The sequence below is a fragment of the Silene latifolia genome, chromosome 1 (assembly GCF_048544455.1).
Source record: "Silene latifolia isolate original U9 population chromosome 1, ASM4854445v1, whole genome shotgun sequence".
Lineage (NCBI taxonomy): Eukaryota > Viridiplantae > Streptophyta > Magnoliopsida > Caryophyllales > Caryophyllaceae > Silene > Silene latifolia.
The window spans coordinates 184,981,078-185,053,166 of NC_133526.1; the positions used below are offsets into that span (position 1 = coordinate 184,981,078).

Below are 72,089 nucleotides of genomic sequence, written 5' to 3' on the forward strand. Positions count from 1 at the left end.
GGCACTAAATAAACCGGCCCCTGGCCAAGCTGAAATAAGCTAACGTCACCTTGCTCTTGCATTTTGACAAATTTGTCATCCTCACATCATCAAATAAACTAATCTGCACCTTCAGAGTAAGCATAAGCTCATGCTTATTTTTCTAAGTTCATTACAAGCTCTTGCTTAGAACAATTATTCTTTTACATTTACTCGAACTACGCGCAAGGGTTTGATTTTATTTTCTAAATGAATACGTAGGCAATCCTTTACAGGATACAACCCATTATTCTAAAAAATGTAAATAGAAGGACATTTGCATTGCATTTGGGAATTCGACAAGAATAATAAATAGAAAATCATAACGGTTTCATAACCATTTAACCTTTTTTATTTCATTCATTCATTCTAATAATAATACGTCACATAATAAAATAAATAAAATAAAAATATAAGAAGCTAGGATTCTAAAAACCCCAACTTTTTATTACAATAATAATAATAATAATAAATAATAATAAAAGACTTGGGCTATTCTTCCATCTTTCCTTTGCCCTTGTCATTCTTGTCATATTTCTTGTCACGACCTCGAGCCGGACGCTCTTGCGCCACTTCGGACCTAATCACCAATGGTCTTTCTCGAGGCCTAGACTTCCCATTCTTGCCAATCACCATTTCCGCGACAGGAGAGGTCTTCGGTTTCTTCGAAGGATGAACAACTTGAAACCCGGCTTCCTCCTCTCCCTCAGTCAGATGCTTCTCTTTCTCCTTTTCTACCTCGCGCCCCTTGTAGTCAACAGGCTCACGCTTCCTCAATCTTTTGCGCTCTTCAGGAGTAGTAGCTCTCCTCCATCGCAGATAAGAATCCGATACCCCCAAGGCATTAGCAGAAGGATTCAAGAACCACATGTTTCTTTGGGCCCATTTAATGGCCCACTCCCTCCGGCTATTAATAGTAAGCGCCATGGCGGTCTGCGGAATGGTATCAAGCTTCGGGATAGTCTGCTTCATTCCGATTTGTCTCATCAGCCTTTCCGGGACGATGCACACCATGAATTCCAAGCCAGGAATGCGCACGGATCGAGTAGGATCCAAAGAAGACACTCCAGTGACAGATCTGAGGTGCCACCACGGTACGATCCACCTAATCAAAGGACCATCATCACTCTTCAGTTTGTTCTCCCAATAATTGCAGACTCGAGCGAAGTCCACCACGTAAAGCCTAGTCCTCATCGCGATCGAACGAGCATGATAAGAAGGAACATGAACTGGGGGCTCGATCAATCGAAGCCGTTCCATCAGCCAAACCTACCAAAAAGCAGGTATTAAAAAAATAAAAAAAATAAAAAGAAAGTATTCTTTTACCTGCAAAATAACGGGACTTCCCAAATACGGTAGGTCGCGGTTGACTTTCCTATTATCTAAGCCCAACAAGATCTCTCCTAAGCATAAGCAAGCTGGGCTCCTGCGCAGCTCCATTTGTTCAACAAGGCCCAGAAGACGGGGATCACCTCTCAAGTCTTCATCGATATGCCCCTGGAAGACATACACATGCAACAGGCGAAACCCAAATATCCTCCGCCTAGCAACATAAGAAACGGTGGGGTCGGCCCTATTAATGAATCGGTTTATAAAGTCCAACATTCGCACTCCTTTCGAGGTCACTAGATGGTCAACCTCAAGTCTAATCAACCCAAGCAAGTCTCTGAATTTGCTCTTGTACCCTTGCGAAGTAGAAGGAATGGCACGCAAGTGTTCGGGGTCCCACCCACCAATCGCAGCAATTTCTTCAGGAAATGGGCAAATATCGCCTCCAGGGAACGGAAAAACGTGATAATTCGGGTCCCAATAATCAAGACAAGCATCCAAGAATGGTTTCACAACCTTAATTAGCTTCAAACTCAACAACGATCCAAGATTGTAGGCACCCATATCATGTTTCTCCACGTTTGAAAATTCGGTGGTCCATTCTTTCAAGCGAATTTCCAAAGTATTCATGATGAGAGATTATTTTGAAGATTTTATGTAATAAGACGAAGAAGAGACGGAATAATTTTGTGAATAAAAGCTCTATCGACGTCTCTATTTATACTAAATTCTGTTTCCAAAAATCCGCCAGAACGGAACAACTTGGGAACAGGCGCAGCACCTGCTGCGCCTCTTCAAAGGGACGCAGCTCATGCTGCGCCTCTTCCTCAGCTTGATTTCTGTGATTTTCCGCGTTGGATCTTTCCTATTTCCGTGATGAATAATTTCCTATTCTTACGGGTTATTATTTTGGTAAATACGTAGTCTAATGGACTTTAAACGACCCTCCCCGATAGTCGACAGACTCTAAAATGTTCCCGACGACAGGTCCTTGGTTCAGACCCCTTGAGCTGCCTCGCGTCGCCATAGTCGTCAGGTTGTAATCTTCGATTGACCTGATGGCTATACTTTGACTTTCGCCTTGTCCAAGCCTCAGTCAAAGTGGGGGCTCTGTAGATACCTCATTTCTGCACCTCCCGCAAACCACCCGGTGATGATTGGGCCGCATGTTTGGTATGCGGAACGATTTGTGACAGTTCGTAAGATTATCGTCAAGTGATTGCTCAAATATTAATGTCTACCTCTTAGTTGTCATCTACGTGCCGATACGGTCGTTTTGGCAGTAATTAGAGTACATTTGGAGTCCGGGCCTAAAACCGTCTCCATTTTCTGATAATTGTTAAATCCCGAGTCAGAATGTTCTGGAATGTTCCGGATATTTCTATTCCATATTTTTAATAAATATTTCACAATCTTTATCCTTTGGTAAACAATTTAACGTAATATTCACATAAATATTAAGGAAAAAACCAAATTATTCCGTCCTTCCATAACTAAAACACGGAAATCTTTCTTCCGCAGGAGGAAACCGCTTGGGAATAGACGCAGCAGGTGCTGCGCCTCTTCCAAGAGACGCAGTGGCTGCTGCGCCTCTTCCCAGGTCCTGTTCTGCGTAGTTTTCGTATCTTTTTCATATCTTTCCGAGATTCACTTCCAAAGACTCTCCGAAACCCTAATTCCTTCACGTGATTAGTATAAATAGGAGCCTTCGCTCCTCATATTTCTCACGCGAGTGTCCGCCCTTCTCTTCTCCCTTTGCATTCTAGACTTTTGTTCTTACTTTTTGGCGTCTACGTGCTTGAACTTTCGACCACGTAAGCTCGGATCCTTCTGAGTACCAGCCTCGTTTGCATGACCGGCCAATTTGACCAACTCCACAATCAATCAACTTAATTAATTTAATCGTTTTCCTCTTACGAGGGCACTTTCTTTGCATTCGCGTCGAGCATCACTAATCGATATCTTAGTCCTTCTCGTTTCGTCAACATGTAAGTCTGAGGGTGTAAATCTCTCTTTTTATATTTATTGTATTTACTTATTATATCATCAATTGTAAGGTTTATGTCGAAAACATCTCTTAAAACCGATTTCTAAAACCTTTTGTTTAAAACCTCATTTTACGGATTTTCAGTAGACAGACGTCGAGAAAAGACGCAGCAACTGCTGCGCCTCTTCGAAGGAGCGCAGTTCCTGTTGCGCCTCTTCGTGAGGCTGCCACAGTTCTTGCTTCCTTTCTTCTTCCTTCGTCCTCTGTTATTCGTCAATCTTTATTTGTTTTCGTTTGTTTCTGTAATTCTTCGACATCATCACTAATTTCACATGTATATTGTATATTTATCATTCATTCACATGTTTAATCACTACTACAAAAATTGATGTAATGCAACATTTCATCTGCAACACTTTGTTTTTTATGTTGCATTTTAGTTAATCATGCAACACTTTATTCAAAAATGTTGCTTTTATTGATATAGGGCATCACTTTAAGAGAAGTGTTGCATTGTATTGTTATAAATGCAACATTTTGACACAAATGTTGCATTTTGTCGCAACACTTTAAGCAACAATAGCAACATCACTAGTACAATTAGTCCTATTGACATCGCCACAATAACATCGCTTTTAGTTGAAACGATGTAAATGTTCGTAAATAACATCGATTCTTTCAAAAACCGATGTCAATTGATTGCATTTTTTTTATTTATGTTGGTTACTTTTTAAAAGCAATGTAATAGAATATTAGTATCAACAGTTCTAACATCGGTTTTGTTAAAATCGATGTGAAACTCGATTTAACATAAATCATTTGAACAAAGAGAATTTGGTTAATGTACACACACTACTACAAAAATCATCAAAGGAACCATTAATAAGAAACTTGTTAGATTTTAGAACCGGTTTCTTAACAAAAGATACCGTTGATTTTCTTAAACTGGTTTCTTAGAAAAAGGTAACAAATGTGTTAAACTAAAACCCGGTTTCTTATTTTTCCCATGTTTCAACCATAAAGGATGCAGTTTCCTTTTTATATTCATGTTTCGGTTTTGAACTGTACCCCCTTGGTCTTGCCCCAATTCCTCCACCGCGGCAACTCGCTTTGACGATGTAGGAAACCCTCCTAATTATCTTCGCCACTCACCAAGCCGCACGCCGACCGCCACTGTCGAATCGTATCGTGTGCGCCTCCATTCAATCGATTCCTCCGTAATACTCTTAATAGGTACTCATTTTTTTCTTTGGTTTCAATTTAATTAGTTAGGGTTTCATGGGTAATTTGATTTGTGCTTAATTAGTTGCATTCCAATGTGGTATGATATTTGTTGTTATTTAATGATAATAGAACATAATTGTTGTTGTGATTGAAGCATTTGGCTTAAATTTCCCAGATGGGAAAGCCACACTCGATTCATCGATTGCAAGCTTTATTTTAGTTTCATTTCGTATCATAATTCACAAGTCACGCCTATATTTCAGTGAAATTTACAAAAATGCTCAAATGACAACTATTTCTAGATCATCTTTCTTAAATTTGCTACGAAATCGATACCCATTTGCCCCCGATCAAATGACATCTATTTCTATTAAATTTGCTCTTGTTCGACCATGGGGCAAATGAAATTTACATTCATCGTCTTGCTTACACTTCGGTGGAATATGTTTCATACTCATTCAAGCTGTTAAGACTTAAGTTTACTTGTTAAATAGCTGTCGTATTTCTAGAATCATGTTGATGGGGGTTTCTTTGATTTTATTCTGATAATTGAGGCGGTTTCATACCCTTATACAGGAATGTAGTATTCCTGTCATTTTTATGTACTTGGTAATTTTTGTAACTTTTTTTATTTGGAGTGTGATCTATTGTTGTTGTCCATCTAATAGTTATAAGTAATCATAGTAACACTACAACTATACTGAAAGACTTGATGCTCATTGCTCATTAGTTTGAGTACAACTTTAAGCATCTAACGAGGTACGATACACGATATTTCAGGATAAAAATTTTGTTTCCGTGTTCTTGCTTTTGCACATATAATACTAATCCCAGAAAATAAACGAGAATATTTTTTCCTTTGATGAGCTCATATAATGACTTATCCATTAGAATAGCTCACACAATGACTTTTCCTTTGATGATGTTAACTAGTTATGTTCTCTTATCCATTTCAGAGCATCAAAGATTTTGATGGAGATGAGAAATACGGTTGGCTCTAACGACCGCCAAATTCTATGTATCAATTCTTCAAAGGATGTGTCAATTGAAGGTGAAGCGAATCTAATCCATGGGCTTCATTTGTAAGTGCAAAATTAGCAGTTCACTTTTCAATCATCTTGCACATTGCTTCTTTTAGTTATGTTTTGTTTCAGGGTTCTTAATTATTTTTATTATTATGTCATAAAATTTACATTAGCACATTTCAGTCAGGCATTTCAGTGACGTTGGGGGACGTTTTGCAGGCATAGGTAATTTGGTTAAGATATTTAACGAATGGTGAAGTCTTTGTGCTAATAACTTAAACTAATATTTAAGTTTAATGTGAGTTGTTACTTGTTAGAGCTTTTGAACCTTATTTTTTAAATTTTTTATAGCCAATTGTTAGTCTGAAGTGGCATTAGTTGTTGGATATATTCGCAACAGTGTAGCATTCTATGCGATAGGTGCGCATTGTTGGTATTAATTATTAAAACAAGCAAAAATCTTAGTCAAGACAAACACAGATGAACCGCAACTTCATTTCACCAACTTGGCTGGTGGCATCATTCTTGTTAGTTAAGTATCCAGCGTTATCATTAATTTTGGCAATTTCTAATGGTCCAGAGTGGTCACGAGGAAACAATCGTTTGTGACCCAAATCAAATCTAAGTTAAATACTGCTTAAAAACAGGTTTTTATGGCAATGTTTCATCAATAGCAAGTGTTTTCTTCTTGAAAATAGATAGAATACTAGGGCGGTTTTCTTGTGAGGGTTGTGACGCATACTTAACCCAACTAAAAATAAGATTACCATCTCCTTTTACAGTTAACACTTCATTTTAGATCATCCTCGACAATCATCTTCCCTGCACCGTCACTTCGCTTCAACTACCACGAGCCGCCTTGCTCGCCAACCACTACGGTCGTCTGATTCTGATATCCTTCCAAGTTAAGGTCCGTTTTCTCTCTTTCTTTTTTCTATTCGAAATTTTTTTTGTGTTTCTTTTTAATTAGACATAAATTCCTTCTTAGTTTTCGTAATTTATTAGGATTGGTAATTTGTTGATTGTAATTATGACTAATTTTGGTGTTAAGTTGTATTGATTTAGGGATTTTTGGTAGAATATGAATTAGGGTTATTGGTTAATTGCTTATCTGGATCTTCTCGATTCTCTTATTCTCAGGTTTAATTTTTTCCTTCATTTTCGCAAATTTTGCGTTAGATTTGAGTCTGATTATGTTAATTTTAGGTTATTATTTTGTTTTAATATTTTCTAAATTTGATCTGGGTTATGTGACTGAAATTATGTCTTGGAGGCGTGACAATCCGTTGTTTTAGGTTTATTTCCTTCGATTTTGGTGAATTTTGAGTGGGATTTGAGTTTGAATTTGTTACTTTAGTTTCCCTTTTGTTTTGAATTTGTCTTTGGTTTACGATATTTGAATTTGACGTGCTTCAATTTGCATTCAGTTGTCGATTCCGCCGAGGACCGAGGAGTATGAGCGATTGTTTCGTTTTGCCTTCTCAGAGAAGTAAGATTTATACTTCAAAGTATAACTTTTGTTCTACCATTGGCTTGGTAAATGTGCATTAATATAATTAGTGATATTTAATTATCTTGTGGTTGTGAGATTGGTGAAATTCATTTTGATTGTGACCTATTTATTGCTTCATCCGGGGTGAAGTTGGTTTTTATCGATGGTTATTGTGCAATTCAATTAAAAATTGTTGAAACTTAGATAATTTTTTATTTTGCTATCTGAATGACAAGTTACTTAAGCACCTAGAACATAAAATATGGAAATATTTCGATGAAGATCCAAGGTTTACCTCTTTGTAGTTGTTGAAATTAAAAATGCGTTACTTTGAGGATCAAATTTATTGATATTACATGTATAATAGAACTTTATGAAATTTTGTCATGTCTTTGATAAGCTAGGGAGCGATTCTTTATTTTCAGTTATCTAGTGTTATAAACTTATAATTGAGAGACGACTTCTGTTGATTTAGCACTAATGTCGTTTGTTGCTTTCTTAGAGCTAATCCCGCTAATCCTACCATATGAATTAAGTCCAGTACTTCAAAAATGCTTTGTCCTACTTGGTGGTGGAAGTCGCCTCTTTTCATACAGTAGTTAATATTTCATTGAGCTATTTCTAACAATTGATTTGATGAACAGGTCAGCAAATTCTTGAGCTGTCTCAAGTCTATTCCTACTTCCTAGTATCATTGATCTAGATAGCTTCAAGGTGTCTGGAAATGTATATGGTTTGGTGCTGAATTAACTCTCAAGGTATATATCATTCATTATTCTCCGTTTTGTTGGGATTTCTAACAAGTCAAAGAGGAATGAAGGGTGTTTTTCTTATATTTCCTATCACATCTATATGTTCTTAATTCTACAAAAGTAGCATCTATCCTCAATATCCATGTCATACTTGATCAGTTTGTCATTTGTCATTCGTATTCAGAGCTTCTAGTGCATATTGTCATCCCATAAACTGATTTTTGGCACAACTAACCCACCCATTCCAGGCACTGTTGTACCAGGTCACCTATGCTGGTGCATGCTTGTGTACCTCTGAACCATTCAGACCATTGATAAACCTTATTAGTAGCATGAGGCAGAGTATGTAGTTAGAGTAAATTGTAGGTAGATGTAGAGTAGTCAATAGGGTGCTATGATTGGAACTTATGATGCGAATTATTAGTGTAAGGCGAGTTAGTATGCTTATCCTGTGAAGGTAGAAAAATGGCACGACTATCGAGAACAGAGGGTCTCGAGTCTTTGGTGTGATTATTATGGCTGGACAGGCCTACCTTTGCAGATCAAACTCAAAGGTTTCACATAGGCTACACCTTGTGTACAATCACGTACTCTATTTTCTGCACGTCCTTGTTAATTAGTTGTTCTTTAATGCATTATTTATTATTTCGTGATAATTAAGTGTGACGTATCATCTATGCCTATTGAGCCTTTGAATCCTCAAATCTAATAATGTTCTATTTTTTATGTTACGGAGTTGCATTTGAGGTATTAACAATGATGACGGGTTGATTTTTTGTCCGGTTGGCAACATATATGTGCTCACAATACAAGAATGAAGACTTATAATTAGTAGCTTTCAAATAATCGTTAAGAATTATTATTTGTTCTATTTAAACATTTGTTATATTTGTTTTAGTTAAATAATTGAACATTTGCGATCGAAGTTCTACTTTTGATCCTTTTTTGAAATGTAATTGACATATATTTTTGAGACTGAATCAATTGAATGCACAGTTAGAGAGAATTACAATTGTTGCGTGCCTTACAAGTCCTTACGTCGTTGCACTTTGTTAAGTGTTGTTTTTGAATAAATTAGTGTTGCATTTGTTTATTATAAGTGTTGTTTTGGGACGTAACGAGTGTTGCGTTTCCAAAATAAAAATGTTGCATTAATTTGATATAAGTGTTGCTTATCAACATGAAAAGTATTGCATTAGTTCAGGAAGTGTTGCTTTTTTTACATAAGAAATGTTGCATTAGAAGATAAAAAATGTTGCCTTTGCAATTGAAAAAGCGTTGCATAAACATGACCAATGCAACACTTTTCAAAAGTGTTGCTTCAGATTAAAAAGTGTTGCATTAAGCGTTGCAATGACCTAATGCAACAAGACCTGATGTAGCACTTGATTAAGTGTTGCATAAACTCTATTGCAACATTTATATGACATTATGCAACAATAGCAAAGTGTTGCTATAGAATCTAAATGTAGTAGTGAATTCATCATAAATCCGACTTAAATCCCTTATAATCCATATTTGCGGGTTTTCGTCATTAAACTCAATTCGGGTTTTAGAGGTTCGATTCAATCAATATTGAGTCTCTGGAATTCGTCGTTGACATACTTGCACCTGTTATTCATCGTTTGTTCATCACATTCATCATTAATTCGTCATGTTTAAACTAATTAATTTGTTTAGTTAATTTGTATTTGTTAATTATTAATCTCATTAATCTTGTAAATAATTCGTTCACTTCCGTCTCATCTATGTTTTATTGCTTTTATGACCCATTCACATGTTAAATAACCTGCTAATCACTTCCATCCGAGTAAATAATTTTAATCAATCATTAAATTTACCAACGAATATTAACAACATGCAATTCCGACTTCACAGCCAGAATTCAGGTCAGGAACAGACGCAACAACCGCTGCGCCTATTCCAAAGGACGCAGCTCTGCTGCGCCTGTTCCGGGTTGAATTCTGTCTCTGAATTCCCTTTTGCCTTGACTTAGATTAATTAGCTTACGCATATTAACTAACTATTAACCGTATTATCGCCTACTGATTCGTTCGTTAATTATTTGTTCGTTAATTCTTTCTTTTATTCTTTTTCTCAAATTATCCGTTTTAAAGGTATTTTCGACATAAACCGCCTAATCCATTGTAATTATTGTAATTTTCATTATTGTAATTTTCATTATTGTATTTCTTTTATTGTTTGAATGTTTTCACATGCAATTGAGCATTAAATCCTACTTCGACATTAATTGTTTGCTAACTAATTGTTCACCGACTTAGCCTAATTTTCACATGTTAGGATTAAAACTTGGATGTTGCATTGCATGCATACAATCGACGATATATCAAGTATAGACAACTTCCCTAATCATTAGTAGAGGCCGCTATCGAGGCGGGCGGGATTAGGTGTTCGATCAAAAGAGCTTCCTAATACGTACCCTCACCCCTTACTCCAGATATCTGTGAACACCCGTGTTCATTGGCATCCACGAGAGTCATTCTAGACATAGAATGCTAAGGGTAACGATTGCTTAGTGTTCATGTCTCTACTTTGTGTCTTGACATGACACGAGGTATTCGAACGGTTCCAATTTCCCATAAAAATTGGTGGCGACTCCAACAAAAATGCAAACGCTTGTTTCTCTTCTCTCCCAAGCGCCCCCGTGGGCCCCCGCTGTCCACATAATCGTATAACTCCCAACACCATTTGTTTATCATGTCGTTATAAATTGGCAAAGTCGAGCATTAGAGTCTTAGAGAACTGTTCCGAATTGGCGACTTAGGTGGTTTGGACTTACGCGGTACGACGGTAGATTAGGAACAACTTGAGTTGGAGGTAAAGATATCAATTCGAGGCATACTATGAGGAAAATACCAATCCCTTTGAAATCAAAATTGTGTCCATCTTGCAATAAAACTGTGCTTTTTTGGTACTTAAACAGTTAAACTTCATCGGCCGTTTTTTTTAACGCTATATCGGTTTCAAACTAACTACTTAAGATGTTTCCCAGTAAATACTAATTTCAAACTACTTTTATCATTACTCAATGGCAAATGATAAATCCAGCCCTTTATTTAATGTACCAAAAAAGGAAAGAAAAGCTTAAATTAAGCATTAATGACATCAATTTACGCGTAATTGTGTCATAAATTCCTAATTTAATTCCATTTTAGGAAGTAATTTAGTTCTTAAATACAGCCCTAAATGCTGTATTTATCATTACCCTTACTAAATTTGTACATGTTAAAATAAACGCTTCACGCATGATACAATCTTATCTATATAAATTCAGAAGACAATACTCATCATACAGAGTGCCACGTAATAAATGCAATTTTTTTTTTTTTTACAAAAATCCAGGTTATGGTGGGCCCCTTGTGTCTGCAACGTATTTAATTACTGAGATATCCGTGTTTTAAAACATGCGCTCAAATCCGTCTCGCAACAAATCTTATAAAATCAGCTTACGGAATACTTCATCGAATTAATATTATGATAAAATTTTATACATTCCGTGTAAAAAAAATGAATAACATTTATGCACAATTAATTACAAAAGCGAGTTAACGTAATTGAATAACATAAATTTTAAAACAAAATTACACAATAAAATTACATAATTTTAGGAATAAATTACACTTATATACGGATCGGAAATACATCGGGATTGAATTACAAAATTGGAAATACATCGGGATTGAATTACAAAATTGGAAATACATCGGGATTGAATTACAAAATGAATGACATGTATTTTTCTTACGAATAATTTTACCATGCAGTAAATTTAATCAAAACATAATTTTTTAAAAATACAGTGGACCGAATTTTTTTTTTAAATATCAATAATGATGGCATTTGTACTTGGAATATAAAACTCGGCATCTGAACTACCAGCCGCGCACACCGAAATTGGTAGGTGACAATGATAGGAAACCGAGTTAATATAGACTTCAACAAGCATTGAAAGCTATTTTTAATTTGTTTTTACTCTACAAAAACAAACAAATAAATTTTCATTTACTTTACAAGTGATTAAAAAAAATTTAATAAAATTTTTTGAATAAATTTTTCTATAAATAAATCACAATTGTTATAACAAATAATTTTTAAATAATAAAAACACGATAAGATAAGTCAAAACACTTTAAAATATGTTGTTTTTAAAAAAAATAATCCTCACAGATCTATATAGAAAGCCGTTCATCACCGAGGATTATGTACTTCGAGCAAAAATTCTGGCAATTTAACTATCAGCCTCGCACTCCGAATTCGGAAGATGACAATGATAGGCTACCGAGTAATTTCTATTTCTACAAGTACAAATGATAGGCAACGTTAAAGTTGATTATTAGATTATATTTCTTTTATCCGAATGTAAAGGTTTTTATGTATGTATTTTTTTTACAAGAGTAGATTACGTTATTTCCTTATAAACCAGTGCATGTGAACACATGTTTATAAGAAATTTAAACATTAATTATGTAGATCGTTGATTTAGACCAATTAGATAGGTACAATAGAAATGCAAAAACAAATATACATGAAAAAACATTCATTCCGGCCTCAATACATACCCGTGCAATTTTGCACGGGTTTAAAACTAGTAATGAGTAATTATAAAATTTGATGATGTCTACGGAGTATTATTACATTAAGTAAGGGACACCTCACCATGCGATTTATTTTCAATGTTCAAGAGAGAAATAGTCTCATGTAAATGTATATGAGACGTTTTTTAAAGGACCAACAGTAGTTGACATAAACATTATCATTTCCAGAAGAATATTTTATTTTGGTTGATTTATTCCCGACACATGTGACTTATGGAGAAAAATCAACATCATTTATATTGTCATATCAAAAAATTTCATTTACGGGTTAACAAAATGTCAAAAAGGCCAAACAGAAACAAAATTTGTCATATCTCATGAATGTCATTAACTAATTTTACATATTAAAATTTTATAATTTCCGTAAATTGAGGGAGTAATATATTTTGGCACCTTTTCAACCTATGGCTTAGATGAATTTATTTGGGCAGAGTCCCTTTTATGGCACGAGTAAAAATAAAGAGAAGAAAATTAATTGAGACCCATCGAAGATGATGTTTCGAAACATGGAATTAAATTTGGAGGTTCAATCTTTGTCTATGGAGCAAAATCCACAGCCAACGATTTACCACATGTGAACACCCGTGGCGAATGGATTACACCAATTTCTTCGGTTGAATTGGTTGGTGTTCCATCACAAACATCTTCTACCATGCACACACATACATCCTTAGCCGACCCAATCCTTGAAAGTGCGTACAGACTTGGGCAAACTGAAATTGAGAATCAACAGAGCCGGGATATCAATATCGACTTTCGGATCAACAATAACAACATTCACACAAGGAGCCTAATGTACAACACGGTATCAACATTCACAAGTAGCATAATATATATACACTTGATCTCATACTTTCAGTTGGGGGGCACCAGCCTAGAATACCCAATTCATTTGCTATCTATGCAACTCATCTAAACCAACAAACTTTAAATAATTAATGATAAAACCACTAATTTCGTCGTTGTCATCATTTTTCTCTCTAAAAACTTCTTTGACACATAAATACATCATATCTTGCACCTAACTTCATAAAAATGCAACAAGATTGCCTACGTAATACCAATGTTCCCACTCTACATGAGACCATGACCAAAACAGTTGCATTGTTCAGAAAAATTACCCTCACGGAATCCCGTCAGTCTCAAAATAACATTCATATAGAGAGCCAACAAAGCAGACATTTATATCAGACAACCAATTGTTTGGCCTTGTTCTTTCTGGCTTTTTAAATTTGAATCGAATCGAGTTGAATCGAATGAATCAATTGAATGGTGAAAATTTGAATCGAACGGAATAAATTTGAACTGAATTAAGTGATTATTTGAATTGAACTGAAATAATAATAATGATAATATTATTATTATTATTTGGTTTTTTTTTTTTTTATAAAAACGCAAACTTTTACTACTACTACTACTACTACTATAATAAGAAGAACATTACTAATAATAACATTAATACTAGTAATTATACTAATTTGAGTGATTAACTAGGTAGCCACCATGAACCACAGTACACCATGAATTTTATTAGGTGAAATAAAGGAGCACCGATTTGCAAGATTGTTGTTCAAAGTCTAGCCATGTATCATCCAAATTTGAGTGATTAGGTAGCCATCACGAAGCAACAGCAATCCTAATTTAATTATTAGATAAATAAAAATTGACAGACCCTAATTTCATCTTTAACAAACAAATGAAATTTGATTGATTAATTAAAACTCAATAAATAATATTAATAATTGATAAAAAAGTAAATTAATTTATTATTTGATAAATTATAATCCATCTTATAAGTTTTAAGTCATTTGAGCAATTAAATTAAGTTTTAGGAAAAAATATTGATTCAAGAGTCCATTTGGTTTAGTTTTAGGTGAAAAGGGTACAAAATAGAACGCTTATGAAAAAGTGTATGCGAAAGAGTAAAGTTCGTATATGAAGAAACAATTAGGTATTAATAATAGTAATATTAAAATTAACAATGTTATTAATAATATTATTAATAATTAATATTCATATTAATAATAATATTAGTAATAGTATTAATTTATTAATATAAATATTATTGATTTTAATAACTATAATATTCAAAATGATAACAATAATGAGGATGATTAATTAATAATAATAATGAAAATAATAATAATAATAATAATAATAATAATAATAATAATAATAATAATAATAATAATAAATAAATAAATAAATAATATTAAAAATATTGATAAAAACTATTAAGTTTAAGATGTGCAAAATTGAAATGGGCCGAATTTAGTGGAGTCAAGTGAATCACATTTGAACTAAATGGATTTGAAAATGAGTGAACTTAATGGAGTTGAATTTTGGTGGTGAAATGAATCAAGTAAGTGAAAATAAGCCAGAAAGAACATAGCCTAAATATATACACCAATGCAAACTAGAAATCAAGTAATCACATAACCAAGTAAGTTTAGAAGCACATAGGAAAACAAAATCTAGAACGAAAAATCAGGTTATTTATCATTACCACCTAAATTTAGCTTATCTTTAATGGATATTTACTCGTTTGGGCAGCATGTTATTGAATTTTCGGAGCAAAGCAACACTATGATCAGAGTCGCTAGGAGAAGCAAACCGATGGCGGGAGCCTAATTCAAGACATACATTTCACCAAAAGGCCCAAAGGGAATAAAAATCGACGAAAGATGAAGCTACAAAACAACCAAATCTGTAGCATAATCAATAAATAAAACTTATTCAACAACAATAAAAAGTGTAACATCAAGATCATAACAAAAACAATCGATAACAAACAAAAACTAAACAAAATCTGTGCGGAAACCAACGACAGCAACCTATATTAACAACAATATCAAAGCACAAACAACTTAAAAGCGAACATCAACCGTAAAAGGATGATATAATTTCAAGGGTTATTTAATAAGAATACTCTAAACTATGAGATGTCTTCTCAAAATACTACGAACTTCAATTTAACTCACAATATATATATACTATTAGGGGTTGTTTGGTTACCCATTAAATAACACAGGAATTCCAATTCATGTGAATTGCAAAATGGGTAACTTGTTTGGTTACCCAAATTCACATGAAATAGAATTACCTTGGAACCCTAATTCCTCCATAATGGAGGAAGTTGCTTACCTAGGTCCCCTAGGTAAGTGGGAATGCCTACATGAATTGCATTTCCTTTATGCAACCAAACAACTTTTCCTAATTCACATGAATTCTAAAATCATGTGATTTATCACTTTCTAGGCAATGCAACTTCCTACATGCAACCAAACGACCCCTTAAGCTCACTTCTCGTATTATACTTGGTTCATTTTTAACCAGTAAAATCAGGTTAAAAAGTTAAGTGGGTCCCATTCCTACCCTTACCTCACACTCCTAGTCCTAAGTCCTACCCAGTAACCACTACCACTCCATCCTTCTACATTCACCGGCTAACCCCACACCTTATTCAACCATCTCCGTTCATTTTATACATTCTCAACCGCCATTCACCACCGCGATCATCCAATTCTGCCGCCATCTTCTTTTTCTGCCTTGTTTCGTCTATAAACAAAGACCACGACCAGCTGTGCGTCACCCACAATCTCTCTTCTTCCCTTTTAAATTTAACAATAAATAGCTCTTTGACCCCAGAATCCTTCTCCCTCCTCTTTTATTTCCACTTAATTAACCAATTGAGGGAGACATATATGTAGAAGGAGAGAATTAATTGATTTCTTTGGGTCATTAGTTTGTTGTTGGAACTTGAAAGTGTTTTTTAGGGTTAGGCAAGTAATTATCGAAGATTTAAATGGGAAAAAACAGGGGTTTGTTAGGATTTTTGGTAAAATCAACTTTGAAAATGAGAGATCTGTAGTTAAAAACCACAATCTGTGTATAAAATGTGTTCGTCGGAAGTTTATGTTATCTTGATAGACATGCTATGGGTGGATGGTGGTCGTCGTGCTGTTGGTGATGTGATGAAAGGGTAGGGTGGAATCGTGGATCATGGGTGGGTTTCAGGGCCGTCTCAAAAAAAGAGGAGGCCCGGTGCAGAAAAAAATATAAGGCCTTAAATTTACAAAATTAAAGAACGTTTATATATAAAATAGGGTTTTTCTCACGTGTACCCTTGTGTTTTTAGGATTTCTCACATATACCCCCTCCTTTTTCTAATCCCCACTTGTACCCTATACTTCTCACTCTTTCTCAAATGTAGCCTTCCTATTTTTTTTTCATCCATTCCGTCAGTTGATTCCGTTAGCTCCGTTAGCTGTAATCTTTCGACATTGCTTTTAGTCACCTTCACCGCAGTCAATTGATCTCTCTGATAGTTTAATGACTAATTTCAATCTCAAATTCCCATAATTACAACCTTCACATTTAATCTACACCACCTTTAAATTCTACTTATCAAAATAACAACATCAATGATAGTAATAACGCCAAATAATTAAGTAATTAAGCAACGCTAATTACAAATTGAAAGTTAAAAAATACAATTACCATGAAGAGACCTAAATAGCAAAAGAAATCCAGAAAAATTACAAGGTAAATACACCTTCGGCGATGATCGGAATCCAAAAATGGTGACATTTCTGACAGTAATGGAAGAAAGATGAAACCTTTCATTAGAAAAAGCCTGTAAATGGTGGTAGAGGTTTTTAGTGGCCACACGAAACCCATTAGTTAGCTTCAAATTCTTCTACTTTTTTCTTTGCTTATACAAGTTAGGAGTTATCAGAGGATATTAGAAAGAACCGCAATTAGATTTTATGTTTTTTTGGCCGTTTTTATTAATTGTCTCAAAATTAGAGCTTGAAAGACGATGAATTGAAGTGGGGATGACTGATGGGGGTGACTATAATAAACTATAAAGGATGAAGAAGGTGGTGTAATAATGGTGAGAAGCTAACTAACGGAATCAATTGACGGAAAATATAGTAAGGTTACATTTGAGAATTACTGAAAAGTATGGGGGTATAAGTGAGGATAAAATAACGGATTTTTCCCATGGTACCCTTGTGGTTTGTCACTTTGTCCATGGTACCCCTGTTTTTAAGAATGTGTCTATGGTACCCTTGAGGTTCGTTGTTTGTGCCAATGGTACCCTTGTTAGGTTATGGCCGTTAAATTAAGACTAACGGAGTTAGATTAAGGCCAATAACTTTTTTGGCGGGAAAATTTGTGTTTTTAACAACTTGACAAAAAAATGGAGTTTGCACCAAATGCCCCCGAGGTTTGCAATATACCATTTTCTCATCCAACAGCTACTCATCATCTTTTTTTCACTATAATAAACACATTCAACACCTCCATTGAACAACTCCATTCAAAGTTCATGTCACTAAAACCCTAATTAAATAGGAAAAATCAATGCATGTTTAAGGAAAATTACAATCATCAAATCACTATTAAGCATATAGAATATCATGTTAATTTTGTTTGATGAAAAAATTGATAATCTATTACGGAAAAAAAATCGTACTTTTTTTACGAAGATAACCTTTGATGAATAATCAACAAGGAAGAGATTAATTTGCTTACAATCAAAACGATGAAGATAAATTAAGGAGAAATTTTGTTGGATATGAATGAATTAAGGAGGAACTTTGTTGAAGGTGGAAAAAAAAAAGAGTACACATGAAGCTTTATGGTTCTTTAGGGTTTTTGATCTAATGTGTGTGATAAGAGAGGATAAAGGGGATTAATTAGAAGTATAAGAGTCATTAGGAATAGGTTTTCCTGCCCAATTGTAGACTACTAACGGAAATAGTAACGGCAGTGGCACACTAGGCACAAATAATGAACCTCAGGGGTACTGTAAATACATTCTTAAAAAGAGGGGTACCATGGACAAATTGACAAACCACAAGGATACCATGGGAAAAAACCGATAAAATAAAGGTAAGGGTATAGGTGAGAAAACTCAAAAACATAAGGGTATACATGAGAAAAACCCTATAAAATATTACAGCAAATTACAAATTATTTGAAAGGCGGTTATTTTCTGTAATTTTCGAGAATTGGCGTGACCGTCCGTGAAATAAAAGCCGACAAAAACAAAGTCCTCTAATCTCCGAATCTTTGTCTTTCCTCTAATAGAGGCAAATTCCAAAGCAAATAAACAATAAGTCAGTATATGAAAAATAAAGACCAAATTTACAAGAAATCGACATCATCACCATAAACAGAACAATTAATCAATTTAAGTATATACATTTACATATATCGACTGGGGTGTGTAATTTTATACAAAAATCATGAATACAATAGTGAGATTATGAAATTCATTAAAATTAAGAAGAAAAAATTACCTATTCGATCTCTTTGAAACTGAAGTGTGAATTCGGGATTTTTCTAGGCATTTGAAACTGACTATATTGAAAAAATTTGGTTATAGTTTCTCTAATTGTAAATTTGGAATAATTTGTGAGGACTTAATTTAGGGTAATCACATTTAAAGATTGATTAAAAAAGAGAGATAATTTTATGGAAAAATTAAAGAGCAAGTTTAATTTATTTGGGGAAAGATGGAGATTGTTGAGGATTGAAATTAGTCAGCATGTTGTAGCGTCTGATTTCATTGCCTAATTTTTTTTTTTTTTTTTTTTTTTTTTTTTTTTTTTAACATTCACATGGGAATGCAATAATTTGGGCCCCAAAATTTTGAGGCCCAGTGCCATTGCACATAGAGCATCATGGGTTAGACGGGCCTGGTGGGTTTGAAAGAAGGAAAGGAGAGGGGGTGACTTGCTTAACAGGTAGCCGGTTACTCCAGTGTAGTATGAGAAAAGGAGTATTATGAGTTAATTTGAAGTTCATAGTATTTTGGGAAGACACCTCATAGTATGGATTGTTTTTATTAAATAACCCTAATTTCAAAAATCAACAATTTTCTACACAATAAAACATGGTAATCGATCAAAAACAGGTAATAATGATGAACTTGTTGTAGTAATCCTAAATTTTGAACATCATGTAAGATTGATCTTGAACCCTAAAAATCGATCAAGATACGATAGTAAAATTAGAGAATAATATGATACATTTGCAAAATTAAAGAACAATCAGATGAAGTAAGTATAATGTAACTATGAAAGATTCAACTTCACCCTGGACAAGCCCAATTCGAGAATTAGGGTCCAATTTCGAGTTCCCAAAGGTACTGTAAAATTAATTGAGACCCATTTTTGGCCAGGTCGTGTGCTTCATAAGCTAATGAAGCAAACAAAGTTGTATTTATGAGCAAAACTAGAGTAATATATGAAACATAAGTGGTAGAAAAATGAGTTGGGTACTATGTTAAAACATGGAATCTCTGGCATGAAATCGCCATTAATGGAAGCTTGAAGCTTTAGAAAATGAAGAGAATTAGTTAGGATGTACTGTAACTTGTATTGAACACAAGAGTAAATAGAATTGTGTATTGTATTACTTAACTTAGAAATGAAAGTGATACATCCTATTTATATACAAACAAGCTACTAGAAGTTTCTAAAATATCTACTAACAACATTCTAAAATATCTACTAACAACCTTCCTAACTGATTCCTGAAATCACGGAAGTTCTAACAACCTCCTAACAAACTTATTTAACAAACTCCCTTCTTCAATATCAGCTTCATCCTGCGGAGTCAGTCATGCTCTGTTTTCGTTGGGCTTTTGCCTTGTGTCTGTGTGTATGCTTTGAGTTCAAGGCTTCTATCTCAGGTGAATCATGAATAGGAGATGTATCCTTCTCATAGCCACCCCTCAAGTTGGCATTGCATGAAGACGGAAGGAAGTGCAATCCCAACTTGGAAGCAAGGAAAAAATGCTGCTGTTGACCCAACGGTTTAGTCATAAGATCAGCTAGTTGCATGCTTGAAGACACATGTGCTGTGGAAATGAAACCTTCCTGAACTTTTTCCCGAACATAATGACAATCCATAGTGAGGTGCTTGGTTCGTTCGTGGAAGACGGGATTAGCTGCGATGTGTTGGGCAGCTTTGTTGTCACAGTTGAGCTGAATGGGAAGAGGAGAATCAACTCGAAAATCATGAAGCAAGGAGTGTAACCAGACGAGTTCACTGGCAGTATATGACATAGATCGATACTCGGATTCAGCAGAAGATTTAGACACCGTCTTTTGTTTCTTGGTTTTCCAAGAAACAAGAGATTGGCCAAGAAAAACGCAATAGCCTGTGAGAGACCTGGCACTGAACTGACAAGTGCCCCAGTCTGCGTCACAGTAAGCTCTCAGACTCAGATCACTATCAATGGGATAGAATAAGGCTGCATCAATTGTGCCTTTAAGATAACGTACTACATAAAGAGCAGCCTGCATATGTGGAAGTCTAGGAGCACTAAGAAATTGGCTGAGATGCTGAACACAATAGGATAGGTCAGGGCGAGTGAGATTGAGGTATAATAACTTTCCCACCAGACGTCTGTAAATCTCTGGTTCAGTGATTAGCTCACCTTCATCAGTGGAAAGATGAAGGCCACGAGGAAGAGGAAATGAGGCAGGCTTGCAATTATCCATACATGTATCCTTAAGAATATCAAGAACATACTTGCGTTGGTTGACAAGCAATCCAGCAGATGATCTGATAATTTCTAAACCCAAAAAATAACGGATCAACCCAAGGTCCTTGATTGTAAATGCTTTATCAAGAGAATGCTTGAGGTCTTGAATAAGAGAAGGATTATTGCCTGTGATCAAAAGATCATCAACATAGGCAAGAACAATAACAAGAGAAGAATCCATGTCTTTGATGAAGAGAGAATAATCATTTTTGGACTGTGTAAAACCTTTGGAAATGAGCAACTTTGTGAGCTCAATGTTCCATTGACGAGAGGCTTGCTTTAAGCCATAGAGAGAACGTTTTAATTTGCAAAACTCACCAGGATTGCCTTTGTGGTAACCAGCAGGAGGATGCATATATATCTCTTCATCTAGATAACCATGAAGGAACGCATTGTTGATATCCAACTGGTAAATGGGCCAATCCCTGGATGCTGCAACAGAAAGAAGTACCCTAACAGTACTGAACTTAGCTACAGGTGAGAAGGTGGATTTATAATCTTTCCCTTCAACCTGTGTGTAACCCTTGGCAACTAAACGTGCTTTATACCTTTCAACAGAACCATTAGGATTAAATTTAATCTTGAAGATCCATTTTGATCCAATGGGTTTAAAACCAGGTGGTAAGGGAGCCATCTCCCAAGTACCATTTGCTTCTAATGCATGGAGCTCCTTATCCATGGCTGCCACCCATTTTGGATCAGTTTGTGCTTGAGAATAAGAAGTAGGCTCAATAGTATTGAGAACAGCATTAAGTGAAGCTTGATAAGAAGAAGGATAGGTATCAATATGGAACACATTGAAGGAGTCAGAATGAGAAACCGACTGGTTAGAATGAGAAGAAATGGTGGGACAGACAAAGTCTTGTAAATGAGAAGGAATTTGTCTGGACCTGGTGGACCTTCGTGCAGGGATGTCTGGAATAGAAGTAGAATCAGGAAGTGCGATGTGGTGATTATCAGTCATGGGTACTGCAGTTTCTGATAGAGAACTGGGAATGGGAGAACCTGTGGATGCTGATATGTCTTGACCCACAGTCTCAGATGAATGATGAGGCATAAGAGAATCATCAAAAATGGAAGGATGGGGAATAGAAACAAGATGTTGTGGATTAGGAGCAGGAACTGTGACCTTGAATGGAAGATTATTCTCATAAAAGATAACATTTCTGCTGACAAACACCTTGTGTGTGATTAAGTCATAAACTTTATAAGCTTTATGACCATAGGGATAACCAAGGAAAATGCATTTGATACCCTTGGCAGCAAACTTGTCTTTATGAGGAGTGGGATCCAGTGCATAGCATAAACATCCCAATACCTTCAATTCATCATAGCTTGGTGGTTTTCCTAATAGAACTTCATAGGGAGTCTTCCAATGGAGAACAACAGAGGGCATTTTATTGATCAAATAAGTAGCTGTTAGCAGGCATTCTCCCCAAAATTTCTTAGGAAACCCAGCATACAACATTAAAGCTCGAGCTGTCTCAATCAAATGCCTGTGCTTCCTTTCCACCCGGCCATTCTGCTGAGGGGTGTAAGGGGCACTTCTTTGATGACAGATACCTCGAGTTGAGAATATTTGTGAACAAGTAGCTTGCAAGATCTCTGAACCATTGTCACTGCGGATGGTCTTGACTAATTTGCCAAATTGAGTGTGAATTTGTTGCAAGAAATTTTGGATAATAGTGCTCACTTCAGTTTTGAATTTAAGAAGAAAAGTCCATGTAATACGAGAGTAATCATCAACAACAGTGAGAAAATAATGTGCCCCAGTGAGAGAAGGAGTCTTATAATGACCCCATAAATCAATATGGAGGAGATCAAAAGAGTTTGATGCTCTGGAAGTACTGCGAGAAAAAGGAAGAACATGCATTTTGGCTAAATTGCAAATTTCACATTGATAAGATTTCAAACCATTACAATTGAGATCCTTAATATGTTGCATTTTAGCTAGAGAAGTATGTCCAAGACGAGCATGAAACAAATCAAGTGGTGCATAGGACTTATTTGTACAATTATTACATTGAACGGAATTAAAAGAAAGAGCTGGCGATGACTAATCTTCAATTTATAGAGACCTGCTTCCCTTTGACCTACTGCAATCGTTCCCTTAGAAGCAGGGTCCTGAATGATGCAGTGATCAATATAGAAATGAATTAGCATACGAGAAGAAGACAATAATTTCCCAACTGATAGTAAATTATGTCTAAAATCAGGTATGAGCAGCACATCATGAAGAATTAATAAAGGATGCAGTTGAATATCACCAGAATAACGAACTAACTTGGTGGTACCATCTGGTAAACCAACAATAATAGGTTTAGGGAGCAATTTTAGGGAAGAAAAATATGACTTGTGTGCTGTCATGTGGTCACTTGCACCAGAATCCACAATCCAATCACTATTATCAATTTTGCAGGCGGTAGTAATAGCATTAGTGACTAAAGCATTACCTGCAAAATTGACAGAACCATTGGCATATTCTGCAGAACCAGTATTTCCACCCTGCTGATGCTGCAACATCTGCATAACTTGCTGAAACACTGCCTGAGCAATATCAGTCTGGTTTATATGATTACCCTGAGTAGTGGATTGAGAAGGACCTGCTTGAGATGAACCAGTATCCATCATCTGTGTGTCAGAAAATCCAAGAGGATGATCATCATCTCCTTGCACATTTGCATTACCAGAAAAACGTGCAAGATATTTTGCCTTTAGTTCTGGATGCAACACGAAACATGTGTCTCTAGTATGGCCTGATTTTGTGCACTGAGGACACCAGCGTTTGTCAGTCTTTGGCTTCTTAAAATCCTTTTTCTGACCACCTTGCTGAGGAGCATGTGAATTAGATGCACTATTTTGATTGAATGCAGGAACACCTTGTTTGCCAGAAAACAAGGCACTCATTTCATGAGTAGCATTCATCATACTTGAAATTTTCTTTTGAGATTCAACTTGTTGAACAAGAGAGTAAACTTTATTGATAGACGGCATAGGCTCCATAGAGAGAATCTGTGACTTTAGATTATCATAGGAATCACTTAATCCCATTAGGAAAGTAAGAACTTTCTCAGTGGAAGCTCTTTCAAGCATTTTCTTCAGAAGATTGCAAGTGCATTTGACAAGAACACCACAAGTGCAATCAGGAAAACCTTCAATTTCATCAATCTGATCCCAATATCTCTTGAGTTTGTTGAAGTATTCAGCAACAGAACTTTTGTCTTGCTCAACATTTCGTAGATCTTTCTTGAGTTGAAACAGCAATGGACCATTCATCTGGCCATATCGCTCAAGAACTTCACCCCATAGCTGTCTTGCAGTCTTGCAGGAGACAAAACCTTCTCTGAATTCTGGTTCCATGCCATTAACAAGCCAGCACCTGACCATAGAATCACAGCGCCACCATAGATTGTACTTTGAAGAGGTTATCTCAGGTATAGCAGTAAGACCTGTGAGAAAGCCTTCCTTGTTCTTTGTCGACATAGCAAGAAACATGCTCTTGCTCCAATGGCGATAATTGCGGCCATTGAAGAGAGTATTGACGAAATTCAGGCCAGCATGATCTGAATTCGCTAAAAATAGAGGATCTTCAAAAGGATTATGAACCTCGTTGCTGTCAGTAGAAGAAATCGTCATTTTGTTGAGAAATTTTCACAAGTTTGAAAGAAAAATGAATATTTTTGTGAATTTGATCTGAAAACAAACAAACGAACAACAAAATTAAGATGTTTAGTTGTGATTTATGCGGAAGAGTGATGGATAAACAGAGTCAGGTCGAAAGCCTGCTCTGATACCATGTTAAAACATGGAATCTCTGGCATGAAATCGCCATTAATGGAAGCTTGAAGCTTTAGAAAATGAAGAGAATTAGTTAGGATGTACTGTAACTTGTATTGAACACAAGAGTAAATAGAATTGTGTATTGTATTACTTAACTTAGAAATGAAAGTGATACATCCTATTTATATACAAACAAGCTACTAGAAGTTTCTAAAATATCTACTAACAACATTCTAAAATATCTACTAACAACCTTCCTAACTGATTCCTGAAATCACGGAAGTTCTAACAACCTCCTAACAAACTTATTTAACAAACTCCCTTCTTCAATATCAGCTTCATCCTGCGGAGTCAGTCATGCTCTGTTTTCGTTGGGCTTTTGCCTTGTGTCTGTGTGTATGCTTTGAGTTCAAGGCTTCTATCTCAGGTGAATCATGAATAGGAGATGTATCCTTCTCATATACTAGAATAATGATTAACAAGAAGAGAATGATGATAATCATAAACGAGGAGGATGTAATGAAAAATGATACTGTAAATCTCAAATATGGAAAGAAACACTACCTAGATAGGTAGGTAACTTGCGATAGACGTGCAACGCGACTTGAGAGGATAGGTCTCGATAGGAAACACGGTGAAGATTAGGTGAGTGGGAGAGCGAACGAATCTGAACTTGCATAGAAAGACATTGGTAATATTCTTATCACCACCATGAGTAGGGAAGTCAGCAAGCAAGCAGATAAGGTGATTCCCTAAGTAAACCATAGCTTCAAACTTGTATCTCCACATAGAGAAGGGTACTGTAAACTCAACATTAAGCCATTGATGGGCAACAGAGTCATAGACCTTAAACACATTGGGGAATTTGGGTACGTATATAAAAAACAAGCCGCCGTCTGCAACAAGTATGTGTTTGGGAGACCATGGTAAAGAGTTGACATCTCGTTCCCAACGGTTTTCATCAGGATAGTAAGCAAAGTATCCACAGATGGGATCAGGAAAGAAAACCAATAGCCTGTTGTTATCAGGGTCAGCAATGACCTCAGTAAGAGTGTCGATATCGAATAATCCTGCCTCTGGAGGAGGGAGCAATGTCTCCCAATTTTGGACAACGGGGTCGAAAATACCAGCATAATCAGAACCACCAAACGAATAAATCTTACCACCCAAGGAAACAGAAGTAGAGTAATAATCAGGAGTATCGCGATAACAAGGTGCGGATTTCCAACCCGAGTTAGAAGAATTCAAATCGATAAAAGACATGCCATGGTGATAGAGGAACTCCTTTTTGTTGTTGACTCGAGAATTGGATGGTTTTATGGAGGCCTTTTTCCCATCTTCAAGCTCTAAACCACCTACAACATACACAATCGAACCAATACTAACCATCGCATTCAATCCGTGATCTCCCCCAATCAGAACATAAGGTAACTCTTCGATTTCCCCATTACTCAAATTAATCGTCAAGAATTCCCCATACACAAACCTTCTTTCTTCTACATTTATCGTATGCACCATTATCTTCTCCTTCTCCCCGCTTTTTTCCATTATCTTCTCCTTCTCCCCGGTTTTTTCCACTATCTTCTTCGCCTTTTTTTTTTTTTTTTTTTTTTTTTTTTTTTTTTTTTGAGATTGGGAGATTGGGATAGTGCTGGGGTTGCGAGGAAGAGGAAACCCAGGGGTGTCTAAGGTCATGGGTAACCACGGGCAGTGGAACCGGACCTCCGATTTTGATCACCGAATTTAAAAGTTTTATTGATTATTGATCAAACTCAATACAAACTACGATATATAGTACACTTGTCATTCATATTTGGAACCTCATTTTTTATGTGTTACACCAGACCTTCGTTTACTTTAAGACGCCCTTGAGAAAACCCTAACTTTTGAGACACCCCTTGTAATTTTCACGTGATTTATATAGGTGTGGACAATCTAACAAAGACCAATCAACCACATTTACGGCTTAATAAAATGGTGGTGCTCATCTATATAACAGTTTTACTCTTTTATGTAAGTAAATGACCATAATAACCTTTTTATTTGAATGATTTTTGTTTTAATACCCTTCTTTTATTCTCTCTCTATCTCCTTTATGTACTCTTTTCTCACTTTAATTACCACCATCCAACTACCACTATCCATTAGCCACCATCCACCATACTCATCGCTGCCTCATTAGTACCACTAGCCGTCTTAACAACCTCCTCAGACAATTAAAAAAAGGAATACAAAACATTTAAAAAAACGAAAATGAAAAGCGAACAAATCAAACCAACAATAGGAGTAACGCAGTACCTGTAACGTCCCGTAAACAACAGGAGTACAAAATGGTATATTTTATTAACAGCAGGGGAAATTACAGAGCGTTACCGCCGTATTTCCCCATACAGAGAAATACAAGGCTTACATTATTCTTTAGTACAACCAAATAACTAGTAACAAGTCTTATTGATAAGATTATATTATTATGATACATTATTCTTATTCTATTTTCTTGCATCAACCTCACTCATACCCTTCCCTGTTTCCTGTACCTGAAAAAGATTAATAAAATAAAGGGTCAACCAACCACAGATTGAGTATATTTCTCATAACCTCCAACTCAAATTAATATAACTCGGGTCATTATTATTGAACATGGCCACATTACGGAGCCGAGACTCCCTTAGGCTATGCCCTCCTCCGTGTACACAGGATAACCATCTTTTTCTCTTTTTCTCTTTTTTTTCTTTTTCTTTTTCTTTTTTCTTTTTCTTTCTTTCTTTTTTATCCGGATATAACGGGGCGGAGCCAATTGTCGAGCCCCCTGCCGAGCCCACTTCGGAGGTCACATCCATGTACACGGGATAAAATAATAATGTGGTCCGGTCCGTTCCAATAATAATGTCCCGGATGATACATTGGCCAAATGTACATCTTAGCAAGGGTATTTTAACAATAACATTATCATGTGAGTATTATAACGTCAATTATTAAAACAAATAGTACCACAGTCATATCTCACATAAACCACATTACGTAAAATATACAAGTATAACATAACTTTATCACATAAACAATAATTCACGTACATTATAATATCAGTTGAGTAATTATAACAATAATTTACTTACTCATTATATTAACTTAAGACGAAGGGGTAGGAAGTATACCTTATTGCTCCCGTTATCTAGCTAAGCTCACAATAGAATTGAAGCTATTGTTTTATTTTTTTGTTTCTCGTGGCTACTCATTTATAGATTTGTATAGTTTATTTCATATATTATTTCATATATATATTTGCACAGTTGATAGAGTTGTAGATATGTAGAAATTGTAAAGCAATGAAATAGAAATGAAAGCTCCTAAAATCATGGAAGGCCACGATTGAAAAATTAAAAGCAAAGTTTTTTCCCCTAAAATCAAGGGACCAATGGGAAGGATTTAAATGCTTTTAGTAAAGAGATGTGAGTATGTCATCCTCCTATAATATTAATACAAACACAAAAAGAAAAAAAAAAAAACTAATAAAATTCTAATTAATTCAAAACATAATAAAAATAAAAAGTGAAACAATTAATTTAGTTCTCTATGTATACTTTACCTACCAATCAATCTATCTATCTATATTAATAAAGGAAGCTTTTTCGAGCGATTATAGAGACTCCAACTTTTTAGAAATACTTTCAAGCAATATATAATATGAGGAAATATCTTAGTCATTTACAATCGTAAGGAATCAAACTCTAGAACGAGAAAAAATCAAAGTGGATTCTATCCTAAACACTTGCCTATTTGACTCCATCTTTACTACTGAAACATACAAACTCCTATTGACATTAAACTTATATCACCACTAAACGATGAGATATATTTGAGTTTGGTGTTTTATACAACTAGATTTCATGCCCGGGCGTTGCCCGGGTAATATCTTAATGGGGTTTCAAAATAATTATTATGTCGTTAACCATAAAAAAAAACTTTGCGTAATAGGTATATATATAGAGAATTACTCGAGTATGATTATTTTCAAGTAATCCTAAAGCCTGAAATTAGTTGACTTGGCTCGACACTATAATAAGCTCTTCGACACTACTTCCTCTGTTTTTAATGGTAAGACTAAATATTATGATATGTATACTTAATATGAAAGAACTTTTCGTAAGAAATTTAACGACACCATTTTAATTTATGTGTTGTACATTTTTGTAAATATTAAAGTCAAATTCTTATCTCAAAAATGCAAAAGGTCATATATAGCAAAACCGAGGAAGCTCTTTAGATTCTTTTCAGGTAATTGGTCTCATTATTCCTATCATCCTATGTCCTAGATTACATAATTATTGTAAAACTTTTCTTTTCAATAAAAACTAGGTTTGTGACCCGTGAAATTCACGGGTTTATCTGTTTTTGTTTTGTTATTTTCATCGTATTGTTTATATTTGTCCGAGCAATTAGTTGATCCATTTAAAAAATGTAGTCTTGAAATACATAAAATTTAGTTAGTTAACGCCTTATTTCTTTGACAACTAAACTATATATTGTACTTTAGTTTTTTTGATTAATATACTAATAACATGGTTTTAAAAAAAACAAAAAAAATACCTTCAAATCATCAATGAGTTCAGTAATTCATGGCACCCATGTAAAAAAAATTAAATGGTTAAAGTTGTCTTTTAATTAGATTGTATAGATTTTGTACTAAAATTTCTGTGTGAAAGTTTGACCGTCCCTTTGTCATTTAAGTGTGTTTGGATTGAGAGAATTGGATGGAAAGGGAGGGAGGGAAAGGGAGGGGTTCAATTTCCTTTGTTTGGTTACAATATATGAAAGGAGGGAAATGGAAGGGGAGTGAAATTGGAGGATTTAATTTCCCTCTTTTACATCACACCAAACTAAAATCTTTTCATCATTGACAAGATTTGGAAGGAAAACTTTCTTTTGACTCTCATTTCATCATCCTCCTCCATCCATTCTACCATCTCTCTCCTTACTCCCCTTCCATCTCCCTCTCATCATTTTTGTTATTCAAACAACCATAATTCATTTTCCCTCCCCTCCCCTCTCTTTCCCTCCTCAAATGCTATCCAAACACACTCTTAGGATAAATAAAGTTAGTATGTGAATATGAAAGGGCAAATTAATACATAATGATGAATTATTTTCTCGTTTTTTTTTCCTTTTTTTTTGAGAATGATAAATCTCACAATGTAAGGAGGTTAAAACATATATGATTAAAGATTTTTTATCTTATCAATATTTTAATTCTCATAATTTTTTTTATATAGTAACATAGTTATGAAGTTTAATAAATGATAGTGTTAGTATATCATCTATATCAATTTGTCAAAAATCCTAAATTTTAAATTTTTGCATAATGATAAAATGAGTTAAATATATAGTAGTTTACTACAAATTTCATTGCAATCTCATTATATGTTTTGTATATATACATTAGATAGATAATATGACATTTATGCATAAATATTAGATAATAATTTACATTTAGCCATTATCCATGTCAATAGGATTTTTTTGTCTAACTTGTTAATAAGATTGAGATCCTCGAACCTCCAATTTCATTCTATGAAAGCTATTATTCAAAGGAAAAATGATGAATAAAAAATTAATACATACCCAAATAAAACATACTTTTGAAAGTTTCTGAAATCCTAAAAAAGATTTATAAACCTAAAAACAATTAGTCATTCATATTCAATTCGTGTTGTCAATTTTGTAGTTAGTTTATAATATAGTATTGAGTGGAATGGAGGTAGTATTTATTTATGAAATTCTAGTATTTTCTTCTTCATATAATCTTCTTTCTCCAATGAAACATCCCTACAAAAACAAAAACAAAACCAATGAGTGATTAATAACAAACAAAATGGTGGAATTTTATTTATGTAATATTAACATTATCGTTATTAATTTAAGTTTTTCCGTAAATAATGAAAAAAAGGGCATTGAATCATAAAGATGTAAGTGTATTTACCTTTGAATACCACAACTCCACAAATCTTGATAGCCCCTAAATAAAACAAAACAACATATATGAGAAGGTTAAAATTGTGAAGAGTAATTCATAACCAATGAACTTAAAAATAAATAAATAAATTATTAATTTAAAACCTTAATACACTTACCTTGATCTTTGATAAAATGATAAGAAAGATTATTGACACATATTTACAATTATTTTGGCAATGGGGACAAAAAAATATTGGCTTATTTTGACTCACAAATGATGTCTTCCATCAAACATTTATAGTCAAGTGAGGATGCGTTTTATGACTTTTGGGGTCTTTTTTTATTATTATCAAATTTAATATATACATAAATATGTAGCAAAGTTTTATGACTTTTGAGGATTCTTTTTCATTATTAGCAAATTTAATATAGACATAAATATAGAGAAAGGAGAAATGAAATGTAAAAAGTTTGCTTTAATTTTTTTTTCTATTTTTTTTAGAAAATCCACATTGCATGAGAATTGTTTAGGGAGTTATCTTACGAAACTAAAAGATGGTAAATATTTTGCGTTTTTTTTATTTATAAATTATATTTATATATTTATATATGTATCTAATTAATGAATTTGAGCAAGTTTATTGCAATAAGATTTAAGAGGGATCTGTACATATAAACAGTTTAAAATTAGAGTGATGTAAATTTTTATTTGTCGTTTTAACATATTATAGTTTGAAAAATTAAAAAGGTCAATGTTTAATGTTAAGTATTTTATTATTTGCCCTTAATCTTTACAAATTCTTTATTATTTTATAAATGGCGTAATTAGAATTATGTGATATTTATCTGTTGCTTAGAATATTCTAACAATAAAGTAGTAATTTAAAATTTAGTATGAATTTTATTTGATTTTTAATTGTTGTTTAATTTATCTAGAAATTAAAAAGGCCAAATTTAATGTTTGTTATGATATTTGCATTTAATGTTTTGGATTTTTTTTGTCTCACAAATTTTGTCATCCATCAAAAATATATAAAAAATTGGGGATATTTTTTATGACTTTTGAACATCCTTTTTCATTAGTATCAAATTTAATATAGGCATAAATATGGAGGAAAGTTCATGACTTTTGAGCATCATTTTTTTCATTATTATGACATAAATATTATAATAAATATTTGTGTTGATTATGTTCTAAATTCTACATAAAGATAATCATTTTTGTGAGACCGTTCTTTTATTATGACCGCAATATTTTTTCAATTTTTAAGTCACAAATATTTAAACTATTTTTAAGCTGATCCCAAAAATTTGTAAATATTACTTTGTAGGGTAATTTAGTTACTTGTAACGGTCTCATTCAAAATAAACAGTGTTATATTAGAAATAGTCAAAGTTTCAGTGTTCATGTGGTATTTTTTTTATTATAGAAAATTATTTATAATTGGTATACACCTCCCCAAATAGGCTTTTACTTTTTTTTTGTGGGGCACTAACTCAATTATCATTCAATCTGTGTTTTTTTAGTAAGAATTATCCGTCAAGACGTCAATATTGTATTGTAATTTGTCATTAAGAAAATATTATATAATCAAATACAAAATACAAATTAATTGTAAAAATGGCTCATGAAATAAAATTTAATGTTTTATGTAATCTTTTAAACTATATTGTATTGATTGATAATATGTGGATTATGATATTGCCATGTCACATTTAATTTGCCATGTCATATTTAATTTTGCCTAGTCACATTTGCCATGTCACATTTAATTTGCCATGTCACATTAGCCTTTTAATTATATTGTATAGAAGAAATCTAACCAATTTATTAACATATTATATTACAAAAATTAATTAGATAGGAAGAAATTTTAATTAATTTGGTGGGTGTTAAGTATTATGAAGAGTTTTAATCAATTTATTATAATGTTTAATTAAAAAAATGAATTAAATAGGAAAAAGTGTTAATAAAAATGGTGGGTGCATGTTAAGTAATAAGAAATTTTTTAATTTATTAACATGTTTTATTACCAAAATTTCAATTAAAATGTTAATTTTAATTATAAATTATGACATTTATTAACATGTTTTTATCACAAAAGTTCAATTAAAATGTCAATATTGATTATGAATTATGAAATTTTGATGTAAATTTGTAAGAGTTACATAAATTAAATTAATTTATAGAAAAATGAATTAAATCTATAAAATAAGACAATTACGTGACAATGAGTTTTGATGCTCACATTTACGTGGCATTTACGTGACATTTTTGGATCCTACGTGGCTTTGTCTACGTGGCGTTTATTAGTCATTTTAGGCTAGCCTTTTAATTATATTTTATAGATTAGTTAGTTTTTTTTTTTTCAATTAGTTAGTTTTTATAAGTAGGATTCCTTAATAAAATCACGATTATTAATTCACGAACCACAAATTTGATGCGTTGGTCACAAATACAGGATACTCAATTGCTCATTACGTACTTACGTAGTATAGCATATATAATGTGGTAGATTGAAACAAAAATCAAAAATAAAACTGCATTCATTTGTTTCTCGAAAAATTAATAGCCTTGTGTACTTAGCCGTGTAGGTAAATCCATTAGGATAGATTGAAGATATGCATCATGGATGTGTCTATATATAGCACACTGTTCTTTAACCAACTCTTAGGGTGTGTTTGGATTGAGAGAATTAGAGGGAAAGGGAGGGGAAGGAAAAGGAGGGGTTTAATTTCCTTTGTTTGGTTACAATATATGGAAGGAGAGAAATGGAAGGGGAGGGGAATGAGAGGATTTAATTTCTCTCCTTTAGACCAAACTAAAATCTTTCCATCATTGGCAAGATTTGGAAGGAACACTTTTTTTTGACTCTCATTTCATCATCATTCTCCATCCACTCTACCATCTCCCTCTTCCTCCCCTTCCATCACCCTCTCATCATTTTTGTTATCCAAACAACCATAATTTATTTTCCCTCCCCTCCCCTCCCCTACCTTTCCTTCCCCTCACTCCCCCTCCCCTCCCTTTCCCTCCGAAAATGGTATCCAAACACACCCTTAGGGTGTGTTTGGATTGAGTGATTTGGAGGGAAAAGAAAGGGAGGGGGAATAGGGGATATAAAATCCCTTGTTTGGATAGGAAATGAGGGTGGAGGGAAATGGAGGGAGGGAGATTTGGAGGGATCCAATTTCCCTCCTCCAAGCCTAATTAAAATCTTTCCACAATAGGCAAGATTTGGAGGGAAATTGTATCCAAACACCCACACCCCATTCCCCCTCCCCTTCCCTTCTCTCCCTTTCCCTTCCCTCCTTCCCCCTCCCCTCCCTTTCCCTCCACTTTTACTATCCAAACACACCCTTAGGGTGTGTTTGGATTGAATAATTTGGAGGGAAAAGAAAGGGAGGGGGAATAGGGGATTTAAAATCACTTGTTTGGATAGGAAATGAGGGTGAAGGGAAATGGAAGGGGAGAGATTTGGAGGGATCCAATTTCCCTCCTCCAAGCCTAATCAAAATCTTTCCACAATAGGCAAGATTTGGATGGAAATTATATCCAAACACCCACACCCCATTCCCCCTCTCCTTCCCTTCTCTCCCTTTCCGTTCCCTCCTTCCCCCTCCCCTCCCCTTCCCTCCACTTTTGCTATCCAAACACACCCTAAGGGTCCGTTTGGATACAATTTTAGGAGGGAAGGGGAGGGGAGGGGGAGTGAGGGGAGGTAAAGGGAGGGGAGAGAAGGGGAGGGCAAATGGGATGTGGGTGTTTGGATAACAAAAATTATGAAGGAAAATGGAAGGGGAGGAAGGAGGGAGATGAAGAATGGATGGAGGATTGAAGGATGTTGGTGGTATAATTAGAGTCCAAATAAAGTTTTCTTTCTAAATCTTGCCACCATTGGAAAGATTATAGTTTGTTCTATAGGAGGGAAAATAAGTCCTCTCATTTCTCTTTGAAATTAAATCCCTCCCTTTCCCTCCCCTCCCCTTCTCTCCAATTCCTTCAATCCAAACGGACCCTTAGTCTGTTAGTCATATACTCAACACTTCTTAAATCTTAACAATACAGTTTACGGCTAATTATAGCGTATTGCTTTTTTTTTTTTTTTTTTTTTTAACAATCTTCTTAATTAAAATCTAAGATGGGGACGGTGGTGTCCGTCTTAATATTAAGATGGGTCAGATAGACAGATACCATATCACATAGAAGTATAAAACAAATTGTTTACTTTTACCTATGCGTTCTACTTTTGTCTTCGATCATGTAAACTAATCGACTTAATTTCAGTAAGATGTTTGATCAGATGCATAATAAGAATAATCGTATACATTGTCACACTAAAATAATACGGAGTAAAGGGTTATATTATCTCTTGATCAACTAATTCTTATCATCGTTCAATTTTAGTACAGTTCGAACAACATACTAAAATATTTCAGACCTCTCCTTTTATTATTCATCGTTCTTATAGATAGCTAATCTGAAGCATAAATTGCGGAGACATGGTCCATGGAGTAGAATGAAGCCATGAAGCATTATTTGATAGAAATGATAGAAAAAAAGGAGTCCTTGATTAAGAAAACTCCATCAAAATCTAATCATAGCTAACATAATATGATGTACCATATGTTTCTTCTTGGTTGCAAAATCGTCATGAGGTTTTTCTTATATGTTTCTTCTCCGTTGTGAACTTTGTAGCATTAAGATTTATAATTACTTTTTAATGTTTATTGTTATTAAATATATTTATATATATAGGGGTATAATATAACTCGCTCTCCCTCAATCGGTACAAATAAAAGGATTTTAGTACTCTCTCTATTTTTCTATATATGACTTTCTCACATTTCGAGACACATATTTCTCTCTTCAATATCTCTCAAATTATATGATTAAATATAATGATATGTATACTCATTTGAAAGAATTTTTAATAAGAAATTTAATGGTATAATTTTTATAATTTTTTACCAAATATATTTTTGTAAATATTAAAGTCAAAAGCTCGCCTCGAAAAAACAAAACGTCATATATTAAAAAATGGAGGGAGTAGAACTTACCATAATTCTATAGTATAGTCAATTTTATTCACATGTTGATGTATATAGTTAAATCCGCTTCCCATCTGCAAAGTTAAAATAAATAATCAGATCACAATTATAGAAGCAAACTTCAAAATAACGAAAATATATACATAATGGATAATCATGTAAGACGATATATTAGTAGGGCGCAGGTTGTTTGAAACAATAACAAAACATGTAAGGTGATCAAGCGTGACATTTTAATGTAGGTATTTGCATATTTATAAAGCTATTTAAGCAAGAGTCTTAGTGAACGTCTAATTGTATGTATCCGAGTAAGATAAGAATTCTTTGTCTTTATAGTCTTTTAATATTAATTTCAATTTTAAGAATATAAGATAACTAACAAAATAAAATTAATATACAATTAGTGCAAAAGTTAATATTGATATTTATTCAACAAAAGCAATAGCCAATGAAATCGCTCCAAAACAATAACCAATGAAATCGCTCCAAAAGTTACTCTTTTAAGTATATATATTGATATAATGATGAAATTCAATCTCATCTTGGTCATAGAATTTGTATTGTATTTAAAAAGATTAAATTTATTTTGTATATAAAGGGGAAAAAATCAGCCGTTGAACTCATATTGTTAGAATTTCATAGGTTTAGTTTTTTACTCCACATTTACTTCATCCTTCATCTCATGTTGACCACTTTTGATATATGTTTTTATTTGCTTATTATTTTGCATTGCATGCATGTCAATTTTCATTTTTACATTATTTTAAGCTTAGTTGTGTAAATTATTGTCCATTTTCTTTTAATTTAAAGTTCTAATCATTGATTTTTTTTTGTAATATGTTTAGGGGCAGGAGTACTAAGAAGTCAAGAACGGCAAATTACGAGCTTGCTGAATGATTGGTAATGCCATCAACAATAATAGCCTTTTCATGCAAATACTTGCGATTCCGTGAAAAGGTAATAATAAAGTCCATGATGATGATATTTTTACTATCAATTTTATTTACTTTTGACAAATAATATTAGTAATGATCTAAAATTTGATTTAAGCATTGCCTTTTTTAACAATCAATAAGATTTCAATTAATGTATTTTGTTAAACACAAATTTTAAATTTTTTTGAAGCTTTTTTCGAGCAATATTAGAGTCTCTAATGTTTACGAACTACTAAACATTAATTAATTGAAAACTTGGTAATTTGATGTGTGTAAGTGTAACGTTTCTAAATCATGCTTATTGTGTTTCAATTGGAGTCGGAATGTCTAATATAAAACTTTAAAATAAAAGATAAAAGATAGAATTGTATGTACATGATATAATTTAAACCGGTTTAGTCAATGAAATTTTATATTTTTTGTTTCACAAATCATAAATCAATCTAATGGCTACCTCTTTTAAAGGAGTATAAATATAGTGTTTTTAGATTCCCCCCACCCAACAGGCCAACGAACTCTTTCAAAAGATAGTATCTTTGGAACCCGTTAGTTTCGTCAATTAATTATATGATCAAATTTAGCATTTATATCTATTTGTTTATTTTACAATTGTGTATTTAATTTCCCATAGACAATTAGACACGCAATTTGCTTAAAAGTGTGAATCTGACTAATTAATTTCTCCTTATTTTTGTCGGATTGTTGTGCAGGTTGTAACAGGAGATGGATAGAACAAAATATAAATTGAAAAGGTATGAACTATATTTTAGGACTACGTTTGCATATTTACCCGTCTATAATATTTGTATTGCTTTATAGAAACAAACTACGCTTACTTGGTTCGATTCTCCACTTTGAGTTCTTGAACTCTTTAGTAATTCACAAGTTTTAGAACAACACCGCTTGTGAGACGGTCTTTTTCTATAGCAAAGCGATTCATTTTTCAATATAAGAGAAATTTTTATATAAATAAACCGTCTTACATAATAGTTATTGTTAATTATTTGAGGTGTACCTACGCTTATCACTCCGTAAAATATTGGTTTTAAATGTAATAATTTTTTTATTTAAATGAACCGTCTTACATAATAGTTATTGTTAATTATTTGAGGAATACCTACGATTATCACTCCGTAAAATATTGATTTTAAATGTAATAATATTTCTCTGAATGTTTCTAACAAGGTATAACTCACCCTTGTGATTGTATGTCTTGTGACAAATGAATATGGAGCACAGATGACTTTGTAATACTCGATCACAGATTTAGTATTACCATACATTGATACATGGAGTATGGACACGTTTGAGGTTTTTCTTCTTCCTTTCGAAACCCCCCCAAATGATCACTAACTTAGCTTGAATGACGGCAACGACGACACGACACTGAGTACGATAGCCATCAGGGTTTGATCTTCCATTTGTTATCAGAATCTGACAAAAGAGGAAACAATCCGGCAACAGCAACGATAAACAGGAAATTTGCTAAGTAATTTGTCATTATGGGAGTGAATTACATACTCGATATAGTAATTTTACTCCCTTTTGAAAGATACTTACGGGTTCCAAAGTCGGCAAAAGGTACTGAACCCGAGGACAGTAATGACTTCCTTAGATACAAAGATTCTTTTCGTTCTTAAGCAGAGACAGTATATGTTGAGTCCATGCTACGTAGACGTGACACACAAGTCAAATCGTGTCGGGTTCAGGTGTCACATTTAAACGGGTCACGAACTCTTCAACCCAAACCCGACCTAATTAAATATCGTGTCGTGTTCGTATCGATTCAGTTACATTAATAGGTCATCAAACCTCAACCCTAATCCGTTAATTTCATATCGTGTTTTCGTGTCATGTAATATTTGGAAAGTGTAAGTATATTTATGTGAGGATCAAGAAAATTTGGGATTAATTTAGTAAATATGTTATTCGTGTCGGGTTCGTGTGTAGAGTGCTCAACCCAAACCTAGCCCAATTAAATCTCGTGTCGTGTTCGTGTCAACCCACTTACATAAATGGGTCGTTAAATGTCAACCAAAACCCTTTGATCTCGTGTCGGATTCTTGTCGTGTTTTAGTGTCGTGAAATTGTTTGCCGGCTCTAATGCTGCGCCATAACAATAAACAAGAGTTATGGACAGTCACTAAATCATGTTGAAATTTACCTGCCGAAACCAATTTTTATTAATGGCCAACTTTATGTAGTTTCAAGAACAACGTCATCCGAGAGATTAAGGTTCTAGATCGATGATAGAGACCAAATGTATCAAGGCCACAAGAAGGACATTGTTTACAAATAAGTTTTCATAATTTACCAAATAAAATTTTCAGAGGTGTCATAAAATATATACTAATAACTGAGATTATTATACTCACTTGGTAACCCAACTATTTTAAAAAATGAAATAAACTACTAATTGATGTTGTCACAGATAATACTACTAGGTGTCTGTGCATTCTATTCAATAGAATCGGTGATACTACGAGATGTCTATAAAGAGCAAATACTTTTAAGTGTAAATAGTCAAGAAAAATTATGTTGTAAGAGATCTAACATTTTTTTCAAAACTCATAAAGATATGTCTCCGTTATTATTAAGGGTTCATATTAGTGAGCTCTACCATGTTGATAGAGAAAGCGTTTTGTATCTATTTAAAAACCGGTTGTCCCTGTAAAAATGAAAAAGCTAGCGACATACTATAATTATGTCACTTGATGTTATACTAATCGATGACAAAACTTTTATGCTAAAAGCACTAATAATTCATCGGTTTTCATTTATATCAATCACGATTTTTTTTTCAGCAATGACAATATAGTAGGACTTTTTTATCAACTTAAGAATATATTTTTACAGATAATCTTAATGGGAGCTCCGTGCATCGCATGGGCTTCCCAACTAGTTTTTTGAATAAAGTTGAAAATTCATTGTCATGCAATATTAATATAAGCACAAAAAACAAACTAATAAGATTCTAATTAATTCAAAACCTAATAAAAATAAAAAGCGAAATAATTAATTTAGTTCTTTAGCTATACCTTGCTTGCCAATTTTTTGAATCAAGTTGGAAATTCATTCTCCTACAATATTAATACAAACACAAAAAATAATAACAAATTAATTTACTTTTCTATGTATACTTTAGGTGCTATTTTTTTAATAAATTTTTTATTAGGGTGACTATAATAGTTATAATGTTATATATATGAAAAATGTATAAATAATATAAAAAGGGTAACTTGAAGTGTCACGCGTCACGATTTACTTTTAATCAAATACCAAATAAAAAACTAATGTTTCCCTAGACTAAAACACCGTAAATACTAGCAACACGCCTAAAATCCTCATACAGCCCCAACTTTCCAGTTGACCCCTACTCTTTATCTTCCCTCATAACTTCCATTGCATTTAATTTTACCCCACTTCATCTACGTTATATTAAATTAACTTACGTTTTATATTGATTACGAAGTTTATATAAACTGCTTAGCAATTTGATGGCACTATGGCCAGAGTAATGAACTAAAACTTAGCGGGGCGACCATATAATCCCTTCCCTTCATATTTCTTTCTGGCATATGATCTGTTGATGCCATTTATGATTGTCAAACTACCACTATCCTTATTTGATAAGGTGAGTTCAATTTCTTAATTTCCAGAAATTTGTCAGATAATTATAAGTTAAATTTAATTTATGCTATTTTTGATGAATGTATTGTTGTTTGTATTAAGAATTGCTAATTTATATCAATTTCAGTTTTATTGTTCCATTTTCATTGAACTGTCAAATACTGATGATTAAATTGTTGATTGGATATGGTTGTGTTACTTGTGTAGAAGAGGTTGCCAATGTTTAGATGAATATTTGGGTATGACGAAGAAGGGCACCACATTATCACTTGTATATACACTTTTAAGATCATGTTTATTACAAGTATGATGTTCACTTTTGGGAACTTCAATTGTTAATTTAATTGGTACTATCCCAACGTATGATCCCATTTACTACATTCGTTTTATAATTCGAGCTTAAAACTCCGACGATTGACAATTTGATATACATAACTATTTCACATCGGTGAATTGTTCGTTTGCACTTAAAAGTTTGTTTTTACTAATAAATTTCTATGGATTTATGATGGTGTTGATATTTACGCATAATTGTGGTATTGTAGTATTGACATGTTCTTTTTACTACTGGCTACCTTATTGTGTTCCTTCTAATGAAGTGAAATTTTTAGATGAACTGGATCCTACTATTACAATTGGTATCATCAACTCTCACCATACCATATGGAAACTATTGTCAAACTCATTTTAGTCTATCACCAGACTTCATCTTCCTCACACAAATATTACACAGCTCTTGCATTTTTTTAGTAGTTACTAGGAGTACAATATTGTTTTCTTCAGAAATTCACTATTTAAATAGACATAATGTCACACTAAAACCATTTAATGATATGGCATAGCGTCATTTTACCATGGTATTTATTGTTACTATCTGTCTATCCAATGTTACCTAAGTCCTAGGCTAGCTAAATCAGGAAATGGAAGGTTAAAATTTTCCTCCCATTTTCATCTTCAGTGCAATTGCATGTCCACGAAATTGTATTTTATGTAGGTCAATTTTAGCAATTTCATTACCATTTGTTTACAAGTTGGTTATCCACTTCTAATTCACCTTATTTACTTTCTTATTTTTTGTTCTGATAGGTGCTAAATTACAACATCATATTTTAGTTTGGTATGTTTAAAATCATCTATCAATTGGCCTACAATTCGAAAGTTGCTTTAAGTCATCATCTTTGAAATTTACCTTGCTATTCAAAGTTGATGGATACTTACTAATATTACATGGGTCATTGCTTTTTATGTCCTTCTCAATCTGTCGAATGACTCAATTCTTTCTTCTATATGTATTTAGTTTCTATCTTTTGTTTTCATTGAAGTATGAGTAATACGGAGTATAACAACTACTCTTTGATAACACACTTTTCTAAAACTATTCCATTTTAAAAGAAAAACAAGAATAACTTTTTAAGGTTCACTTCAACCGAATTTGGCTACCAATATTCAATCACGATGAAAAAGACATGAGTTAACGAAAATGGCCCACTTTCCTTTCTATTTAAAACAGAAAGAGTGTTGCGAGAACTATTTACTATTTATCTCACTAGAGTAACTTGCAAATTTATTAAGTATTCTTAACATTTGGGTAACGACGTTCGTGTATTCATGATTTTCCCCAGTTTGTTGGTTACCTAGATACAAGAGGATGCTTTAGTTGTAAGGATTGTGTATGTTCAAAATCTTATAATGGGTTGGCCATTGATTTCATGGGCGACGATGCATTTGACAGGGTGGACTTACTAAAGTATGTTGAATGTAGCTGCAAAAATGAGGTAGACACTAATTGGTTCCATTCCTTTTAGAGTGAAGGAAAGTGGATTGTTAACCATATGCGTATGGGCTATGTGTAGATACCTCATTTATGCACCTCCCGCAAACCACCCGGTGATGATTGGGCCGCATGTTGGATACGCGGAACGATTTGTGACAATTCGTAAGATTATCGTCAAGTGATTGCTCAAATATTAATGTCTACCTCTTAGTTGTCATCTACGCGCCGATACGGTCATTTTGACAGTAATTAGAGTACATTTGGAGTCCGGGCGTAAAACCGCCTTCATTTTTTGATAACCGTTAAATCCCGAGTCAGAATGTTCTGGAATGTTCCGGATATTTCTATTCCATATTTCATAATCTTTATCTTTTAGTAAACAAATTCCCGTAATATCCACATTAGATATTAAGGAAAACCATATTATTCCGTCCTTCCATAACTCAAACACGGAAATCTTTCTTCCGCAGGAGGAAACCCCTTGGGAACAGACGCAGCAGGTGTTGCGCCTCTTCCAAGAGACGCAGTGGCTGCTGCGCCTCTTCCCAGGCCCTTTTCTGCGTGTTTTCCGTATCTTTTTCATATCTTTCCGAGATTCACTTCCAAAGAGTCTCCGAAACCCTAATTCCTTCACGTGATTAGTATAAATAGGAGCCTTCGTTCCTCATATTTCTCACGCGAGTGTCCGCCCTTCTCTTCTCCCTTTGCATTCTAGACTTTGTTCTTACTTTTTGGCGCCTACGTGCTTGAACATTCGACCACGTAAGCTTGGATCCTTCCGGGTACCAGCCTTTCGTTTGCATGACCGACCAATTTGACCAACTCCACAATCAATCAACTTAATTAATTTAATCGTTTTCCTCTTACGAGGGCACTTTCTTTTCATTCGCGTCGAGCATCACTAATCGATATCTTAGTCCTTCTCGTTTCGTCAACATGTAAGTCTGAGGGTGTAATTCCTCTTTTATTTATTGTATTTACTTTATTGTATCATCAATTGTAAGGTTTATGTCGAAAATACCGTTAAAACCGATTTCTAAAACCATGCTTTTAAGCCTCTTTTTACGGATTTCCAGTAGACAACCGTCGAGAAAGGACATAGCAACTGCTACGCCTCTTCGAAGGAGCGCAGTTCCTGCTGCACCTCTTCGTGAGGCTGCCGCAGTTCCTGCTTCCTTTCTTCTTCGTTCGTCCTCTGTTATTCGTCAAATTCTTTTATTTGTTTTGTTTGTTCGTTAATTCCTTCGTCACAATAGCATAATTAATTTATATGTATATTAATCATCATCATTAACATGTTTAATTCATCATTAAATCCGACTTAGATCCCAAGTAATCAATATTTGCGGGTTTTCGTCATTCAATTCAAACTCGGGTTTTAGAGATTCAATTCATTCATATTGGATCCCTGGAATTCGTCATTGATACATCCTAATCTGTTTATTATCACATTCATTGTTAATTCGTCACTAATTCGTCATGTTTAGTTTATTTAGTTTAGTCTAATCAATTTGTGTAGCTTATCAATCGTTCATCCATGTAATTAGTTCGTTTAATTCCGTCTCATCTATGTTTTATTGTTTTCATGACCTTAATTGCTTGTAAATAACCTATTAATCACTTTCATCCGAGTAAATAATTTAATACACCATTAAAATCATCAATTAATATTAACAACATGCAATTCCGGCTTCACAGCCAGAATTCAGGTCAGGAACAGACGCAGCGTCTGCTGCGCCTATTCCAAAGGACGCAGCTCTGTTGCGCCTGTTCCGGGTTGAATTCTGTCCGTGAACTCCGTTTCTGCCTTGACTTAGTTTAATTAGTTACGTATTAATTAACTATTAATCGTATTATCACGCTAATTTCTGTTCGTTAATTTGTTCTTTTATTTCTTTTTCTCAAATTATCCGTTTTAAAGGTATTTTCGACATAAATCGCCTAATCCAATGTAATTATTGTAATTTTTCATTATTGTAATTTCCCTTTATCGCATTTATCATTGTATTTTGTATCCTTTGTATGTTTTCACATGTAATTGAATCTAAATTCCTACTTTGACATTAATTGTATGTTGAACTAATTGTTCACCGACTTAGTCTAATTCTCACATGTTAGGATTAAAACTTGGATGTTGCATTGCATGCATATAATCGACGATATATCGAGTATAGACAACTTCCCTAATCATTAGTAGAGGCCGCTATCGAGGCGGGCGGGATTAGGTGTTCGATCAAAAGAGCTTCCTAATACGTACCCTCACCCCTTACTCCAGATATCTGTGAACACCCGTGTTCATTGGCATCCACGAGAGTCATTCTAGACATAGAATGCTAAGGGTAACGATTGCTTAGTGTTCATGTCACCACTTTGTGTCTTGACATGACGCGAGGTATTCGAACGGTTCCAATTTCCCATAAAAATTGGTGGCGACTCCAACAAAAATGCAAACGCTTGTTTCTCTTCCTCATCCCAAGCGCCCCCGTGGGCCCCCGCTGTCCACAGTTTGGCGACTCCGCTGGGGAATACACTTACGTGTAGCTAGGGTGAAACTTGAACAAGGTTAGGGAATAGTTTGTACAAGACAATTGTCGGTTTCATAACTCGGTCTTCCTAGACCGTTTTATTCGGCCTTCCTAGGCCCAACCCAACCCATTCGACCAATCGTCCCATCTAAACGGTCCTAATTCTTATTTGGGCCTAAGGATGGATAGCGATTGACGTCATCCATACCATGATGCTTACTCTTGTTTGTATCAAGGACTTTCACTACTTGAGGAAATGGACTAGGAATCGGCCTTACTCTTGTTTGGCACGAGCCTCTCCACAGACTTCGGGTTTGATTGTTCGGTATGGCAACCCACCCTTTAAACCAAAACCCTTTTAAATGCACTCAGCATCCCGTTATAATGCTTGTATAAATGTTTGTACCTTACGTGATCACCATTTCTAAACAAAACCATGACGATTTTTTCAAAATCAAAACCCTTTTTCTTAATCAAAATTTCGAAATAGGCTTTTAATTAGCGCAAAATCGGGTCAAAACTCTGTCCGTTTGTCGTGTCAAAATTCGGGCCACAAGCCCATTTCAAAACCTCACTTCGAGTCCACTCCTACAATTACACTACAGTTGACTAGGACACACATTTTCAAAAAACCTTGTCTTTCTTCAAAACTCACTCAACACAAGTGGCACACATCCACTTCACGAGTCAAAACATTTCTTCTTTTAGTAAGTATGGTAAAATGGTCGATCGTGTCTTGATTCGTCATCGATCTCTTGTCCAGTTTTCAAGATGCCTGGATCCAGCGAAACAAATCTCCACCAACTTCAAGACGGTAATGATCGAATCCTAGCCGCGCTAGCCCAAATCCAAATCACCCAAGATCAAGTCCATGATCGCCTTGAAACCATTGAAGGCCGAATCTATTCCGTAGAGGGGAGACTACCTCCTCAAGAAGAAGAAGTGATAGGTAACTCCGATGATGAATCTAGGGACGGAAATCCTCCCATGGGGATGACTGTGGCTGAGAAAAGACTCCAATACTTAGAGGAGCAACTGATGTACCTTAAGGGGGATGACATTTATAGGGAGAACAATCGCAAGTATGAGGCCGTCAATTCTAAATTGCCAACTAACTTTAATATGACGGATATTCCTAAATTCAAGGGACACGAGAACCCTTTGAACCATATCCGTGCCTTTAAGGATTATATGTCTATCAAAGGCATCAAACCCGAGATGTTCTTAAGGATCTTTCCTTCATCTCTTGACACCATCCCGAAACAATGGTTCTACTCCTTAGATCACAAGAAGGTTCCTATTTGGGAGGATGCCGCAATCGAATTTTCTAAACAATATGCGGATAATGCCGAGATCCAAGTCAACATGCGCACTCTAGAGGTTCTTACCCAAAATGACAAAGAAGGATTCACCGACTTTCTAAGTAGGTGGAGGAAGACTAGCACCCAACTAGTTGAACGCCCGGATGAGGCTACCCTTGTGGAAAAATTCGTGGACAATCTCAAACCCATCTATGCCAACCATTTGAGATACCAAAATATCAAGACTTTTAAGGACTTGACCGTGCTAGGGACAAGGATTGAAGATGACATCCGTAAAGGACTCTTGTCCAAAACAGTAGGTCGAGGATACCAAGGTTCAACAAGTCGTTCATACGGCTCTACTAGCAAGACCGATAAAGTTAACCTTCTCGAGCCATCCAAGAAAAATACCCCACCAAGGAAATTCACAAACCTTGGGGACACTTATGCCAACGCTCTAAAAAGGTTAATGAAGCAAGGTAAACTCCAACCCATTGGACCTACTCCCGAACCAGAAAGGAAATCCAAATTCTGGGACAAGAACTCATACTGCGACTACCATAGAGGCAAGGGACATGATACAGAAAGGTGCTACAAGTTGAAAAATGTGCTTCAAGACATGATTGAAGATGGCCGACTGCCAATACCACCAGGAGGTAAACCCAACAACACTCAGAATCCTCTTGGAGTTCTAGTGATCACAAGTGACGAATCTACCTTAGATTGCTCACACCTCATTTCTCCAATCGAAAATGAAATCCATGCGGTCGAGAATGAAGGGTTCTACTCTACTATCTCCCCTACGATTTCCGACTTCATCACATGGGCAAGGAGTGTGGATAGACAAGTTTGGGAATTAGAGAATATGGTGACAACTTTACGTGATCCCAACGCAACACCCAAAGAACATGTGCCACTAATCTTCTCTCCAAATGCCACTATGCAAGAAGTAGTCACTGTGGTAGACGAACTAGTCGACCAAATCATACGGCTAGAAGATGAAATCATAAGAATGAGAGAGCTAACTACAATCAATGGAGTTTGGGCCGATGATGATGAGGACGAGTATCTCACTGAAAACTCCTTAGTCAAAGAAATAGTCCAAAATGGTGAATACCAAGATGTGGACCACTTAACTCGTTCGGGTCGTCCATATCAAAACACTACTCAAAATGGTCCAACCAACGTCATCACCCCAAATGATAACGAAGATGACTCCACTGATCATTTGCTCAAGCAATTACAGAAGACAAAGGCTGATCTTTCAGTCTGGCAATTAGTAGCAAGCTCATTTCCACATCGCCAAGCTTTACTGCAAGCTTTGGCCAAACTAAATGTAGCACATAACTCCACTCCTGAAGATGTAGTCAACTTGGTCTTCCAAGAATCACCGAAGCTAAGTAATCCTATTACTTCCTCAGACGAAGATTTGCCACCCTTTGGCGCTAGTCACAACCTTGCTCTATACATCACTATCATTTGTCTAAAGAAGAATGTACCAATGACCTTGGTAGATGATGGCTCTGCAGTCAACGTCATACCCCTCAAAACGGCATACAAGCTAGGCATGAAAGAATCAGATTGGACCCCTACCAATCAAGGTGTGCGTGCATATGATGGTACACGACGAAAGGTGGTAGGACTTGTTAACCTAACCATAACCACAGGACCGATTGAACGAAAGGTTAACTTCCAAATAGTGGACATCGAGGCTTCTTTCAACATACTTCTGGGAAGGCCGTGGATTCACGCTTCCAAAGCGGTAATGTCCACCCTTCATCAAAAGATCAAGATTCCACTAAATGGCAAAGTAGTGACAATCACCTCGTCACCCATCAAGGCAATAATCGAAAAACAGTCGAACAATCAAGTTCTCGCGGATCCCGTATATAAACTTGGGGGGTTCCAAAGTGTAAGCGTCATAGAAAGCGAATTGGCACCCTTGCACTACAGTCCATACTCCAACTTAGTGGTCAACCATATACTCAAATCCCAGGGATACTTCCCTGGAATACCTTTGAACCCTATTCGGAAAAATACCTTTGCACTATACAAGGAAGGCAACTCGAAGAGGATACCACTTGGACTAGGGTACAAACCCATTAAAGAAGAAGCTCTCGAAATGCTTGCGCAAGTCCAAAACCGGAAGCACGTAGGAGTCCAAATGCGACCCTATCTCCCTACTTTAAATGGGTACTTTGTTCAAGAAGAAAGTCTAGAACTCTTTCACGGATTTCCCGAACCTTGGCATTATCTCGAGAGAAAGCTAGCCGGAATCGAGATCTTTCACGATTGCTACTTTATCCCTCCAGAAACGGTTCCTACCGTCAAAACCCGTCAAGCACCTTACTTAGACGAACAAGCGGTTAGCTTATTGTTCGGAGAAGATCGATTTGTTAGGGCCGCGCAGGATGAGATCATTACCATGATACTTCAAGACGATCGCTTCAACCCCACCGCGTTAATCACAGAAACCAACACAAAGCAGCAGAAAGGATGGAGAAAATCAATCAAGTGGACCAACAATCAAGGAAGACTCTTCAAGCTCACCACTGGAGAAGGAGAGATGTTCAAAGGAGAACCAGAAGACGATGAGTTCGAGTCGGAGTCGGAGTCAGAGTCAGAGTCTAGAGAAGTCATTAGAAAGTCTACTCCTATTGTCATCCCCACTCCATTTATTTCTCCTAGCTTTGCATCGAGTAGTCACAGTAGTTCGGGAAATGCCCCAACCACTGTCCCTTTGCCGCCACTGACCATGGATCAGATGGCCTCTTTGTTTCAAATTTTCTCAAATTTTAATATGAATAAATCAGGTTCTGCTTACTCTTTGCGTTATCTTGAGTGCAATTCTGTTTACGATGATACTGAGGATGACCAAGACCCAGACTCGATCGAAATACCTTTCTACATAGCCAAAGAAATACTACAGGAAGGGGAAGGGGGACCAGTAATAGAAGACACCGAACCCATCAACGTAGGAACCAAACTAGAACCCCAAGAACTTAGGATAGGGACTACCTTGAGCTCTACCGAAAGGGCCGATTTCATAGATCTCCTAAATGAATTCCAAGACGTTTTCGCTTGGTCCTACAAAGACATGCCAGGGATCGACAGGGATATCGCCAAACATAGGATTCCATTCAAGCCAGGTTTCAAACCCGTGAAACAGAAGCTTCGACGAATGAGAACAGAATGGGCTCTAAAGATTAAAGAAGAAGTTGACAAACAATTCAAAGCCGGGTTCATCAAAATTTCCGAGTATTCTGACTGGGTAGCTAACATAGTGCCCGTACCCAAAAAGGATGGGAGAATCCGTGTTTGTGTTGATTTCAGGGACCTGAAAAAAGCAAGTCCAAAAGATGACTTCCCTCTACCTCACATCGACATATTGGTGGACAATACTGCTGACCACGCGTTACTATCCTTCATGGATGGATATGCGGGTTATAATCAAATCAAGATGGCCATGGAAGATATGCATAAGACCGCATTCGTCACTCAATGGGGAACCTATTGCTATACAGTAATGCCGTTTGGATTGATCAACGCCGGAGCCACATATCAACGCATCGCAACTACACTCTTACACGACATGATGCACAAAGAAGTTGAGGTATACGTAGATGACATGATTGTCAAATCCAAGGAAAGAGAGGGGCATATTGTGAACCTTCGCAAGTTCTTCACAAGACTACGAAAGTACAACATGAGGCTCAATCCTCAGAAATGCACATTCGGGGTAACGTCTGGCAAACTCTTGGGATACGTTGTTAGCCAACGAGGTATAGAAATAGATCCTTCCAAAATAAAAGCTCTGATCGAAATGACACAACCTCAAAAAGAAAAAGAAGTTAGGGGATTCCTGGGAAAAGTGCAGTATATAAGTCGATTAATATCGAAACTCACGATGATTTGCGAGCCTATCTTCAAGGAACTCAAGAAAACAGACCACACCATGTGGGATGATGATTGTCAGAAAGCATTCGACCGAATCAAAGAAATATTGGCTAAACCACCAGTGCTCATGCCACCACAACGAGATCAACCTCTTGGTTTATATCTCACAGTAACCGAAACCGCCATGGGTGCCATGCTAGCTCAAACTGTAGGAAGTGAAGAAAGAGCTATCTACTACCTTAGTAAGAAGTTCTTGGAGTACGAGTGCAAATACTCACAACTCGAAAAGACATGCCTCGCTCTTGTGTGGGCAACAAAGAAGCTACGCCATTACATGCTTAGCTACTCCGTCAAAATATACTCCAAAATGGATCCAGTCAAATACCTCTTCGAGAAACCCGTCCTCAACGGACGTCTAGCAAGATGGACCCTGATGCTCTCAGAATTCGACCTCAAATATGTGCCACTGAAAGTTATAAAAGGTCGCGCCGTCGCCGAATTTCTCGCAGAAAATCCCATCAATGACGCACAAACGATAGAAACTTGGTCATTTCCAGACGAGGATATACTCCAAGCAGATGTAGATTCCTGGGACCTTTACTTTGATGGAGCATCGAACTTAAGAGGATTTGGAATAGGAGTGTTGCTCATTTCTCCTGAAGGCGAGCATACACCAATTGCTGTCAAACTCGACTTCGAGGTGACAAACAACGCTGCAGAATACGAAGCTTGTCTCATTGGATTACAAGCGGCAGTGAGTTTAGGCATTAAAAACCTCCGGGTACATGGGGACTCATCACTGATCATCAACCAAGTTACAGGATTTTGGAAGATTCGAAGCGAAAGCCTCGCACCTTATCAAGCCAGAATAGACCAAGTCGCCCAGTTCTTCGATCACGTGACCTACCTACACCTACCTCGGGAAGAAAATCAATTTGCAGACGCTCTTGCGAAACTTGCATCTTTGATTAATATGCCGGATCACATGGTGGAAATGCCTTTGTGTATCGAACGCCGGTCAGAGCCGGCCTATGTCCACCAAATAACTGATGAAGAGGAAATCACGCAAGAACCCTGGTTCCAAGCAATCCTGAATTTCAAACTCAATGGTACCTATCCACCGGATATGGACAAGAGGGGACAACGTGCTATACGCCTACTCGTTTCCCAATACATTCTCATGCAAGGAGAGTTATACAAAAGAACACCTCTTGGTGTAATCCTACGTTGCCTTGATCATTCACATGCGCGAAAGGTGATGGAAGAAGTCCACGACGGAGAATGCGGTCCTCACATGAGTGGGCCCATGATGGCAAAGAAAATCACACGTTTGGGGTATTATTGGACCACAATGGAATCCGATTGTATCAAATACGTAAGACATTGCCATAATTGCCAAATCTTCGGGAATGTACAACATGTCCCTCCTTCATTGCTTTATACAATGACATCTCCTTGGCCATTTTCCGCTTGGGGAATTGACATAATCGGGAAGATAACCCCGGCCGGAACAGGAGGTCACTGTTTCATCCTAGTGGCCATCGACTATTTCACCAAATGGGTAGAAGCGGCTTCCTACACTAGTCTTACAGCCAAATATGTGGCAAAGTTCATACAAAACAACATCATCTGTCGATATGGTTGCCCACATGAGGTCATTAGTGATAACGGATCACATTTCCAAGCTGAGACCGAGCAATTGCTAGCCAAGTACAAGATTAGACATCACCACTCTTCGCCCTATAGACCACAGACTAATGGCGCGGTAGAGGCGGCAAACAAGAATGTTGTCACGATCCTCAAGAAAATGATTGACAACTACAGAGATTGGCCAAGCAAGATACCCTTTGCTTTGTGGGGGTATGGTACATCTGTTAGGACGCCTACTGAGGCTACTCCTTTCTATTTGACATACGGCATGGAAGCTGTACAACCAGTCGAGCTAGAAATACCATCCTTGCGTATTTGACTCGAAAGCCAAATCCCGAAAGCCGATTGGAAGAGGGATAGATATGAAGAACTCATCCTCCTGGATGAACGTAGGCTACGCGCCTTATATAATATCCAAACATACCAAGCACGTATCAAACGAGCCTTCAACAAAAGGGTTAGGCCAAGAAACATCAAGGAAGGAGACTTAGTACTTAAATCGGTTATAGCTCTTTTACCTGTTGACCCACGGGGAAAATTTAAACCTAATTGGGCAGGACCATTTCTAGTCAAATCCATACTTCCAGGGGGTGCGGTTAGAATCACAGACCTAGACGGGAATGAGTTTTCCAACCCAACAAACCTCGACCAACTAAAACGGTACTATGCCTAGAATAGGAACAAAAACGCGCCTCGCGTAACCCCACGTGTCGCTCTTGTGGCACTAAATAAACCGGCCCCTGGCCAAAGCTGAAACATAGCTAATGTCATTTTGCTCTTGCATTTTGACAAATTTGTCATCCTCACATCATCGAATAAACTAATCTGCACCTTCAGAGTAAGCATAAGCTCATGCTTCTTTTTCTAAGTTCATTACAAGCTCTTGCTTAGAACAATTATTCTTTTACATTTACTCGAACTACGCGCAAGGGTTTGATTTCATTTTCTTTAAAGTGAATACGTAGGCAATCCTTCACGGGATTCAACCCATTATATCTAAAATGTAAATAGAAGGACACTTGCATTGCATGTGGAATTCGACAAGAATAATAAAATAGAAAATCACAACGGTTTCATAACCATTTAACCTTTTTTTTATTTCATTCGTTCTAATAATAATAGTAAGCTACATAATAAAAATAGAATAGGCTAGGATTCTAAAAACCCCACATTTTTATTACAACAATAATAATAATAATCAAATAATAAATAAAGACTCGGGCCATTCCTCCATCTTCCCCTTGCCCTTGTCATTCTTGTCATATTTCTTGTCACGACCTCGAGCCGGACGCTCTTGCGCCACTTCAGACCTAATTACCAACGGTCTTTCTCGAGGCCTAGCTTTTCCATTCTTGCCAATCAACATTTTCGCGACAGGAGTAGTCTTTGATTTCTTCGAAGGAGGAACAACTTGAAACCCGGCTTCTTCTTCTCCCTCTGTCAGATGTTTCTCCTTCTCTTTCTCTACCTCTCGCACCTTGTAGTCAACGGGCTCGCGCTTCCTCAATCTCTCGCGTTCTTCCGAAGTAGTAGCCTTTCTCCATCTCAGATAAGAATCCGACACCCACAAGGCATTGGCGGAGAAATTCAAGAACCACATGTTTCTTTGAGCCCACTTAATGGCCCACTCTCTTCGGCTCTCTGTGGTAAGCGCCATAACAGTCTGGGGGACGGTATCGAGCTTCGGGATCGTCTGCTTCAACCCAACTTGTCTCAACAGCCTTTCCGGGAAGATGCACACCATGAAATCCAACCCAGGAATGCGCACGGACCTAGTAGGATCCAACGAAGACACTCCAGTGACAGATTTGAGGTGCCACCACGGTACGACCCACCTAATTAAGGGACCGTCATCGCTCTTCAGCTTGTTCTTCCAATAATCACAAACCCGAGTGAAGTCCACCATGTACAACCTCGTCCTCATCGCAATCGAGCGAGCATGATAGGAGAGCACATGAACTGGGGGCTCGATCAGTCGGAGCCGTTCCATAAGCCAAACCTACCAAAAGCGGGTATTAAAACATCAAAAAAAAAAAAAAAAACGAAAAAAGAAAAAAAAAAAAAAAAAAAAAAAAAAAAAAAAAAAGAATAGATGTCTTTTACCTGCAGAATGACGGGACTTCCCAAGTACGGTAGATCACGGTTGGCTTTCCTGTTATCCGATCCCAAAAGAATCTCTCCTAAGCATAAGCAAGCTGGGCTCCTGCGCAGCTCCATCTGCTCAACAAGGCCCAGAAGACGGGGATCACCTCTCAGGTCTTCATCGACGTGCCCCTGGAAGACATACACATGTAGCAAGCAAATGCCAAATGCCCTCCGCCTAGCAACATGAGAAACGGTGGGGTCGGCCCTGTTGATGAATCGATCTACGAAATCCAACATTCGCACGCCTTTCGAGGTAACTAGACGGTCCACCTCAAGTCTAGTCAACCCAAGCAAGTCTCTAAATTTGCTCTTATACCCTTGCGAAGTAGAGGGAATGGCGGGCAAGTGTTCAGGATCCCACCCACCAATAGCGGCAATTTCTTCAGGAAATGGGCAAATATCACCTCCAGGGAACGCAAAAACATGGTAATTCGGGTCTCAATAGTCAAGGCAAGCATCCAAGAACGGTTTAACAACCTTGATGAGTTTCAAACTCAACAATGATCCAAAATTATAAGAGCCCATATCATGCTTCTCAATGTTCGAAAATTCGTTGGTCCATTCCTTTAAACGAATCTCCAAAGTATTCATGATGAAAACTTTTATTTTGAGAATTTTATGGGATAAGACGAAGAAGAGACGGAAGATTTGTATGAATAAAAGCTCCATCGACGTCTCTATTTATACTAATTTCTGTTTCCAAAAATCCGTCAGAGCAGAACACCTTGGGAACAGGCGCAGCACCTGCTGCGCCTCTTCAAAGGGACGCAGCTCATGCTGCGCCTCTTCCTTAGCTTCCCGTCTGTGATTTTCTGCGTTGGATCTTTCCTAATTCCATGACAAATAATTTCCTATTCCTATGGGTTATTATTTTGGTAAATACATGGGACTTACCATATTCCGTGTTTCCTAATTCCGCGGGCACGCATTTCGAGGCGAAATCGACATTTTCGCCATTTTTCCACACTTGTAATTTATTTTATTTTTATTTTTAATTTTCATTCTATTTTCATTTTAGGATTTAATTTTCATTTTAATTAATTTTCTCGTTTAATTCATTCATTATAGGAAATAATTTTCTTTTCTTTCAACATGTATATTAATTTCAATTTCTTAATTTCATTTCCACATTTCTAACTTATAGATTTCTATTTTTTCTTTTTTTAGGGGGTAACCCTCCCTACCGTCCGGTCATTTCCGGCAATTTTTTTGTATTTTTGCATTCTTTTGAGTCATTCATTTTGCGCTAATTCAAGCCATGTACAAATGAATGATTTGCGTGATTTTTCTATGTAAATTTCGGCAGCATGACGGCATAAACCGTCATCTACCAAACGTGTTCGAAACTAACCTGTAGATACAAGCAACACAACCCAGCAGCAAAGGCACTCAGGCCATCGTATATACACCAAACAAGGGAAATGTACAACAAACTGGGGGCTTGCGCCCCAAGCAAAGTCCAAAAATGTTCAAAATCAAGGTCCAAACGTACAAACTGTGCAAAATACAGCCAACAAAACAAGAAAAAACTAAACAGAACTACTGTTGGGCGCCCTCCAATTCCGCAACCCTTGCCGCGAGAACGGCAATCTCGGCGTCCCGAACCTCGAGCTCCCTCAGCAAGCGAGTTGTCTCCTCCCGAGACTGAGCCAACTCTCGCTCCAACTCGCGGGCTCCCTGTAAAACAATAAATTGACTCATGTCAATCATTTCAAGCAATTTCAAGAAAAGTTGAAAGATCAAAAATCAAAAATGAAATAGGCACAAGGTTCATACCTGACGGCCCCGACCGCCGACAAGTGCCTCGACGACAGTAGCTCGCAGCCGGTTGGCCACCCTCCACAGCGCCACGAACTGAGACGGCACAACCTGCATTTTCAAAAAGAAATTCTGAAAATTCACTCAAAGGCTCAAAACTCAACGAAAATTCAAGACAAATGCATGGTTATGTTCCTAATATTACCAAGTGTCCATTTCTAACGTCAATTTGACAAGGCAAATGCATTTGGGGGAAAAGTCCCAAATTTTCGATCAAATGGGTCGAAAACCCTAGTTTTTTCGATTCAGAATTGAGCAAATGTAGCGGATAAATGCAAGAAAGAGATACATACCTCGATTAGTCATGATTTAAGCAAGCTTTTGGATCAAACCTTGGCGGAAATGGTGAAGATTTGAGAGAGAAATCGTGTGAAATGTGTTTCGAAATAATGACCATGAACCCTCTGATTTTCGCGTTTTAACGCAGAAGAGACACTTTGGGGAACAGACGCAGCAGGCGCTGCGCCTCTTCCAATAGACGCAGCTCTTGCTGCGCCTCTTCCTCATATTCCCTCCTTACGAATTTTCAAAAATTCGTTATGAGTTCGTTATTTGTGGGCCCATCTTTGGTGCGCCTCTTCCCCGATGCTATTTTATTCTTTTGGTCCGTATGGCGATTTTCTTTCGTTCCAACCCGCATTTTCTCAGCCGGCGGCACACTGTTTGTTCCTTCCAAGACTTTTGCTTGTCACAACGAGCATTTATTTCTCCACAGAATTCGACACGCCTTCATTATGTCTCCAACGAGAGTAAGCGGATACACTTTCCCTCTCATGACACGAAGAATGATTCCCAATCATGTCTCCAGTGAGAGTAAGCGGATGTACTGTCCCTCTCAAGGCATGAGGATTAACATCTACCTAAGCATATTTCCTCCCAGCAGTTCCCGCCTGTGTCCTGCTACTCGCAATTATTTCCCGAAGACTATCCAAGCAGTTTTTCTCAGCAGTTCCCGCCTGTGTCCTGCTACTCACAATATTTCTTGTTTCCCCGCGGAGTGCGACAAAGGTGTCATTCTCCAGTAGTTCCCAAACCCAAGCCTTCTTTCTTAGGTTCGTAAACCCGAAATTAGGATTTTTAGCCATAGGATCCCAAAATCCTTTTAGGTTCATAAGCCTTTAAGTTCCCAAACCAATAGAGTTCCTATACCCAAGCTTTAGTTACCCTTAAGTTGACCTTATATTTGGCCGCCTTCCCGCCGATGCTTTCCTTTAGGGTCCCACACCCTAGCACAATCCTTTTATATCCTTTAGGTCTCACCCTTAGCTCCTATGCACCTCCGGAAGCATCTCGAGAAGAAGTCTCAGGTATGATCTCTTCTTATGGCTGACAAGCCTCCTTACGTAGTCTAATGGACTTTAAACGACCCTCCCCGGAAGTCGACAGACTCTAAAATGTTCCCGACGATAGGTCCTTGGCTCAGACCCCTTGAGCCGCCTCGCGTCGCCATAGTCGTCAGGTTGTAATCTTCGATTGACCTGATGGCTATACTTTGACTTTCGCCTTGTCCAAGCCTCAGTCAAAGTGGGGGCTCTGTAGATACCTCATTTCTGCACCACCCGCAAACCACCCGGTGATGATTGGGCCGCATGTTGGATACGCGGAACGATTTGTGACCAATTAATATTAACAACATGCAATTCCGGCTTCACAGCCAGAATTCAGGTCAGGAACAGACGCAGCGTCTGCTGCGCCTATTCCAAAGGACGCAGCTCTGCTGCGCCTGTTCCGGGTTGAATTCTGTCCGTGAACTCCGTTTCTGCCTTGACTTAGTTTAATTAGTTACGTATTAATTAACTATTAATCGTATTATCACGCTAATTTCTGTTCGTTAATTTGTTCTTTTATTTCTTTTTCTCAAATTATCCGTTTTAAAGGTATTTTCGACATAAATCGCCTAATCCAATGTAATTATTGTAATTTTTCATTATTGTAATTTCCCTTTATCGCATTTATCATTGTATTTTGTATCCTTTGTATGTTTTCACATGTAATTGAATCTAAATTCCTACTTTGACATTAATTGTATGTTGAACTAATTGTTCACCGACTTAGTCTAATTCTCACATGTTAGGATTAAAACTTGGATGTTGCATTGCATGCATATAATCGACGATATATCGAGTATAGACAACTTCCCTAATCATTAGTAGAGGCCGCTATCGAGGCGGGCGGGATTAGGTGTTCGATCAAAAGAGCTTCCTAATACGTACCCTCACCCCTTACTCCAGATATCTGTGAACACCCGTGTTCATTGGCATCCACGAGAGTCATTCTAGACATAGAATGCTAAGGGTAACGATTGCTTAGTGTTCATGTCACCACTTTGTGTCTTGACATGACGCGAGGTATTCGAACGGTTCTAATTTCCCATAAAAATTGGTGGCGACTCCAACAAAAATGCAAACGCTTGTTTCTCTTCCTCATCCCAAGCGCCCCCGTGGGCCCCCGTTGTCCACACTATGATGGGTGGATTGTTAACCATAAGTGTATGGGCTATGATGGGTGGATTGTTAACCATATGCGTATTGTTGTTCATATTGGTCTCTTATTCTATGAATTTTAATAACAAAATTGTTGCAGTTTCAGTTTTTTTAACAGTCCGCACTGCAGATGCTAAACAACATTGATCAATATGGAGAATGAATGGGAATCCTATGCCAATTGAAGGAATGTTCGTGAATCTATTTCTTATTCATTGTATTATAGAATTTTAAAATTTTAAAATTATATATATTATAATATATTTGAATTTTATTTCTTCTATTTGAATGAAGATTTTTTTTCTTAATTCTTTTTGTTGCTTTTGGTAATTGTTCTCTTCAAACGGTTTTAACCATGAAAGTTGACTCTCAAGATCTCAAAAAAAGATACCTGGAGTAGTCTCGTGCTTTTCACGGGAAACAAAATTAGTTCTATTACTAATTCTCTCAAAATGTTATGATGAAAGGAAAATAAAAATATGGTACATAAATATGGAGTATATATAGTAATGATGAAAGGAAAGTTAAAATGTCTTTTCATTAAATAAAGGAAATAATGGTTAAATAAATAAGGCGAATAAATAACAAAAATTATGAGAGGAGATCAATGGTTTACAATATTTTTTTTCTTTATTTTTTGTGTTTATACCCTATATTTTTAAAAAAACTTTAACGAACTTATATTTTTTAATTTTCTTAAATTGGTAATCCATGTCACTTTTTTTCGCCATGTCACATTAAAAGTTGCCACGTTACAATTAAACTTGTCATGTCATATTTTTTAGGTTAGCCTTTTAAAAAGATTTTATAGATACTATAATTTGAGCATGGGAAGCTGAATACCCTCCCTAATATTATACGCATTGTCAGAACAAACCATCAATCAGTCACTCCTCCCCTGCTAATATTTTGTTTCCATTTTTAGTAAAAAAAATCAAATATTTGGGTAATAAAAGTTTTAGTATTGTTAATCTTTTTTATGAATTTTTTTCCAAAATATGACTCAAACACAAACAAATTAACGAGTGGGTGTTGTTTCAAAGTATTTACCCAAAATAGGTCCACGTCATCATCGAAGCTAGGCTTGGATAAAAGTCGCTCACTCGCTCAGCGACCATACCCAAGGTATGAGTTAATGGCAGCCAAACCTCAAGTTTTCGATATCGAAGTAATGGCAGCCAAACCTCGACTTAAATCGCTATGGGAGGGAGCTACTTGGGCTCAAACCGTCATCCCCCAAAGCGACTTGATTCTGGGCAGGATTTGTTTTTCCATTCCTCCATTGAAAATCATCGTCAACTGATTCATCATCAACAATAACAAGAACGTATCAAATCAACAACATCAATTGAACATGTTGAAACACTTAGATGGTTTGACATAAAATAATTGATTGATTTGAGGGGTTTTTGGAGGGGAAATCGAGTAACTGAAACTTAGGGTTTTGAATTGTTTTTTTTTGTTTAATTTGGCAATGAATGAAATAAGGGGTAAGGGGCAGCTTTGGCGTGGATATGTAGTAGTAAAGCAAGTCGCTCGGTGGGAGAGCATTTTGACTTCCAGTCGTCATCCGCGAAAGCGACTTGACTTTTTCAACCAGCTTCGCCAAAACCGATCCTACGTGGACCCATTTTGGGTAAATACTTTGAAACTCAACCGATTTCGTTAATTTGTTTGTTAGAAAAACCTATTTAAGAAAAAATGATGTAATAAATTACCAAGAATGTTTAGTTAGTGTTGGACTAGATGCTCCAAAAAAAATAATTTCCGACTCATATTTTGGGTGATAAATGAAAACCTTACGATGTAGTCATCATTTATTGTATTTATTTGGATCAATTGATGAAAACACCCTTTAATGTTGCACTTTTTAAAACTTAATACCTTATGAAAAGTTTTTTAAAACTTAATACCTTAATGTGCACTTTATTCACATTTTGGTACCTTAAGTGGATTTAGGCCAAAAAAATGTGAAATATTGGCGAGATTGAACTGTTGGAGTATGTGTCCTCGACAATAATGCGATCACATGTTTAAATCTCATATTAAGAATGCTAAAGGGAAAGTAATATTTTATTGTCAACTGATCTACACTAATCGGTAATGATTGACTGACTAGAGTTTGACATTACTGTCGTATGACGGTGGTGATCAGTTGATCCCTTAAGGTCATACCTCTAGGGAAACATTCTTAATTGATTAAATTAATTAATTGTATGATTGATACAAGTTAATTAATTCCTTAAAATTGACAAATGATTTTGTGAGTAAGAATATGTATCTTATTGTAATTTGATTAAATAAGATTCGTACTAAGTAATTAAATTGTTTTATTACTTAAGTTTATTTATTGTTTATGAAACAATTAATATAAGAATGAATGGTTTATTATAAATACAAGTTGTTGTGATTTATAATTTTATGACCCATTTTAAGTACTTGTAATCATGAATTACTAGTTAATTTTAGTGTGTGATTTATTTAGTTTATATAATGTTTTTAATTAGTTAAAATGCTTTATTAAACAACATGTCTAGTAACATGTCCAATTTGTCACACAATATAAATTAACATATTGACAAACTTAAAATGGACCTTTATAATCTTAAGGGTGCCGTGTAAATGGAGGGTGTAAAGGTTGGTTGTGCTTTATTATTTTAATTAGTGGAAGACATAATGATGACCTACTAATCATAGGCTTGCATGCCTAGTCTCTTGAGAAGAGAAAATAGAAAAAGCATTGGGCACTCTTTCCATGTAGAAATTTCGGCCACCCCTAGTGAATTGGGAGAGTTTTTCTCTTCTAATTCACACAATTCATTCTTATATATTATGAGATTGATAATTCATTATCCTCTCTAATGGTTGTACAAAACTTAAGAAGTAAAATCTCACAAATCTCTAATATTATTGTCTCATTACTAGAAGTAGTAAACTAATAATATTAGTTGTTATTTTAAGACACAAATACTAATTTCTAGTAACTAAATTAGTACTTGTATTAAGAGTGATTTCCTTGGTACAATTCTTGAGGAGTAGATTCTACTATTGAATCTAAGGATTTTTTGTTGGAGCACTTGGATTTACTTAAGAAGACTAATTGGTAGGAGGCCGATTAGTATAATCCATTCGGCCCTCAATGTAAGATTAATCGATTTCTTCTTACTTTGTATCTTTTGTTATGCATGCATAAGATCTTATTAGTTTATGAATAAACTAAATTTTAACATAGTTATTAGAAGCGTCTAACAAGAGATTAATGAATCTTTCAATTAGTATCGGAGCAAGAGTTGTTGCATGCATAATCGGTTTAGTTTTTCCGAGTTAAAATGTTAACATATAAAACTTATATTTTGTGATTTATGATGATAAAGGCCACAAATTTTTTTGCATGAATAACACTCTGTTCCTAAATTGATTTTAGGTCATTTTGATGATTTATGGTATTTTATTGCTCTTTAATATGATTTTTAGTATTTTTATTACATTTTATTGAATAAAATGTCACTTAAAATGCTAAAATTAGTTAGACTATGATTCTGACCTTGAAAGTTTTACACGACCTCACATTCATATTTTACACATTGTATGTAAAATTTTGTATAAAATGGTTTTGTATTGCATGTTTTATGATTTTTACATGATAAAAATTGATTAAATAGAGGTATTTTGGTTAAAAATGGTTAGACTTCGTTAATGACCATGAAATGCTAGTATGTTGTCATATGAAATATTTACACACTGTATGTAAATTTTGAGATGAAATGGTTTTATTTTGCATGATTTATGATTTTTAGATGTAAAAATCACATAAATAGTGACTATTTTAGCAAAAATAGCTAAAATGAATTTTATGGCGTGAAATTTTTTCCCAATGTTGTATATATGATATGAACATCAAATCTAAAGTTGCATATTAAATTTCATATGATTTGAATGGTTATTAATTTTTATGGGATATAAATTGATAAAAAGCAACTTTAATACTCAATAATATAAAAATTCGATTTTTGGACTTAAAAATTTTTCATTTCCAGGTTCCAGAAACTTATTTAAAATATTCAAAATTTTAATTTTGATTTATTGCATAATTTTATATTTAATTTGGAATTAAAGGATTAAAATTATGTTTTTATACGATTTATTTGTGAAATAAATTAAAATAATCTAAGGGCAAATTTTTATCAAAATTTTGGAATTTTGGGAATTTTCCAGAATTTACAAAATTATGATTTTGAAATTTTCGAATTTTTATGACTTTTTGGGAATTATTTCCTTATTATTATGAATAATAGTGTTTAAAGAGCAATTATAAAATATCAAGTTGAATTATTGTCAAATATTTAGTGAAGACTAAATTTTTAGTCCTAAGAAGGTTGGGGTAATTAACTTGGACATAGATTTGATTTATTTAATATTGTGTGATTTTAATAAGTTAATAGTCACAATAATCCATAAAACCGGACCGAATATACGATATTAGCTTAAATAGGGCGATTTGGCACATCACATGACATGTTTTATACAAATATTAATGCTGCATTTTTATTATGATTGTCATATTTTAATTTTATATAATTTTGAATTATGTAATTTGTAACTTCACTTTTATGGAATTTTAGCAAGCCACATCATCATGTATTTCTTTTTTCAAAAAAAGGAGAAAATGTTGAAAAAATTTGTAGTATTAAACATAATTATTAAAATTTGGTTTTTCATTGCAGCAAATTTTTTTTGGCTTTTCTTTCTAAAAGTAAACTACTTTTGATACCCATGCAAAAGCACGAGCCTTCATTATTAATGGTACATTTGAGAATCCACTTATTATAAAAGAGTTATACTATCTTTATGATTTTAATTTTTAAGTTCATGTCTTCTAACTTGTCGAGAAGTGTTTGATATATTTATTTTTATTATAATATGCATTTAATTAAATTATGCCATCACATGATGTATACTGCTAAGATGAGAATTCATAGTTGGAAAATCTATTACAAAATGAGGTAAAATAGATGATTATAAATTAAGAGTGAAATATAATTAGATAGTCAATTGCTATTTCTTCTGTCATAGCTTAATCTTCAACTCATCCAATCTCGCAACTTGGTTAGTTGTCAAACCCTAAAATCATACAAAAGAAATTAGTCAAATCCATGTTGCCATCTTATTTATTAAAAGAACAGTCACAGTGCTGAGGCGTCAGCATGGGAGTTAAAAGTACATATTTTATATATCTAAATACAAACCCCACCACGTTCGTTCACCAACATTTAAATAGAAGAATCCATTGATATTCTGATCTGATATATGCTTTATATGATTTGCTCATTATAAATTTGTTGGAATAATGGGGTCCCTCCAAGTGGGGGCCATGTGCATTAAATGAAATGAAGAAAAATGGGTTTGCTGGAGAAGGCATGCATGCTAGCTTACTACTATACATACGTAGGACTGTGTCAGTAGTAGGACGGTGTAGTATACCAAGTTTTTCAACTTTGGAGAGCTCAGTTGCAAAACGTACAGGGTATTGAGTAGTATAAATAGCAAGCGTCCGAGAGCATTTCTTCATCCATATCCCCAGCCCCAGCAAACTCATAAACCAGTAAGTGAGAAATAAGAGCCACTTACTGAGAGTGTGAGAGAAAAATACAGAGAGTTTGAGAGTTAGTGTGGTATTGCTCAAATAATCCTGTCAGTACGGTATCCAGTTGGAAAGGCGTAAAATCTCCAACTGAGTCCCACACATTTAGAATATTATTTCTGAGGGTCCGAGTGTTTATCCTGGTAGCCAGAATAATATTTGTAATCTCCTAGTGGGTACTAGGAAAGACATTGTGTTCCCATTATTTTGCTTATAGTGGAGATATTAAGCGGCCTAAGGGTCCCGTGGTTTTTACCCTTATTCAAAGGGGTTTTCCACGTAGAAAATAGGTGTCCATATTCTCTATTTTGTTGACGTATTTATTATCGTCTTGTCCATTTTATAATTACACTCCCGCAAGAGGGTAATAGGTCCACGCTCCCGCTCAATATTTTACGCCTATTACCCAACAGAGTGGTATCAGAGCTCTGGTAGCTCTCGGTATACTTTGTGTAATTTATAAAAATGGATGACACCGTCACAATTAGTGGCATGATAAAATTAACGGCGACCAATTATCCAATATGGAAGCCAAGAATGGAGGATATTCTTTATTGTAAGGACATGTACCATGTCGTCGCATCTTCGACGAAACCCGTTGATAAAACGGAAGATGCGTGGAATACATTTAATTGAAAGGTTGTCAGATTGATCCGTCAATTTATCGATCAGCGTGTTTTTCAGCATGTAGCCAGTGACACAGTGGCTAATACACTCTGGAATAGATTAGAGTCCATGTACGAACGCAAGACGGATCTCAACAAAGCCTCTCTAGTTAGACGACTAGTGAGACATGAGTACAAAGACGGCCGTAGCATGGTGGAGCACCTCAATGACTACCAGGGATTGTTAAATCAGATAACAAGCATGAAGATAAGTCTCGCGGATGAGGTTCAGGCACTCTTACTTCTCAGCTCCCTCCCGGACAGCTGGGAAACGCTCGTGGTGTCCTTAAGCAACTCCGTTCCAGAAGGAAACCTCACAATGACAATTGCATGTGAAAGATAGCTTGCTTAATGAAGAAGCTAGAAGAAAAGAATTTGGTACTTCTAACTCTGTGGAAGTCCATGTTGCAAAAACCTCTCATGGAAGAGGTAAAAGAAAAGGGTCGCAAAAACGCGATCAATCCAGGGGGAGATCGAAGTCCAGAAAAGAAGTTACCTACTACTATTGCGAGAAGCCGGGCGACAAGCAAAATGAATGTCGATTAAGGAAACGTGATCTAGCGAAAGGAAAATCTCGCAACAATGATCACGAAAGCCAAGGTGAAACCAGTGCCGTAGCAGCCAGTGCTGAAGTATTTTTCATAGGTGACGATGGTTACCTAAATGTGGCATGTGAGGATAGTATGTGGGTGTTTGACTCTGGCGCGTCATACCCCATCACCTCAAATGTCGACTTCTTCTCTTCTTATACAGCCGGAAATTACGGTAGTGTAAGAATGGGAAATGATGGTTCCTCCAAAATTATTGGTATTGGAGATGTTTGTTTGCAAACCAACACTGGGCATAAGTTGGTAATGAAGAATGTCCGACATGTTCCTGACATCCGGTTAAACCTAATGGCTGCCGGGATGTTAGATGATGAAGGTTATTGCAGTCAACTCAATGATGGCAAGCGGAAGTTGACTAAAGGTTCTATGATCGTGGCGCGAGGAAAGAAGCAGAGAACACTTTATATGAGTCAAGCAAAAGTGAGTCATGGAGAGGCAAACATTGTTGCACCAGATGCCTCTACCGAGCTTTGGCACAAAAGGCTCGGGCATATGAGTGAGAAGGGCCTATAAATCCTCGCTCGTAAGCAAATCCTCCCTGAAGTAAAAGGTGTGCCCCTTAAACCCTGTGTTGATTGTTTGGCTGGGAAACAACATAGGGTGGCATTTCAAAGAACGCCTCGGAAAAGGCGTAGCCACGTTTTGGATTTAGTCCATACGGATGTCTGTTGCATAACAAAAAAGTCACATGATGGTGAATTGTATTTCGTGACTTTCATTGATGATCATTCTAGAAAAATATGAGCTTATGCTTTGGAGAACAAGTCCCAAGTACTAGAATCATTCAAGGTGTTCCATGCTAAAGTTGAGAGAGAAACTGGCATGAAGTTGAAGAGCGTTAGAGCAGACAACGGCGGTGAGTATCGGGGTCCATTTGAAGAGTATTGCTGAGGCCATGGAATTAGGCTCGAGAAAACGGTTCCTAAGACACCACAACAAAATGGTGTGGCAGAGAGAATGAACATGACAATCGGAGAAAGGATTCGGTCCATGCTCTCTCACGCAAAGCTTCCAAAAACGTTTTGGAAAGAAGCACTAAGGACAGTTGTCTACCTGATTAACCGATCCCCCTCAGTTCCTCTGGATGGTGATATCCCAGAGAGAGTCTGGACATGAAAAGAAGTTTCCTACAAGAACTTGAGAGTCTTCGGATGCAGAGCGTTTGCTCATATCCCGAGAGACGAAAGAGCTAAGCTTGACAGCAAGACGAAACAATGCATCTTCGTTGGGTATGGGGAAGAAGATTTCGGTTATCGTCTATGGGAACCGGTAGATAAGAAGATCTTCAGAAGTAGAGATGTGGTATTCTTCGAAGATCAGACGATAGAAGACTTTGAGAAGCCAAGAAAACCAAAGTCTGACCCCATGAGTCCAGCTAATGTGGACCCAAAAACTCCTGAAGGGAATGATGATCATGGGGGAGAAGATCACAATGATGATCTTGACGATGATGAGCCAGAGCCACCACAAGATCAAGTGATTCAACAGCCTCAACAACAACCTCAAGAAGTGAGGAGATCTGATAGGCATCGAAAGCCAAACTCCCTCCTTTCACCTGATATATGGGCATTGCTTAGTGACGGGAGAGAGCCAGAGTCTTATAATGAGGCTATTGCGGATGTTCACCAGAAAGAGTAGAAAATAGCCATGCAAGACGAGATCAAATCTTTGCATGAGAACCACACATATGATCTGGTAGAGTTGCCAAAGGGCAGGAAAGCACTCAAGAATAAGTGGGTGTTTAAGTTGAAGACTGAAGAAAATAGCTCACAACCAAGGTACAAGGCAAGGTTGGTTGTGAAAGGGTTCAGTCAAAAGAAGGGAATAGATTTCGATGAAATTTTTTCTCCAGTCGTGAAAATGTCTTTGATCCGAGTTGTGCTTGGCATGGCCGCAAGCATGGATATGGAGATCGAACAACTCGACGTGAAGACAGCCTTCCTACATGGTGATTTGGAAGAAGAAATTTTCATGGAGCAGCCTAAGGGGTTTGAGGAGAAGGGAAATGAACACTTAGTGTGTCGGTTGAACAAGAGCTTGTACGGTCTAAAACAAGCTCCACGACAGTGGTCTAAGAAATTTGAATCCTTCATGATAGATCATGTCTATCAGAAGACGACTGCGGACCACTGTGTATTCGTAAAGAAGTTTCCCGACGGGGATAATATTATCCTCCTGTTATATGTTGACGATATGCTGATCCTTGGTCGTGATACTATGAAGATCGCTAATTTGAAGAAGGCGATGACCAAGTACTTTGCTATGAAAGACTTGGGTCCTGCAAAACAAATCCTTGGAATGAAAATCTCCCGTGACAGGGAAACTAAGAAAAATATAGTTGTCACAGGAGAGGTATATTGAGAAGCTGTTAGAGAGGTTCAACATGCATAAGGCAAAGCCAGTAAGTTCTCCACTAGCTGGTCATTTCAAGTTGAGCTCTCGACAATGTCCTGAAAATGAGGCCGATGAACAAGAGATGCAGAAAGTTCCTTATGCATCTGCAGTTGGAAGTCTTATGTACGCGATGGTGTGCACAAGACCAGACATAGCTTATGCAGTTGGTGTCGTTAGCCGGTTCCTCTCAAATCCAGGAAAAGCGCACTGGGAAGCTGTCAAATGGATGCTCAGGTATTTGAGCGGTACCTCCAAGATGTGTTTATGTTTTGGTCAAGGCGACCACGTGCTAGATGGATATACATATGCCGATCTAGCCGGAGATCCAGACTCCCGAAAATCAACTTCGGGATACCTGATGACTTATGCGGGGAGCAAAGATCATGGCAATCCAGGTTACGAAGTGTGTAGCTTTTTCCACTACGAGAGGCGGAGTACATTGCGAGAATCGAAGCTTGTAAGGAACTTTTATGGATGAAGAAGTTCTTACAAGAATTAGGTCAAGAACAGGAGAAGTATCGACTATATTGTGATAGTCAGAGTGCGATTCATCTCGAAAAGAATCCCACCTTCCATTCCAGGTCCAAGCATATAGATGTCAGATATCATTGGATCCGAGATGTGTTAGATTCCAATCTCCTAGAGCTCGAGAAAATCCATACCGACGATAATGGGTCGGATATGATGACGAAGACGTTACCCATGGAGAAGCTCAATGTGTGTCGAAAGAAAGCGGGTATGGCGGTGTCCCCACCTAGTCGGGAGGGGGAGAATTATTGGAATAATGGGGTCCCTCCAAGTGGGGGCCATGTGCATTAAATGAAATGAAGAAAAATGAGTTTGCTGGAGAATGCATGCATGCTAGCTTACTACTATACATACGTAGGACTGTGTCAGTAGTAGGACGGTGTAGTATACCAAGTTTTTCAACTTTGGAGAGCTCAGTTGCAAAACGTACAGGGTATTGAGTACTATAAATAGCAAGCGTCCGAGAGCATTTCTTCATCCACATCCCCATTTGACAAACTCATAAACCAGTAAGTGAGAAATAAGAGCCACTTACTGAGAGTGTGAGAGAAAAATACAGAGAGTTTGAGAGTTAGTGTGGTATTGCTCAAATAATCCTGTCAGTACGGTATCCAGTTGGAAAGGCGTAAAATCTCCAACTGAGTCCCACACATTTAGAATATTATTTCTGAGGGTCCGAGTGTTTATCCTGGTAGCCAGAATAATATTTGTAATCTCCTAGTGGGTACTAGGAAAGACATTGTGTTCCCATTATTTTGCTTATAGTGGAGATATTAAGCGGCCTAAGGGTCCCGTGGTTTTTACCCTTATTCAAAGGGGTTTTCCACGTAGAAAATAGGTGTCCATATTCTCTATTTTGTTGACGTATTTATTATCGTCTTGTCCAGTTTATAATTACACTCCCGCAAGAGGGTAATAGGTCCACACTTCCGCTCAATATTTTACGCCTATTACCCAACAAAATTTCCCTAATATTTATTGTTATGATACGTACCAAAATTGAACTGTCCAAAAATCCAATCTACAAAGTGGATGCACCGCACCATTTTCGCAACTCCAGTAAATGGTGTTTTCTCAAGTCCAGAATGCATTATGTCTAGAGGCGAGAATCATTGACACGACCCGAAAACACGACACGAACCTGACACGAAGTTAGCGGGTTAAGCTCAAGAAGTTGTGACCCATTTAAGTAATTGGGTTACACAACACGACACGAAACTTAAATGGGTCGGGTTAGGGTTGATGTCTTTTGACACGAACACGACACGAATAACTCATTTATATAAAATTGTCATAATATATTTAGCCTGAGTCAATAATTCACCAAAACTTAAAAATTAGCATTTTCATTCATTATTTTTGGGATAATTGGGTTATAAAGCGTAATTTGTTGTATTGTTTTATTGGGTTAAACGGGTTAAGTAGGTTAAAAATAACCTGCTTAAAAATAAGTGAGTTAAACATGTCGGGTTGGGTTATAGAAAAATTAAATGGGTCGGGTTAGGGTTGAGACAAATGACCCGTTTATGTAATTGGATCGGGTTAGGTTAGGGTAGTGGTGACCCGTTTAATATTGACACGAACACGACATAACCTGATCTGTTTGCCAGGTCTAATTATGTCATTACTTTACATAATTAAAATCGGTGATGTTAATGACTAATTTGTCTCCGACAAACGATAATACGGAAAACAAATTATTTAAATCTGCAAAAAATAGCGAGTATTTAAATATAACTTATAATATCGAAAATAAAATGGTGCATCCAATTCTAATAACAATAATAGTGAAAAAAATTAAAACGAAAAAATTTAATGTTATATTTAATTTGATGGCAAATTAAAAACTATCGAAAGAGATAAATAATTACAACTCTTAACTAATATCGAAAGAAAAATGATTTTAGAAAAGAGATGAGAAAAACGAATTAAAAACAAGGATGACATACCAATAAATCATTCATTAGATCTACAAACTTGAAGATCTTAATAGTAATAAAGCTTTATGTATATAATCTTTGAAAAAAAGGTTCAAAACAATTTAAAACAAGTATAAATTGCAGTAAACGAAAAAAAAAGGGAGAGAAATTATCGAATTAAAAGAATGGCGATATTCTTTTCTTTGGAAAATATTTTTAAATACATAAAAATATGAGATGAGAGATAAATACTTGGACAATTTTCTTTCCATGAATTGAAGATCAAATATACGACGATGATCTTTTTTTATGAAAGAGATAAATGGGATTGAGCAGCGTAAATGATGAGAGGCACTAAGGCAGTAAGGGAGTGACAATGTATTAGTATATATGAGGAGGCATCAAGCATGGCTCTATGAGTAAGGTTTCATAGTGGATTAGTGGTGGTATGGCAAATGCAAATCTATCTATCTATCTATCTATATTATTAAAAGAAGCTTTTTTCGAGCGTTTATAGAGTCTCCAACTTTGTCGAAACACCTAATTCTCCATATAATGAACTATATCTAAAATATATATTTTAATACCATATAACTATTTGACTACTACCACAATCCTACAACTACAATCCTATGACAAACGTACTATGGGATACAATTCTATCTACATAGCAAAATTGACCTGTGTTGGAGACTTAGCTACATCAATGATCAACCATTATTTATTATTTATATATTGTATCCTACTTTCACAATAACTCTCTTCTATTATAAGGAGTATATAGGCAACAAATACATCACTATTACCATTGTTAATTAATTACTTGCCTTAGTTAGCTTTTACAGATTATTTTTATCAATGTTCTTAAAGCTCTTTTTTTTTTCTTATGCTTTATTATTGTACAATTTAGTTTGAATATACGTCTCCTGAATCATGTTTATTTTTATTTTTTATTTTCAGGAATTAAGCATTGACGATTTATCACCACATGATTGTTTGACATCGACCATCATACAAACTTGAGTACTCTTACCGGTACATAATCCGTCCTGATAGATTTTGACGTTGTATCGATAACGAGAACCGTGTTATTGCTAAATAGATCACTTTAATATCTATTTTGGATTTGGACAAGCGTTCAATCCGTTCAGGTAGGAAACTTCACGAGTAAAGCTTCCACGGTAAGGCGGCTAAAAAAGTTGTCAATGTAACTGAATAACGTGTTCGAATAATTGTATGCGTATTGCAATGGTGATGATATGAAACTAATCTTATGTGTGCTAATAAGTCATTATGAACGTCATCAACAACAACAACGATTTACTTTGGAGATTTTTGCCTAATTCCTTATAAAGGTAATTACAAGTTTACCATGTTTCTATCAAAAGCATTTAATTTATAAGTTAAGTTGTTGACAATGATTTTATTTTATTGTTTTTTTGCTTTGAAAAATTATGGTACTCTTACTCTATACGGGTATTTGATATGCAATAATTAGCCATATATTTTGGCCAGGGAGGCGGTGCAAAATTGTCAGACGGAAGTGAGGATAACTAACGTCAATCAAGCCAATCTGATTTATTGTCAGACGGAAGTGAGGATAACTTATCATTAGCCATATACATATTACAATGGGTCTTGGTATTGACGGGTGGGGCGAACAGACGGGTAAAGACCTCTAATAAAATGGGTAGGGGGACAAGGTGGGGCACCCTCATGTGCTTCCCACTTTATGGCAAAATGGGTCATTTGTGAGGGAAAATGGTATCCGTCTATACGTATAGACGGATAGTGCCCGTCTATAATAAGAATTTGTGTACATATTACGTGGTGAATTTTTTTTGTACAAATTTTAGCCATACACAAAAATTATTTACAGAGATAATATCTCTCTAATTTATTGTCTAAAAATTTGTTTTTTTGCTAATTATACATATCAGAGATATATATCAACAATGCGAGATACAATAAAAATCAAGCCAAACTGATCATTAGTAGTATATATATATATATACAACAAATACGATATTACCATGTTTCTCTCAAAACAATCTGTTCGTCTTTTACAAGACTTATTATATTGCCTTGGTAGCTAATGCACATGCCATATATATAGTAATCATATATTGATGTAGGGAAACTTTCAACGTAACTCTCCATATATTTCTAAGAGCTCAGTAGTATTGCCATATGATTTGAAGTTGATGATGTTTAGCTAAGACTCTTAGTAGTAGTATCCACATCTTTAAGAAATTTGTATCATGTTAATGTTTCATAAGACCTGATGTTCCATACGTGACGAATGAATTATTATTTTTAGAAAAGGATCGTCTCACGCTGTGAGACCGTCTTATTTTATAATCCGTGTTTTTATATATCCAGT

At 35.9% G+C, this 72,089-nt stretch overlaps 2 protein-coding genes and 1 long non-coding RNA gene across 3 annotated transcripts; 1 reads left to right on the top strand and 2 right to left on the bottom strand.

Annotated features, from left to right (window-relative positions):
• Positions 1–4,423: 4,423 nt before the first annotated feature.
• LOC141614698 (uncharacterized) lies at positions 4,424–6,494 on the top strand. Its single transcript, XR_012529363.1, has 3 exons — positions 4,424–4,567; positions 5,515–5,640; positions 6,366–6,494. It is a non-coding gene; the product is annotated as an uncharacterized LOC141614698 (long non-coding RNA).
• A 6,567-nt stretch (positions 6,495–13,061) lies between these two features.
• LOC141614742 (uncharacterized) lies at positions 13,062–26,403 on the bottom strand. Its single transcript, XM_074433506.1, has 2 exons — positions 25,354–26,403; positions 13,062–13,156 (listed from the first exon to the last, which is right to left on the bottom strand). Exon 1 carries the CDS (start codon positions 26,335–26,337, stop codon positions 25,354–25,356), a length of 984 nt encoding a protein of 327 aa, XP_074289607.1. The 5' UTR covers positions 26,338–26,403; the 3' UTR covers positions 13,062–13,156.
• Positions 22,960–24,645, bottom strand: LOC141588727 (uncharacterized). Its single transcript, XM_074410155.1, has one exon. The coding sequence runs from the start codon at positions 24,643–24,645 to the stop codon at positions 22,960–22,962; it is 1,686 nt and encodes a 561-aa protein (XP_074266256.1).
• Positions 26,404–72,089: the final 45,686 nt, after the last annotated feature.

What these genes read in the sequence shown, in the direction of transcription:
- LOC141588727 (XM_074410155.1), bottom strand. Translation starts at nt 24,645, where the DNA reads ATGACGATTTCTTCTACTGACAGCAACGAGGTTCATAATCCTTTTGAA.
- LOC141614742 (XM_074433506.1), bottom strand. Translation starts at nt 26,337, where the DNA reads ATGGAAAAAAGCGGGGAGAAGGAGAAGATAATGGTGCATACGATAAAT.